This window comes from Cajanus cajan, chromosome 5 (assembly GCF_000230855.2).
Source record: "Cajanus cajan strain Asha chromosome 5, NIPB_CcT2T_4, whole genome shotgun sequence".
Classification (NCBI taxonomy): Eukaryota; Viridiplantae; Streptophyta; class Magnoliopsida; order Fabales; family Fabaceae; genus Cajanus; species Cajanus cajan.
In genome coordinates this window covers 29278930-29351018 of record NC_138521.1, presented here as the reverse complement: position 1 = coordinate 29351018, position 72089 = coordinate 29278930, and the positions used below count along the sequence as shown (strand labels likewise).

General features: G+C 35.5%; 5 protein-coding genes and 1 non-coding gene across 6 annotated transcripts; 4 read left to right on the top strand and 2 right to left on the bottom strand.

The window, feature by feature from the left end:
- The first annotated feature begins 16324 nt into the window (after positions 1-16324).
- LOC109817269 (uncharacterized) lies at positions 16325-19053 on the top strand. The gene is made up of 4 exons (XM_083074384.1): positions 16325-16496; positions 17923-18265; positions 18321-18735; positions 18853-19053. The coding sequence occupies exons 1-4, from the start codon at positions 16325-16327 to the stop codon at positions 19051-19053; spliced, it is 1131 nt and encodes a 376-aa protein (XP_082930510.1).
- Positions 19054-21134: 2081 nt separating this feature from the next.
- LOC145957947 (uncharacterized) lies at positions 21135-22294 on the top strand. The gene is made up of 4 exons (XM_083074383.1): positions 21135-21313; positions 21451-21714; positions 21911-22003; positions 22252-22294. The coding sequence occupies exons 1-4, from the start codon at positions 21135-21137 to the stop codon at positions 22292-22294; spliced, it is 579 nt and encodes a 192-aa protein (XP_082930509.1).
- A 10899-nt stretch (positions 22295-33193) lies between these two features.
- Positions 33194-38620, bottom strand: LOC109817275 (uncharacterized). Its single transcript, XM_020382492.3, has 3 exons — positions 38461-38620; positions 33729-33842; positions 33194-33552 (listed from the first exon to the last, which is right to left on the bottom strand). The coding sequence occupies exons 1-3, from the start codon at positions 38488-38490 to the stop codon at positions 33421-33423; spliced, it is 276 nt and encodes a 91-aa protein (XP_020238081.1). The 5' UTR covers positions 38491-38620; the 3' UTR covers positions 33194-33420.
- LOC145958288 (uncharacterized) lies at positions 35374-37937 on the top strand. Its single transcript, XM_083075185.1, has 2 exons — positions 35374-36514; positions 36598-37937. The coding sequence occupies exons 1-2, from the start codon at positions 35671-35673 to the stop codon at positions 36657-36659; spliced, it is 906 nt and encodes a 301-aa protein (XP_082931311.1). The 5' UTR covers positions 35374-35670; the 3' UTR covers positions 36660-37937.
- On the top strand, positions 38616-38689 carry TRNAI-AAU (transfer RNA isoleucine (anticodon AAU)). The gene has a single exon. It is a non-coding gene; the product is annotated as a tRNA-Ile (tRNA).
- Positions 38690-48941: 10252 nt separating this feature from the next.
- PAD2 (proteasome alpha subunit D2) lies at positions 48942-51843 on the bottom strand. The gene is made up of 3 exons (XM_020382498.3): positions 51561-51843; positions 51044-51458; positions 48942-49374 (listed from the first exon to the last, which is right to left on the bottom strand). Exons 1-3 carry the CDS (start codon positions 51731-51733, stop codon positions 49213-49215), a joined length of 750 nt encoding a protein of 249 aa, XP_020238087.1. The 5' UTR covers positions 51734-51843; the 3' UTR covers positions 48942-49212.
- Positions 51844-72089: the final 20246 nt, after the last annotated feature.

The window sequence follows — 72089 nt, the reverse complement described above, 5'->3', positions numbered from 1 at the left end:
GGAATAATCGATTATTCTAAAAATAATCAATTATTTAGTGCAGACAAGGTTTTTAAAGGTTTTTTACTGATACAAATAATCGATTATCTGCGCGACGTTTGGTTTTTATGAAGCATTTTGAACGGTTTATATGCGCGCCAAATCCTTAACTTCCCATTATTCTTTAGTTAAGAAACCTCTCCCCACTCAGAAACGTGCTAGGGCATAAGAACCTCCAAACCCTCTCATTTCTCCATATTCTCACATTCTCCCAAACTCTCAAACCCTAACCTCTTCATTTCTCTTATTCTCTTCTTCTCCACCAAAACCCATCCATGGCTTCTTCTTCCAAAAGACCCAAGAAGCTGGAAGTGAGGGGGAGCAAGCGTCCTCTTCCCTCAGGGAAACTAATCTCCAAGTGGTTTGTGGATGAGAAAACCCAGGAGTATTACTTCGAGTGGTATGCGGGTCAGAGAATCATCCCTCCCAAAACCCTGAAGTTGGAGTGGTTCAAGGGTTTAGCTTTCCAACTCTGCTGGAGCACCAAGACCTTGGGAAGTTCTTGGAACTGGAAGGACCCTACTACCCTGAGCTGATTAGGTTATTTCTCTGCTTTGCTACCAGCAATGAAGGGATAATGCAATCTGTTGTGAAGGGCAAGCTGATAAAGCTTGATGCTGTTATGGAGATGTCTAGAAGGCATGAGTCAATATATTCGGGTATTCTTGATCGGTTTGATACTCTTGATCATGAAATTAACCGACTCAAGAATCACCTTGGGATGCCTGAGGACTCAGATTGATTAGTGCTCTGTTCTGTTTTTAATTAGGAAGTTTAAATTTCTAGTTGTTAAAATTTCAATTTCGACTGGGTTGTAATCATTTTAATTTCGGAACAATTTTATTTCTTTATGTTGTTGAACAATTTGATTTCAGGTGAAATTTGAAGGTTAAATTATGATATTATGGTTGAATGATTTTGATTTGGTACATTGGTAGTATGATGCTCTATTTTTTAGCATTGATATATGGTGTGTTGTTCTGTGTTGAACATTGCTATATGGATTCTTTGATGTTTGGTTAGCATAATTAATAATGTTTTTGAATTCTGAAATTCTGAATTGTGATATTGGAGTGTATCTGGTGATTTTGGCTGATGACTATGACTTGAATACTATGGTTCAAGTTCACAAAGTTTTTGTTGATCAATACCTATGTTGTGTTAAATCAGTTTTTGGTATTGTTCTGAGCATATAAGGAGTATGCATAAAGCTCATACTGTGTGTTGCGGACATACATAGCCTGATTTGTTTTTGATGATGTCCAAAGGGGGAGAAAGGTTTTGTTTTGGTTGTTTTGCAGTTTTTGAATGTGAAAGAAAAGGCAAAAGCAAAATGAACAAAATGGCTTAAGCTTAGCTTGGTTTGTCATCATCAAAAAGGGGGAGATTGTTGAGATTGAGGGAGCCTGAGATTGATGAGATCACCTCTGAAGATTAAAAGTTTTTATGATAACAAATGTGTAGAACATACTGACCAAGGACATCAACAACTTAGAAGTCAAAAACAAAGTCAAAGGAAAATGTTATGTAATAGGGATAGCTTTTAGATTGCTTTGATTGAGTTTATCTTTTGTGTGTGCTTTGTGCTTAAGCTAATCTGTGTCTAATCTGATTAGGAGTGTATGATGATGAGTTTAAAAGGTTAAGAAATTATTTTGAGACTAAAAATAAGAGTTTTGAAAACTAACTCAAAATAATCGATTATCATTAAATATAATTGATTATTCCAACAATAGGCAAAAAAGGATGCCTTGCTGAAATAATCGATTATTTGTGAAATAATCGATTATCCCAGAAATGACTCTCTGGAATAATTGATTATCCAGCAAAATAATCGATTAAATTATTCTTGGTTGATTTCCAGAAATCATGAAGAACAAAATAATCGATTATTCTTTAAAATAATTGATTATCTGGTTCTGAAAATCTTATAAATAGTTTGACCATTTTGAAACTTCAGAACAGAGTTAGAATTGAGAATCAAAATTAGAAAAGCATGTTTGTGAAGTCTTTGTGACATTCTTAGGAGTTTTCTTTGTGAAACCAAGAAGGAAAAATGTTTTTGAAAAGCTTTGAGAAAAGATCATCATCATCACATTCTTGAAAGGGAAGAGATTAAGATTTGCTTCTGAATTCTAGGTGAATTCGTTCCTTAATTCTTTGTGAATACTTGTAAATCTTGAGTAGGATTCTCAAGTGGTAAGGAATTCTTGTAGTGGGTTTCTACAAGGGGTGCTTTCTTGAAGTCAAGAAAGTGGTTATCTTGAATGTAGGAGTATATGCATGTGTGGTATGCTTGTAAACCTTCTTCATTAAGATAGTGGAACAAATCTTGATCAGGTTATGATTGAGGACTGGATGTAGGTCACATGTGGAGTGGCTGAACCAGGATAAAAGACTTGTGCAATCTTCTCTTACCTTTATCTTTTACTTTGTGTAACATCTTGATTGTATATTGAAAAAATTGTTCTTGATTAACATGTTTGCATGAGTAACATTGGTTTGAACTGAGTATTACATATTGTTTTATTGGTTAATCAAGAAAGCATATAGGATTCATTCTTCAATAACAAGTCTTTAAGAAACTTCATTGAAAATTCATTTTTAGAAAAGTTTAATTGAAATAAAGATCCTAAATACTCTGAAAATTTTTAAAGTGTCATAGAATCCAATTCACCCCCCTCTTGGATTGAGCCATTCTTTTCTAACAGTCTACTCCTTCTTCACTATATCTTGAAGTTGAGAAATCTTTTCTTGAAAATTTTTTTGTTTCTGATCCCCAACTTCATGATCAATGGCAACATTAGGGTAAGAGTCAAGACCTTTATGAATAAAGAGAGTATTTTTCAATGGTTGCTTGGTTATAAAGTAACTCTCCTTGGTCACAAATTCTTTAAAGGAGACCCCTTCATCCTCACTCTTCCTTAATAAATTTTTTTATTTTCTTTCTTTCTTTCTTTTTCTTTTCATTTGTTTTTGATCCTCAAACACTTGGGGTGGTGTTAAAGGATTAAAAACAATTTTTCTATCTTTATGAGTGAAAGATATTTTGTTAGTAAGGCCATCATGTATAGTATGTTTGTCAAATTGTCATGGCCTACCTAGCAAAATATGACAAGCCTCCATAGGGATCACATCACATAACACTTTATCTTTATAATCCCCTATAGAAAACTTGACCTTCACTTGTTGATTTACCTCCAATTCATCACCTTCATTGAGCCAATGAAGTTTATAAGGTTGAGGGTGAGGAATGGTGGTGAGTGCTAGCTTGTTAACCAACCTTGTACTACAAAAATTAGAGCATGATCCATTATCAACAATGAGAGAACAAGGTCTTTTAGAAACTAAACATCTTGTATGAAAGATGTTCTCTCTTTGTGATAATGAAGTGGGACAAGGTTGGCTTCTAAGAAGCCTTTTGACCATAAGAAGATCACCATTAACAAGATAAATTTTTTTATATTTTCTCTTCATGGTCACTAGCTACTTCCTCCTCATTCTCACTAGAAGAAGATGAAGACTCTTCACTATAAATTTCTTTTCCCCTAAGTATCATAGTCTTTTTGGTGGGGCATTGAGAGGCAATATGGGCTCTACCTAGACATTTGAAACATTTGATTTCACTGGTCTTTGTGCTAGTGTGTGAGGTGATCTTTTTCTTTTCCACATCTTTTTTCAATTTCTTGAGTTTTAGAGGGATTTTCTTTAGAATAACTCTTGAATAAACTTCCCTCCCTATTGAGATCTTCCTTGATATAAGTTTTAGAGTTGGTACTTTTAGAAGATTTTCTAAGTTGTTGTTATTCTACCCTTATACAAAGTTGGACCAAATCATCAAGGTCCCTATAAGGGAGTAACTCAACTCTACCTCTTATATCAAAGTTGAGACCACTCAAGAATCGTGCAATGGTCAATCTCTCCTCTTTCCTTATACCAGCCCTCATTAAGTACAACTCCATTTTTTGTCTATATTCCTCTACACTCATATTCTTTTTTTGAAGTCTTTGGAGCTTATCCATAAGCTCCCTACTATAATAACAAGGTATGTGCTTCTTCTCATAGCACTCCTCAAATCATTCCAATATTCTATGGGTAGATCATTATGGAGTCACCTTTCCCTAACCAAGGCTGTCCACCAATACATAGCTTGTACTTGGAAAGCTAAGGTGGCTAAGGGAACCTTTCTTTCTTCCCCTACTTGGTGACAAGTGAAAATTTGTTCCACTTCTATTTCCCAATCCAAGTAGGCATCCACATCCTTTTTTGCCATGAAAGGAAGGGAGATCAATTCGTGATTCCCTAACCTTTGGCTCTCTAATAATTCTCCTAGGAGTAGGTTGATAATATTAATCTAAATTTAAACTTCTTACCTCCTCTTGGCTTGTGGAACTATGGGAACCTTTATGACTTTTCTTTTTTTGATTTAATTTTTCTAAAATTTTTGCCTCTTGTTGCTTAACCTTTTGTATCTCTTCTTCAAGGATGGCAAGTTGTACTTCCCTTTCAATTCTTTCTTTTTCTTTGGCAAGTACTTCTTGCTTCCTCCAAAGTTTTAGTGACTTTAACTCCTTAACAAGGTGGGAAAAACTTTTTGAAGAGTCCAAATCACTACCACTTTGAGAATGATTACTCATGGTTAAGTAAAAAGATTTTTATATGCTATGCAAAAGGAAAATGTTTTTCGGACTTTTCTAGGAATAAGATTAGCACTTGGAGGTCTAAGTATAAAAATTTCACTATCAAGGGAGGTGAGCTACAAGGATCCACTTAATAACCAAGCCTTTTCAAGTGGAAATTATTAAACCTCCTTATGGTAATCTCGATTCCACAAAAATTTTCACAAAAATTTTAATGTTTTATGATTTTTAAATATTTTCTTGTCTTCTATCTAAACGTGAGCAATTAACATTCTACACAAACTAGTCGAAATTACAAATTAAAGCAAGTAAATAATTGAAACAAATCAAGGATCGAATTTTCCTAAGTAGAAGCTTGAAATCATATGAAATTTTCAAGCCACTTCCACTAGATCTACAAGAGTAAACTATACGGATGTAGATATACCTGACCAGCTTCTTAATACTCCTTCCAAGCTATTACAATTTGAATGAAATCAAAGAAAATTGCAAAGAAAATCAAACTAGCCTAAGAACAACAAAATTTTAGAGATGGAAATGGCAACAAATTAGTGACGGATTTGGCTTGAAACTGATTTTTCCAGCAACCAAGTTTGGTCACTAATTCGTCCTTAGTTTGATTCTCTTTTCTTGTTTATTACACCTGCACAATCAACAATGTAAGTCCAAAAATATTGAAGGCCACCTCACAATGGAAAGGAATGATCTCTCTTGTGAAGGTTATTTAGGAAGGTTTGATCTCCCAAAACCGTCTAGCCTTAAGTCCTTAATCTTCTTCTAGGACTTGTTGATGGAAGGTGGCTTAGTTCCATGCACGCCCTTGATCTTGGTTCAACAAGGGAGACTCCAAAATGGAGGTGATGTTGGCGGAAGCACAAATAGATGATGGTGAAGATGGTTTGCTCAAGGTAGTATCATCCAAGTGTAGGATGAGACCTAAGTAGGGTTTTGCTTTTATGGTGGAGATGGAAGGAGGTTAGCCAAAGGCAACCTAGAACTATGGAAAGGTTGGTGTTTAGGGTGGTTGAAGGTGGCGCACAAGGTGAAGGGAAGGTGTTTGGTGGAGGTGATGCTCCTTTTGGTTAGCTCACTTCACTAGGGTGGTGAAGGCCAACCAAGGAAGGCCAAGCTCACTCACTCACGGTGGTTTAGGGAGGAGGAGAAGGGAGGGGCCGTGGAGTTCCTAAGACTAAGGAGAATGACAATGAGGCAAGAATGCACACTCAATATCACTATAATCCAAAGTATTTACAAGTGGTGGGGTGTTGGGTATTTATAGGAGGGGAGGCATCTAGGGTTGCATTTGGAGTAGGCAAATGCATTCCAAATGAAATGCAAATGAACCCTAGATGCAACTTGGTGCCCAAGGATGGAATCTATGGGTCTAGATTGGCTACATCAAGGTGCATGATAAGATCATGCAACCTTTGACCTCCACTTGGGCCTAAGCCTTTCTATCACCAAAAATAGGTCCAATGGTCACCAAAAATACGTCACCTCCTAATGGATGCACCCTAGTCCAATTAAAGTCCTAAGCATCTAAATTACCCCATAATACAAGGGCAAAATGGGAAATACAAAGAAAATAAATCCTATGACTAAAATACCCCAAAATACAAGGGTAAAATTGGAAATACAAAGAAAATAAATTCTATACCTAAAATACCCCTAAGGTAAAATTTGGAAGTAAACATAGTTAAGGCCCAAAAAGTAGGCTTATTCCTCTTCATGGGTTTTCAAGTCTAACCCATTCCTCTTGCCTCCTTCAAAATGTCACCCCTTGGGCTTCGTGGCCTTATTGATATTCCATCATTCCCTCCCTCTTGAAAAGGATTTGACCTCAAATCAAGAGGTTCGTCATGATGGGCTTTTTGATTAACAAAAACATAAAAATAAGCGTTAGATGTAAAAGTATATGATAGTAATGGAAAATGTATCCTACGAAAAAGATGGTCTAAATGAAAAGGATTAGACTCCCCAATAGTAAGGATAAGATCCTCTCTACTGTAAAGTCTAAATGGATAAATGAGACCTAAAAAGGTAGAAACACTAAAACTATAACACATTCTCCTAAAATTCTTGTCTAAACTAAAAGGACTAGACGCACTAATGTTAAGGATAGGATCCTTCCCATAGTGAAGTCTAGGTGTATAACTAAAACCTAAAAAGGTAAAAAGACTAAAACTATGGCACACTAACATATGAGTCTTAAAAACTAAAATATCTTGCCTAAAGTGTACAAGGTAATGTCCTAGAGATGTGCTAGGAAACAAAGAAAGTACCACTAAAAAATTTCCTAGACAACTTTTTATTGCATTATTTGTTGGATATGTAAGAGAAAAAGGTGTTAAGATGTGTTTAGAAAAATCATATAATCTAAATTTGTCTTGTAGGGAAGTAGCCAAGTTAAGTGTAAATAAGTTTGAACTTCCTTCAAGATCAAAATTAGAAGATAAGACACCATGAGATGTATCCAACAAATTATTCAATTTTGAAGTTGGGTGCATTATTGACACAACCAAGGTAGGAAAAATCCTACACAAAGGAATGCTATTTTCCTTGGGCACCACCAAGGAAGTAGCACAAGAAGTGAGATTAAGTGAAGTCCACTTCTTCTTCACCAAATCTTGAAGTTGAGATTTGTTTGCTTTAAAAAGAGTTTGTTTTTGATTCTCTACTTCATGATTAGTGGCATCATAAGAGAAAGAGTTAAGGTTTTGATGAATGAAGAAAGTCTTTGTTAAATCATTTTCAATGGGAAAATGACTTTCTTCAAGCATAAGGCCTTTGGAGGAAATATTACTCTTCTCTAAGGGTGTTGGTTGTGTTTCTTTTTCTAACCATTCTTTAACTATTTCTACACTTTTCTTTACCTTTTCTTTCTTTCTAAGTTCCTTTTCTTGATTTTGATACCTAGTTGAGTTAACCCTATGTTTGGATTCACTATTTTCTTTCCTCTCAACTAAGGTAATAAGCAACCCTTTTATTTCTTCACTATTCTTTTCTAACTCTTTTTCTTTTCTTCTTGCTTCTTCCTCTCTTTTTATACTTCTTTTTAGGTACTCTTTTATTTGCCTAAGTTCATCCCTAGAACTAGATCTAGAACTACGCGAATTATGACTATGAACACTAGAATGCTCACTCATCTTTGATCAAAAAGGTTTTCACAAAATTTTCACAAAGAGCTAAAAAGGTTTTCACAAAGATTGAGTGATAAAAAGATTTTCACAAAAAGTTTTTAAAGGTGCAAGATAAGTAGGAAAGGCTTAAATGCACAAATTGAACCTTCAAGGGGAGGTGGACTACAAAGAATCACTTAATAACCAAGCCCTCTTAAGTAGGAATCACTAAGCCCTTACCACTTTTCTTACAAAACAATTTTGACACTACCAAGTGTGTGTGTGCACGCACCCCTAGTAGGCAAAAATTAAGCCTTCTAAACGTTTTTGGAAACAAAGGATAAAAACTTAAACAATTATACTAGTAAAGCTATAAAGCATGCAATGGAAAGCAATTTAAAACAGACACTAGTCGAGGTCCTAGTGAAGGTTTTCAAATCACCTTCTCTACACGAACTAAAAACCAAGTTGTAGAGGTTTAAAATGGCCAAAAATTACAAACCAAATGGGAAAGAGGAATGGCCTAAAACAAAGAGGCCGAAAGCAAGAAAAAACAAAGTAAAAAAATGAAAGCAAGAAATTTAAGTCTTCAAAACTCCTTCTCTTTGGCTCCTTCACAAATAGCAAACGTGTTAGCACCTCTCCAAAGTGTTTACTCTCCTTTTGGTTTAGTGAAAACCCTTCCAAAGGCTAGGTTGGGTTTTGGTTCACTCCTCCACTCAATCCACCAAAGGATTGCTACTTTGCTAGTTAGGTGCTTCACCTACAAGTCAATGAGAACAACCAAGAGCAAGAGTTCCAAAGAAATAAAAACTGAAAAGGCTAATTATGAAAGGCTAAACTCAGATTGATTAAGATGAGACAAAACAAAAGAGATCAAAGGAAAGACAAGCAAAAAAAATTAAGACTCAATCAATAGAAGCTAGCACTCAAAAGAATTAAACCTAGAATGGCACTAGAATGGTTTGTGTTTAAGTTTCACTTGATTAAGTCCTTTAGTAATTTCGGTCCAGCCAAGGTATAAGTCCCAAAATAAGTCCAAAATGGTCAAGTTCCAACTCCAATGCTAAGGTAATTTGGTCCAAGTCCACAAGTCAAGCAACAAGTCCTTTTTGTCCAAGGTATTTTTTTTTTTTTGTCCAAGATTTTTTTGTTCTTGTTCTTTTGGTCACGGCAATTGGCTTTTAAAATGTCCTTGGGTCCAATTTTTTTTTTTTTTTTTTTTTTTTTTTAAGTTTTCAGCCCAAATAGTTGCTTAGGTTTTGCACTTGTGGTGGCACAAAATTAGGTCAAAAATATGTAGCATAGGAGCAAGACAAGTGGCGTGAATTTAGAGGTCCTTAGGGAATATTTTGAGTGGATTTTGTTTTGTACTATTTAGGTCAAGTTGTTTAGCACAAAAAGTCCAGCACCTCTTAGATTCTTTTAGGGTTCTTGGCAAACAAAAGATAAACTTAAACAAGTGAAAATGCAAGGGTAAAGATGGGCGGTTTTTCTAGCATGTGCAAGGAGGTTCACACATGGAAAATCATGGCAACATAGAACATGCTAGAATCTATTAGCATGCATGAATGACCTAGATAGGAATTCTATATGACACGCCCACTTTAAGATGTATGCATCATGGTATTTTTCATGTTTTCATGCAAGGTGTTTGGCACATACATGGAAAATGTGTAAAACAAAATATAGGAAGTAAATTGACAAAACAATAGGTAGATTCAAAAAGAAAAATGCATGATCATGTAATACTCAACCTAGCATAGAAATATGACAACCTAACAATGGAACCTAAAACATGGAAGGTTCAAGGAAAACAAGCATGAACCACACAAAAATATATTCGGTCAAGAGAGGAGAAGAAGTGAAATGACCGAATACAAAAATAGAGCACAAGGAAGACTCAAAGGAAAGACAAGGAAAGGAAACATTTACCCTTGAAGAACCATGGCTCTGATACCACTTGATGGAAGGTGGCTTAGTTCCATGCACGCCCTTGATCTTGGTTCAACAAGGGAGACTCCAAAATGGAGGTGATGTTGGCGGAAGCACAAATAGATGATGGTGAAGATGGTTTGCTCAAGGTAGTATCATCCAAGTGTAGGATGAGACCTAAGTAGGGTTTTGCTTTTATGGTGGAGATGGAAGGAGGTTAGCCAAAGGCAACCTAGAACTATGGAAAGGTTGGTGTTTAGGGTGGTTGAAGGTGGCGCACAAGGTGAAGGGAAGGTGTTTGGTGGAGGTGATGCTCCTTTTGGTTAGCTCACTTCACTAGGGTGGTGAAGGCCAACCAAGGAAGGCCAAGCTCACTCACTCACGGTGGTTTAGGGAGGAGGAGAAGGGAGGGGCCGTGGAGTTCCTAAGACTAAGGAGAATGACAATGAGGCAAGAATGCACACTCAATATCACTATAATCCAAAGTATTTACAAGTGGTGGGGTGTTGGGTATTTATAGGAGGGGAGGCATCTAGGGTTGCATTTGGAGTAGGCAAATGCATTCCAAATGAAATGCAAATGAACCCTAGATGCAACTTGGTGCCCAAGGATGGAATCTATGGGTCTAGATTGGCTACATCAAGGTGCATGATAAGATCATGCAACCTTTGACCTCCACTTGGGCCTAAGCCTTTCTATCACCAAAAATAGGTCCAATGGTCACCAAAAATACGTCACCTCCTAATGGATGCACCCTAGTCCAATTAAAGTCCTAAGCATCTAAATTACCCCATAATACAAGGGCAAAATGGGAAATACAAAGAAAATAAATCCTATGACTAAAATACCCCAAAATACAAGGGTAAAATTGGAAATACAAAGAAAATAAATTCTATACCTAAAATACCCCTAAGGTAAAATTTGGAAGTAAACATAGTTAAGGCCCAAAAAGTAGGCTTATTCCTCTTCATGGGTTTTCAAGTCTAACCCATTCCTCTTGCCTCCTTCAAAATGTCACCCCTTGGGCTTCGTGGCCTTATTGATATTCCATCACTTGTGAACTAATGTTTACTCCCTTTGCACAGGTTTGATGCCACTTCCAGCTAGGAATCCAAAGATAAAAATAGAAAATGCTCAATTAGAAAAGGTTAAACCAAAGTAGAGTAAGAATTTGACATACACCAAGAGTTCCAATTCAAGACTAAAAGACTAAAAATTAAGACACACCTAGAGGTTGGAACACAATTGGAAAGTCTTAGATTGGCTCTAAATTAGATTAACAAAACCAAAATCAAAGAATAAGAAGAAGAACTAAATTGATTCACACAAAATTTGAAAATCCGGTTTCAACTTAAGTGGAAAAATATCAATGTATTTTTGTTTCTCCTTTGGCTTTTCTATTTGAATCTTTGCTTTTTTTTATAATCTTTTCTTTTTCAATTCTTTTCTTGAATTCTTAAGGAGTATATTGCCTTTTTCCAGAAAATTTTCCAGCCACTATAGATAAGAAATGCAAGTCTGGATTGATCCAAATTTTTCAGTTACAAGTAGTTCCAAATTGAATGAAATTTTGGTGCATATTCTTATCTAACTTTTACTTGTTTATCTTCACTTTTTCTTTCAAATTTCTTTTCAATATGATTATGTTTTTCCTCTGTTTTAACAAGTAATTTTCCAGATTCCAAAAATCACAAAACATACACCAAAATTGAACTACTTCATTAGCCAAAAATCAAGTCAATAGAAACACAATTTTGTTTTAAGGAAATTTTCTTGGAAGCAAAACAACACAAACAAGAATGACACAATGGAAACCTAACTTTAAGAATCCACCAATGAACTAATGATGGATATGAACTCAAAATTGCAAAGAGAAAAGCACATAAGCAAAGCACAACTATGAAGCTCTCGGCCAAAGCAATTTTAAAGTAGAAAATGAATCAAACAAAAGACTAGACTAAGCACATCTTGAATTAATGATAATAAAATGACTAAACATGACTCTAGACAATTATAGGATTCAAAAATGAAAAACACATGCAAGACTCAAAAGAATGACCGAATCAAAACAAGATTAAGACTCAATCAAAAAGAAAACTGCACAAGTAGAATCCTAGACTTCTAGTGATTGTGGAATGAACACAAATACAATCACTCACTTGGATCTATCAAATTTGAGTAGAAAATTTAGATCCAATCGGTAAGAACAAAAAATGAGACAATCAAGAACACAAAAAAACAATTTCAATTGGTGAAAGTGAAGCACATAACCTCAAGTGAAGAACCTAAGCTCTTGATACCAAAAATGATGGCAACTCCAAGTGGAAAGGATGGATGTTCTCTACTTCTTGAGTTGCACAACTCCGATCACTTCCTTGAGGATGCTAGAATGAAATTCCAGCCACGGATATGAGAGAAAGAAGAAGAACAATGGAACCGGAATCACTTGAGCCAAGGGAGCAAAGGATTGCTCACAAGTGTTTGACCTAATTCCTAGAAGAATACTCTAAGAACTTGTTCGGCCAAGGGTGACTTTGAAGGGAGAGAGTGCTGAATAATTTTCAGAAATCTCATAGAATGATCAAAGTGATTACGAGAATGAAAGGAATGAGTATTTAAGGCCACGGATCCAAGGAAAATGGGTGCCAACTCCATGTGCTATAAGTGGCACCAAATTTGAATTCAAATTTGGACGTCCACTTGCCCATCCCATGTGCAACCTTCCTTTCTAGAATCTTAATTGCATTTAGAGGTAATTTAGGGTTTATTTAAGTGTTCACATGTGCAGCCACCTTTGGCACAAAACATGTGACTCAAATGAAACTCAAATTATCCTTAAATGTAATTACAACTCTATGATTCATGCCTAATACTTGTTCCTCTTAAATTCCTATTCTAATGGCCTAAATACAATGACCAATCAAATACAATAGAAAGGAAAAATTACAAGAATGAAAATGAGCCCAATATTGGGTACCAAAAGCCCAAAGGCCCATGAAGCCCAAAACTAGGCCCAATAAGCCCATGACCCAATAATGCTACTCTGTGGTCCAAAATACAAGACCAAAAGATATGAAATCTATACTAATATAATATATACAAAATATAAGAAAATGGACATCTCAAGATATGGCCCATGTGAAGCTCAACTTGGGCCTTCCAAGCCCATCAGGCCCACTAGATCTTGACTGACCCAAACCTTCATGTCTAACCCATTCCTCTTGGTTCTTTCAAGATGTCACCACTTACCCTCCTAGACATGATTCCATCAATAGGACATACACCAAGAGCGTAAATATTTTTTATGTTGTAATAAAATCATTTTTATTAGCCGTTGACATCAAATCATAAACATAATTTATTGAATTTAATAAAAATATATCCCAAAAATACTATAAAAACTTATTTATAATTAATTGGTCTAATAAATTTCAGATTAACATACATATGCAAGAGAATGTATGAATTTCTTATAAATTTTTATTGAAATTGTAATATGGATATAAAAAATATTTTTTTAAAAAGTTACATGCAATATAAAATTTTTAATTATTTTTATTGGAACCGAGAAAAATATCATGATTTTAGTTATAAATTTCTCTTCCATAGTAATAATATAATTGTTAAGGGGCAAGTTTTCGAACTTCATGATTATAATAAAATATTAATTAATTAATGATATTATAGATAATTTTAATTTATTTTATATATTAAACATAAATATCTATTTTGTACATGAGTATTTTTAGGATTTTTTCTTTCACGAAAGATATTTTGGAGATTTTTTTAAATTTTTTTATCTAATTTAATTTTATTTATTATAATCATTTATAAATTAAATTTTAATAATTTTATTATAAGTTATTAATAAAAGAAATAATATTTACTATAATATAAATTATTTATTATAAAATTAAAATATAATTTAAAATTTAAAAATATCTATTTATACACATTTTAAATATAATTACATATTTAAACATAATATTTATTTATATATATAATTTATTATAAATTTTAGTTATATGTAATAAATATTTAATTTATACATTGTACAAATTAAAATATTAATAATAATTGAAAGTATATATAAAATAATGGTTTTAATAAATACAATTAAAAAAAATCACAAACGAAGTCATACATCCTATTACGTCTTTAGTATTTTTTTTTAAAATAATAGTTAAAGTTTTACTTAGAGTTACAACTTTTATTTATTCATTCTTATTTTGTAAATAATTATTGGTATATAAAATAATAAGTAGTAAATGATAATTACAAATTTATTTTAGAAGTTATAGATATGACCTTGTGACTGTCACAACTTTCTCTTAAAAGCCATATTATCCATTTGGATAATCATTAAATAACATTATTTTTAATGAATAAAAAAAATTATAACATTCGCTTATATAAAAAAAAATTATATACTAAAAGAAATCATCTTAAATGTATTATAGTATCTTGAAAAATTAATCTTATTTTTAATTAGAGATATTAAATTTTTATATAAAAAAAATATTAACAAATTATAACATGTTTTTAATATTAATTATTTTACCTTAATTATTGAAAGACCCGCAAACTTTTCTTCTTCCTCCTTCCCCTCAACACTCTCATTTTCTCCTCACTTTCTTTTCCTTGTTTCAAATTTCTGAACTTCCTTGTGGTGCTTTTGTTGTTGAAGGTTAAGAGTAGAGGTGAGGAATTCTAGTCAGAAGTGTGGACCTTCTCCTTCTTCTTCTTTCTCTCCCCGAAGCTCGGATTCTACTTCTCTAAGATAAGGAAAGTTAGATTGTAAACTTATTTGTTGTATGGGAGTTTAAGAACTCATTTGAAGTAAGAATGTCAAGAATCATTGATTGATTTGAAGAATTTCTCATTTTCGGGGTTTCGGGAAAATTAGAAAAAATGCTGATTTTGATGCGTTTGATGGTTGCATGTTGAAATAAAGCTTGTTTTTGAGTCGTATGATGTAAATGTATTTCATTTCATGGATTGCATGTGCTTGAGTTGGCTGATTTTCAGGTTTTTGGTTGAAATTTTTGAAGTTGTGAGGGTTGCTGTTTGAATTCGCATCGGGCATAGTTCTTGGCGTTGGGTGTGTGTTCATCAGGGAACTCCATTGTCCAATTATGCTGGGCGCGAGGTTGGTTGCACCGAGCGAGATTAGGAATGGAAGTCTCTGGATGAATCACGCTGGGCGTGGGGAGAACCATGCCGGGTGTGATATCAGATAGTGGCCAAAAATTTTGAGTTACTGATATGGTGTTGGGCACGATTTGAGTGCGCCAGGCGTAGAGACTCATTGGGGGTCTCTACCTGGGGTAGCATCGGGCGTAGAATGAGCGCGTCGAGCGTGAGACCCTGGTGAGGTCTCTACCTGATTTGCGCTGAGCACGAGTTTGGCACGCCAGGCTTGGGAGACTCTTGGAAGTCTCTACCTACCAACTCGCCGGGCGTGGGAGAGCTTTAGAGCTCTCGGGTTGGGTTCAGGTCGGGCGCGAGTTTACTTGGGCCAGGTGTGATGTGTTTGATTATACCGATTACAAGCGGCCAATTTGAGTAAAGTACAAAGTCGAAAACTTAGTTCCTAACCAAGTATCGGAGGGTTGTAGTATTTGGAGGATAGTCGGTAGGCTCATCCCATAGATGGCTTATTTGAGCAAGCTAATGTTGTGGTAGGCCTAAACCCAGCTGTTCTATCCTGACATAGTGCTATACTTCCTTGTTTAAGTGGTAAAGTCTGAGAAATAGTGAAGTTGTGGATTGATATCCAAATTTGATGTTTACCTAGCAAGCCCAAAAAGGTTCTGTGTTGTCGGTTCGGTAGAACCTAGCCACTTAAACTACTTACCCATGTTGTAGGAGATCTCTGAGTTGAACTACGTGACGATGCAAAAGTTGTTGATGAGTTGAATTGATGTTGATATGAGTTGTATATATGTTGTTGTGTTGTGAAGCTGTGATTTAGTTGGGTGTTGTTATGTGTTGAACTTTGAATTGTTGAAATTGTTGTTCTGTTGTTAAAGTTGTAAGTTGTCTATATCTATATGTTGATTATTTTCACTAGCTTACCCTTGCATGTTTCCATGTGGTTTGGACTGCGATGATCATACTGTGTATGGGAGCAGAGCAGAGATAGGCTGGAGAGTAGTAGTAGTGCCACAGGTGGTGGCTGGAGCTGATTTTATGTAGGCTACCTCAGTGTAGCATTTTGTTAGTATTAGACATACTTTGACTTGTTGAGCCTCAGGCTAGATATATGTATATATTCTTTTTGTATGCATATTCTACTTTTGTGTAGTGTTGTTCTGCAGTGTGACGCCCAGGCGGGTCGTTACACTTTTATGGTATCAGAGTAGTTCGAGTCTAGTGGGAACTCTGTGGGGGTGGTCCCTTTAGGCTTTTATTGTGATTGAAATCTATGTTGTGCTGGATGTTGTGTTGATTTATGTTGAGTGGTTTAGATGTAGTGTGTTGAATGAGTTGTTACTTTTGTAGAAGATGCCTAGAGCAAATGAGTAGATAGCCCATGCCATGTAGATGATGGCTATGGCTATGCAATAGCAGAATGCCTACTTTGCAAGGATGGATGCTGAGAGAGCTACAGTTGGTGCAACAATACCATTTGGGTCACAGGAGAGTCAGGATTTGGCTGAGTTCTGCAAGTGCCATCCTCCACAATTCAAAGGTGATGCAGACCCAGAGGTGAATGACCACTGGATCTGTGAGATGGAGAAAATATTTACGGTGCTGGGATGTTCTTAAGAAAGGAGGTTGGATTTTGCCATTTATATGCTGGTTGGGGAAGTTGAGTATTGGTGGAGGGGCACTCATCAAATGTTAGTTACCAGAGGAGTGGTTGTTGATTGGGAGTGCTTTAAGAGGGTGTTTCTCAAGAAGTATTTCCCAGAGAGTGTGAGACATGCCAAGGAGGCAGAGTTTATGAGGTTGCACCAGGGAAGTTTGATAGTGTCTGATTATGCGATGAGATTTGAGCACTTGGCTCATTTTTATTCGTAGGCTATCTCTAAAGCCTGGAAGTGCAGAAATGATAGACTATGGCCAAGGCCAAGGAATCCAAGAGGTGATATATTGAAGGAACCAAGAGGAATGGGATGCTGGACCATGGGCCAAGGGCCCAATCTCTAGAGCTATGGCCACCTTAAAGACTAGTGGACACCTTGAAGATCAGTGGGCTTTCCAAGCCCAAGGTACTCTTCAATTTGGACCACTTTATCATGAAGAGAAGGCATAGTTCTAGTTGTAAATATCTTGTACATAGTTCTCTTGTATAGGCTTATTTTTGCCTTTGTATTTGTGAGGCACTTTAGTTTCTTTTATTAGTCATTGTATATTGATTCTAGGGTCGGTTACTTGGAGAGTTTGACTCCATTTAACCTCCTTTGTTGATACATTCATTTTCTATTTTTTTAGTAGGAAAAGAGGGGTGGCATTTAGCAATGCTTGAGGGTGTGACTAGTAATTGGGCCAGAATTGGGCTAGGAAAAATTTTACATATTGGACTCATTTTGCTCCTAATTTTTCATAGATTTGATTTAGCTAGGTTTCATCATCATTGGATGAACCTAACAAAACCAAATCAAAAAATTTTTGAAATTAATTCAAGGAGCCAAAAGAGACCAAATTCGCCCACCTTGCCTAGTCTCCTTTCTTTGACCGAATTACTTCTCTAACCTTCAAGGAGATGAGAAGCTTGTGCTACAAGCTTCTCCTTAGCTTGCTTCCCAAGCAAGCTAAGTGAGAAGCTTTCTCCACAAGTTTCTAAACTCACCTAGAAGGTCAACTAACCTTACCATGGTTCCTAGTGAACCATGGTTAAGGTTAGCTTGCTCCTTAAGCTACCTACCTCTATATATTTGTAATTTCTACTCTTGTAATCACTTTTGACATTAATGAGACTTAGAATTCAGAAATTCTCTCTCATTTCAAGAGTCCAATTTCGTGGAGAATCTCTTTCTCCTAGAAGCTTCACAAAGGAACTTCTCCTTTGTGCTTGGTTCCTCAAGTTTCTCTCATTCAAGAGAAACCGAACCACCTTGGGAAGCATCTTTAAGCTTTTGAAGCTTGAACTCATCCAAATCATCCATTAACGTGAAGAACCTCAAGAGAAGAAGGGACTTAGCATGGTTCAACTTTAAGAAACATCAATCTTCTCCAAGTAGTTCCATCAAGAAAGTTTGCTGAAGGTTTGAAGCAGGAGTTGAAGAGGGTGGTGGTGCCTATGGCCATCACTGAGTTTCCGGCCTTAGTTGAGAAGGCGAAAGTTGTTGAGCGGTTGGAAGGTGGAAACCGGGTGGAAAAGACTGTTGAGAGACCAACTAGGTCCAAGAGAGGTGGAGGTCAAAGGAAGCCTTATGATAGGCCCCATTCACAGCAAGGGGGTCCTATCACAAGGAAACCTACTGACATAGTTAGAGATGGAAGTCAGAGTGGAGCTGCCACTCTCAAATATTATAGGTGCGGTGGACCCCACTTGATTTGGGATTGCCCTCACACCGAGAGCAGGTGCTTTAGGTGGCCAGATGGGTCACGTGTCGACTAGTTGTCCTGCCGGTGCCAGACAGACTAGGAGTGCTCCAAGGGGTGTTAGACCTACTACAACTGGGGGGGTGTTCACCTTGACCGGAGTCGACGCTTCCACTTCATCTGATCTAGTGAAGGGGAAGGGTAAAGCTACTGGTAAGGATGTGATGATTTTGTTTGATTCAGGAGCCTCCCACTCTTTTATTTCCTATGCATGTGCTGAAAAGTTGGGTTTGCCTGTACGTGGTTTGGGGTTGAGACTGCTTGTGTCTACGCCCGCTTCTGCTTCTATTGTTGCTTTTGAGATATGTGTTGGTTATCCTTTAGAGATGGGTGATAGGAAATATGGGGTGAACTTGATCTGTTTGCCTTTAGTGGATATTGACATAATCTTAGGGATGAATTGGTTTTCTGCCAATCACATCCTTATAGATTGTGCCAATGGGGAGTTGGTTTTTCCTTAGGTGGAGGATGAGTTGTTAATTTCAGCCAAATAAGCTGAAACGTTGTTGAGAAATGGAGCAAAGTGTTGTATTCTGCTTGTTGTGATGAGTGTGGATACCAAGAAGGTTATTGCTGACATAGAAGTCATTAGGGAATTTTTGGAGGTGTTTCCGGATGAAGTACCTGGGTTATCTCCTACTAGGGAGATTGAGTTTAGCATTGGTTTGGTTCCTGGTGCAGGGCCAGTGTCGGTTGCTCCCTATAGGATGGCCCCAGTAGAGTTGGTTGAATTGAAGAGACAGTTGGAAGAGTTGTTAGAGAAGTAGTTGGTGAAGCCGAGTGTATCTCTATGGGGTGCTCTTGTGTTATTGATGAAGAAGAAGGATGGAGGTAGTCGACTGTGTGTTAATTTTTGACAGTTGAACAAATTGACCATTAAGAACAAATATCCACTTTCCTGGATAGATGACTTGATGGATCAATTGAAGGGAGTATCGGTATTTTCGAAGATTGACTTATGGTCAGGATATCACCAGATCAGGGTGAAGGAGGGTGACATACCTAAGACTACTTTCAGGACTAGTTATGGTCACTATGAGTATGTTGTGATGCCGTTTGGGGTGACTAATGCCCCGGTAGTGTTCATGGATTACATGAACAGAATCTTCCGACCTTTCTTGGATAAATTTGTGGTGGTGTTCATTGATGACATCCTTATTTATTCAAGAACCCCGGAGGAACATGGGGAGCACTTGAGGTTGGTGTTGGAAATCTTGAAAAAGAAACAATTGTACGCCAAGTTGTCAAAGTGTGAGTTTTGGTTGGAAGAGGTGAAGTTCTTGGGCCATGTTATTTCAGTAGAGGGAATTGCAGTTGATCCGGCTAAGGTGGAGTCAGCGTTGCAGTGGGAGCATCCAAGAACTGTCACGGACATTCAGAGCTTTGTGGGTTTAGTAGCTTACTATAGGAGGTTCAGTGAGGGATTCTCCAAAATAGTAATGCCTCTAACCCAGTTGACTAGAAAGGATCAGCCTTTCATCTGGACAGATGCATATGAGCAGAGTTTTGAAGAATTAAAGAAGAGGTTGACTACTTCTCTTGTGTTGGTGTTGCCTGATTCCGGTGAGCCTTTTGAAGTGTATTGTGATACTTCTCACCAGGGATTGGGGTGTGTGTTGATGCAGAACAGGAGAGTGGTGGCATATGCTTCAAGGCAACTGAAGAACCATGAGAGGAATTATCCTATTCATGACTTGGAGTTGGTAGTAATTGTTTTTGCCTTGAAAATATGGAGGCACTATCTTTATGGTGCTAGGTTCAGCGTCTTCAGTGACCACAAGAGTTTGAAGTACTTGTTTGATCAAAAGGAGCTGAACATGAGGCAGAGACGGTGGATGGAATTTCTGAAGGATTGTGACTTTCAGTTGATGTATCACCCATGGAAGGCCAATGTAGTGGCGAATGCTCTTAGTAGGAAATCCATCCACATGTCTGGTTTGATGGTAAAAGAGTTAGAGCTGGTGGAGGAATTCAGGGATTTGAATCTCTGTGTGGAGTTAGCTCAAGATCTAGTTGTGGAATGACTGCCATAACTAGTTAGTTCTTGAAGCAAGTTAGGTTGAAATAGTTGCAAGATCCTGAGTTGGTGAAAATTTTTGGGTTGTTGGGTATCGAGAAGGCAGATGGTTTTGAGTTGGGTGGAGATGGAATTTTGAGGTTTAAGGGCAGAATTTGCCTACCTCGTGATTTTGAGTTGAAGAAAGCTGTTTTGAAGGAAGGCCACAAGAGTAGACTTAGTATACATCCTGGTATGACTGAGATGTACCAAGACCTCAAGAATACTTTCTGGTGGTCTAGTATGAAGAGAGACATTGTTGAATATGTGGCGGCCTGTCTGACCTGTCAGAAGGCAAAAGTAGAGTACTAGAAACTAGGTGGTTTGTTACAGATGATGGAGATTCCAGAGTGGACGTGGAATAGTATCACTATGGATTTCATAGTGGGGTTGCCTAGGTCAGCTAGGAATAGTGATGCTATTTGGGTTATTGTTGATAGATTGACCAAGTGCGCGCATTTCTTGCTTGTCAATATCAAATGGTCCTTGGAGAAGTTGACGCAGTTGTATGTGAGGGAAATAGTACGGTTGCACGAGGTGCCTTCTAGTATTATTTCAGACAGAGATTCGAGGTTCACTTCCAAATTTTGGCAGAGTCTACATCGACCCTTAGGCATGAAGTTAAGGTTGAGTTCTGCTTATCATCCACAGACGGATGGTCAATCAAAGAAGACAATCCAGTCCTTGGAGGATTTGTTGAGGGCTTGTGTGTTAGACCACTTGGGGAGTTGGGAGGAAGTCCTACCATTGGTGGAGTTCACTTACAACAATAGCTTTCATGTTAGTATTGGGATGGCACCATTTGAAGCCCTGTATGGTAGGAGGTGTAAGACTCCTCTGTGTTGGTATCAAGATGGTGAAATAGTGGTTGTGGGGCCGGAGTTAGTCTTACAGACTACTAAGAAAGTAAAGTTGATTCAGGAGAGAATGAAGACTACTCAGAGTAGGCAGAAATCATATGCTGATAAAAGGTGAAAGCCTTTAGAGTTTGCTGAAGGGGAACATGTGTTTCTAAAGGTGACCCCAACCTCTGGTGTAGGAAGGGCGTTTAGGGCTAAGAAATTAACACCTAGGTTTGTTGGTCCTTATCAAATCACCCATCTTGTAGGTCGGCCACATATCAGTTGGCTTTGCAACCGTTTCTTTCCAACCTACACAATGTGTTTCATGTTTCCCAATTGAGGAAGTATGTCCATGACCCAAGTCATGTAGTTGAGTTGGATGAAGTTCAGGTAAAGGAGAACTTGACATATGAGAAGTCGCCTGTAGTTGTGTTTGAGTACAAGTTGAAGGAGTTGAGGGGCAAGTCTATTGGCTTAGTGAAGGTTCTTTGGAATGCAACTAATGGTGAGGCTACTTGGGAAGTTGAGCAGTAGTGTAGAGAGCAGTATCCTTCCTTATTCCCAAGCAAGTCTATTTTCGAGGATGAAATATCTTGTTGTTAGAGAGGTTTTAAGACTCGCAAGCTCTTCTTCTTCCTCCTTCCCCTCAACACTCTCATTTTCTCCTCACTTCCTTTTCCTTGTTCCAAATTTCTAAACTTCCTTGTGGTGCTTTTGTTGCTGAAGGTTAAGAGTAGAGGTGAGGATTTCTAGTCAAAAGCGCGGACCTTCTCCTTCTTCTTCTTCCTCTCCCCGAAGCTCGAATTCTACTTCTCTAAGGTAAGGGAAGTTAGATTGTAAACTTATTTGTTGTATGGGAGTTTAAGAACTCATTTGAAGTAAGAATGTTGAGAATCATTAATTGATTTGAAGAATTTCTCATTTTCGGGGTTTCGAGAAAATTGGGAAAAATGGTGATTTTTATGTGTTTGATGGTTGCATGTTGAAATAAAGCTTGTTTTTGAGTTGTATGATGTAAATGTATTTCATTTCATGAATTGCATGTGTTTGAGTTGGCTAATTTTCAGGTTTTTGGTTGAAATTTTTGAAGTTGTGAAGGTTGCTATTTGAATTCGCGCCAGGCGTAGTTCTTGGCGTCGGGCGTGCGTTCATCAGGGAACTCCATTGTCCAATCATGCTAGATGGGAGGTTGGTTGCGCCATGTGAGATTAGGAATAAAAGTCTCTATATGAATCACACTGGGCGTGGGGAGAACCATGCCAGGCGTGATATCAGATAGTGGCCAAAAATTTTGAGTTACTGATATGGCGTCGGGCGCGATCTAAGAGCACCAGGTGTAGAGAATCCTTGAGGGTCTTTGCCTAGGGTGGCATCGGGCGCAGAATGAGCGCGTCGAGCGTGAGACCCTGGTGAGGTCTCTGCCTAATTTGTGCCGAGCGCAAGTTTAGCACGCCAGGCTTGGGAGAATCTTGGAAGTCTGTGCCTACCAACTCGCCCGGTGTGATATGCTATGCCGGGCGTGGGAGATCTTTAGAGCTCTCGGGTTGCGTTCAGGTCAGGCGCGAGTTTACTTGCGTCGGGCGTGATGTGATTGATTATATGACTAAGAAAATGTTGAATATTGTGATATGATGAGAAGATGTAGTTGTGTGTTGAATTGTAGTTGTATAATTGTGAAGAAATATTGTATGTATAATTTGGATAAGTTGTTTTGTTGCTAAAACATGTTGTTAAACGCTGTTGAAGTGTGTTGTTAACTGTCGAGTTGACTACGTTGTAAAGTTGAAAGTTAATTGAAAAGATGAGTTGAAAAGTTGTGTGTTGGTTAAGTTGTTGAGCTGAGCTATGTTGTTAAGTTGAAAGTTGATTCAGTTATGATGATAAGTTGTTGATCACTAGGACTAGAGGAGATATTTTCGAAGTTGCTCATCCCATTGTGCGGATTGAGATAGTTGTGGTGCTCTAAGAGCCCAATTTGTTGAAAACCCTCCTTGGGAAGTTGTCCTTGGAGTGGACGTTGTGTTGTTCTCCTCTACGACTTAGTTGGTCCCGTGTATGGGTAAGGTCGAGGCACACATGTACAAAGCGACCACGGTATAGGGGCCAGGTCAAGCTATACCAATTACAAGCGGCCAATTTGAGTAAAGTAAGAAGTCTGGAACTTAGTTCCTAACTGAGTATCGGAGGGTTGTAGTATTTGGAGGATAGTCGGTAGGCTCATCCCATAGATGGCTTAGTTGAGCTAGCTAATGCCGTGGTAGGCCTAAACCTAGTTGTTCTATCCTGACATAGTTCTATACTTCCTTGTTTAAGTGGCAAAGTCTGAAAAATCGTGAAGTTGTGGATAGATATCCAAATTTGTTGTTTACCTAGAAAACCCAAAAAGGTTATGTGCTGTCGGTTCGGTAGGACCTAACCACTTAGACTGCTCACCCATGTTGTAGGAGATTTCCAAGTTGAATTGCATGACGATGCAAAAGTTGTTGATGAGTTGAATTGATGTTGATATGAGTTGTATATATGTTGTTATGTTGTGAAGCTGTGATTCAGTTGGGTGTTGTTATGTGTTGAATGTTGAATTGTTGAAATTATTGTTCTATTTTAAAGTTGTAAGTTGTCTATATCTATATGTTGATTATTTTTACTAGCTTACCCTTGCATGTTTCCATGTGGTTTGGACTGCGATGATCATACTGTGTATGGGAGCAGAGCAGGGATAGGCTGGAGAGTAGTAGCAATGCCACAGGTGATGGCTGGAGCTGATTTTGTGTAGGCTACCTCGGTGTAGCATTTTGTTAGTATTAGACATACTTTGACTTGTTGAGCCTCAGGTTGGATATATGTATATATTCTTTTTGTATGCATATTCTACTTTTGTATAGTGTTATTCTGCAGTGTGACGGTCAGGCGAGTCGTTACAATTATAATATGTACACTGTTAATGTGAAATTATATACTAAATTAAGATAAACCACTAATTTAGTTTAGTGGTTATAGTTATAAAAGACTAGTCGTAAAAAGATTTAGCCTCATCAATTAACTCCGACTCAAAAATGATTAACTATTCTATCTACGGAGAAGGGTCTCTATAATATATTCTAAAGAATTGTAATAGTTGTAATATTAAGATTTCTCATCAATTAACTCCAACTCAAAAATGATTAACTATTCTATCTACGGAGAAGGGTCTCTGTAATATATTCTAAAGAATTGTAATAGTTGTAATATTAAGATTTTTTACGATGTATTGCTCTTAAATAAATGTTATAAATTTAACGATTTGGTAATTTATAATTCAACAACTAAAGTACTAAAAAACATAAAATTAAAATTATTATGTAAATAGTTTATATATATATATATATATATATATATATAAAAGAAAGGATTTGTTTACTCTAAGAATAAGTTTATTTAGATTTACTCCTTTCAATAACTGATGTTTTACATCAAATGTCAACGATCTCATCGTTAAATTTAAAGTTTTTAATGCATAGATCAAATTTGTAAGTTTTTTTAAAATTTGAAAACCATTTGATATTTTATTTTATTAATTCAAATTGACGGATAATCATACAAGTATTTTATACATTGATTTGAATTAATGAAAAAAAAAGTATCAAATGATTTTTATTTTTTTTAAATTTGCAAACTTGATTTATATATTAAAAACTGTAAATTCGACGGTTGGATTATTAAAATTTGATGTAGAACATGAGTTATTAGATGGAATAAGTCTAGGTAGACTTACTCCTAGAATAAAAGGATCCGTCTACTCTAACAGTATCAAAAAATTCATTGTTTATATTAATTTGAGTTAATGAAATAAAATATCAAATAATTTTTAGTAATTTAAATATATTTATATATATATATATATATATATATATATGAAATTAACTAATTGAAAACATAAATGCGCCTCAATGAATTTATAACATACATAGATCCTATATGTATATACATAACTACAACTACTTGTACAAAATTCACTTGCTAAACCTCTCCAAGAAAGTAAGAATTTTCCTTCTCATCCATGCTTAGGCATGGTAGATATGGTTTGTTGTCCGTGGCCATGCCTTGGTCAGCCATCAAGCCAAAATAACCTCTCAAAGTCTTCCTTTGCAAAGGTGGTGTCCTCTTCGGTGAATCCATGCCTCACCTCACTTCCTAAACCTTGCTGGAGAGTCCCTTGCAATCAAGATCCCGGAAGATGCTTACCAAGAGGGGCTTGCAAGATGCTCTAAACATTTGCATGGGCGTGTCCTCTTGGCTAAAGGCCAAAAACCACTCAAGACCGTGGAGATAATAGCTAAACTATCTAAGTTGTGGAGTCATCTTGCTGGCTGGTCTATCATCTCCCTAGGGAGGGGATTCTTTGAGCTTGAATTCAAGAATGATCATGACCTTGGCATGGTTCTTGCAGCTGGTCCATGGAGTCTAGACCCGGGGCTGCTAAGGCTATCTCTTTGGAAGCTAGATTTCAACCAAGAACCTACAGGAACACGTTTGCTCAGGTGTGGCTACGTATACTAGATCTTCCACAAGAATATTGGAGTCCAAGAATTCTTCTTGCTGTTGCCTCAACTGTGGGAACTCCAATCTCCTTAGACAAGGCTACGTTGAACCGGACCTATGGCCATTTTGCGAGAGTTTTGATTGAAGTAGACCTCTCAAAAACGATTCCTACGCAGCTGATGGTTGAAAGGGAAGGTTATGCGTTTTACGTATCATTTGAATTTGATAGGCTACCATTATTCTGTACTAAATGTCATTGCATAAGACATGAGGAAGTTGCATGCCCACATGCAGGATTTGAAGCACGTAACCAAGACAACCAAAATTCAAAGAAGGACCCACGTAAATCAGCTGTAATGGCTGGCGCATACGTAGCAGAAGATAATTCTGCAACGGCTGGTGCAACCGGGAGCGGGTCTGCTGATCATGATCAAGTAGGTGATGCAGCAGCTGCAGGTTTGGATCCAAATGCAACCATGACGAATGCAGCAGCACACGTTGTAGATAATTCTGCAATGGCTGATGGTTCTGGTGCAACCGGGAGTGTGTCTAATGATCATGCTAATCAAGTAGGTGATGCAGCAGCTGCAGGTTTGGAGACGAATGCAGCAGCTGCTGTACATGGTAATGATGGCACCAAAGCAGGTGCTGGCCCATCTCAATCAGGCGGTGCTGCCACAATTAACAAGGCAGATGATGCAGCAACTGTTTTAGCCTTAGAGTTATCCACGAAGAATGTTGCACCAGCTGCTAAGGCATTAGCTTCAACTGCTACACCAGCTTCTGCCGCTCAACCAGATGCTGATTCAGCTGCTAAGGCAGTAAATGTGACTTCAAAGATTACAATTGAAGATGACAAAGCTAGTCACAAAAAAGGGAGACTAGCTAAACCAAGGAATGCAAGGGTCAAAAAAGCTCAGGCTACAATAGCTGTGGAAGGTGACTTGCTGGACCAAAAGAGTTGGACTTTGGCATCAATTCTGGATAATGCAGCAACTGTACATAAATCACCAGCTACTGCAATTGTGATCAACAATGCTGGTGCAGTAGTTCACTCAACTGAATCAGCTGAATCAGAGGTGGACAGCACTCCTCAGGGCAGGTGCCTCAAGTCTACTGCTGAATTTAGTGATGCCCAAATTAATGCCTATTTGCTGAGGTCTGCAGCAAAGGCTGCCAAAATGGCTGACAAAGCCTCTAACTCCTCTTAGAATGTATATATTTTTGTTTTGATTTGGAGTAGTAATGGATCCAAAGTGATTTCTTTGGATCATGCCAACCGATTGGCATTGCTAGGTTACATTGTATTTTTGTTACTTTGGCTTCGGCCTATGACACATTTGTTTTTCCTTTTCTTTACTTTCATTTTACCGTGGGTTTTGGTTTGGTCGCCCCACTTGTACTTTTACATTCTTTTATATTTTAGTTCTTTTTGATATGCTGCAGAAGAATGGTGTGGTCCGAGGTGCTAACCTAGTTAGGATCTCTGGACTACATAGTGATGCACTAGCATATCTATCTTTTTCAAAAAAAAAAATATACACAACTACAATGAATCCAACTAAAAGCATAAAAATCCTAATTGTCGGTCAAACAACAGCTATAGTCGAGAGGACATCTACATAAGAGTAGCCAAATCCACACAACCATCCTCTAGCATGGGTCCCAAAATATGGTCTTCCTCCACCCTATTCGTGTCTTACGCCTATAATAAGTATAGTCATCAAAGTCCAACTACATAAAATATGCAAGGATAAACTTACATAAACAACATAGCGAGTATAGAGATAAGATACAACTAAACTATTAACACAACAACACCTCAACTTAGCATATGAATACTACCATTCCTCAACACAACATATGTAATCAACTTAATAGTCTACAACAAACTATTTCACAACACAACAACTTCCCAACATTTTAGCATGTCAACATATATTAACTACACAATGTTAAATACAAAACAACACAATGTGTTACCATGCATCTCTACTAAAAGATCTCTTACAACACATGTGAGTAGTCTAAGTGGCTTAACCCTATTGAACCAATTTAACAATGTGATTTTTTTAGGCTTGTTAGATCGACAGATTTGGATAAAAATCTACAACATAAGATGTTTTCTCAGATTTTTCCACTTAGACTAGGAAAGCTCAATATTTCTATCAAGATTAGGACAACATGAATGTGAGCATATCATGGCCTTAGTATGAATAACTAAGCATATTATGAAATTAGCTCGTCAACTACCTACCAAATACTGCTCTTCTTTTGGTACTTAGTTAGGGATATTGGCCCCGACCTTGTACCATACTCATCTTGGTCACTTTGTACAAATATGGTTTGACCTTGCCCCGATACGAATCTATATATTAGTTACTTTATACACATATAACTCAACCTAGTCCTCATATGACATCAACTAAGATCTCAGAGGAGACTCAACACTCCACTTCAAAAGTCAACTTCTCAAGAAAGGGTTTTCAACAACTGGGTCAATCAACATAGCTCAACAACATGTTTTAAGCATTCACAACAAAACTATTCTCGGTACAACTCATCATACAACTCCAATCTCAATCAACTTATAGTTTTCTAAAAATTTAAATATCCACATACATCATCCTAGACCAATGTATAAAAAACTAGAATCATACAATAACTTAAATCATGTAAGCAATCCAATTTACTAACATATGTTCAACACTTAGTTAACAAAACAACAAGTTTTCATTTAGAAACTCATGTTTGATGTCATTCTCCCTATGTTCGACATCACTGAGGTAGAGAGCCTGTGACTCACCCAAGCTGGGCGCCAAACTATCCACGCCTGGCATTGCTAAACCCACTCCCAATCTCATTTAGGTAGAGAGTCTCTGCCTAACTTACGCCAAACATCATAACACTAGTGTCCGACGTTGTTTAAGGTTTAGGGTTTAGGTAGAGAGAGCTTCTATCTTGATCACCCCATCACCACTTAATTGGGACTTGATGTCATTAAGTGAGAGAACTCTCCTCTAACTCTCGCCTGACACTACCAATCTCGGCCTCTAACTTGCATCACTCTCAACTCCATGAAGTTGCGATGATGAATTTTTCACTTGACAAAATTGTATTTTTTTTCCCAATCTACTTAATAACACATACATATACACTTCAAAAAAAACTCAAATTCAACATTAAAATCAACATGCAATTTATCTAAGCCAAGATTCACCAAATTCCCTTCAACATGTTCAAGAACAACTACAACCCAACATAAGATTTCCACTTTATAATCATCATCACAACCACTATTTCAATGAAAATCAAGTATATGCAACTCAACAATTCACCAAAATCAAGTTATAACTTCCCTTACCTCCGAATCAACTAGAAATACAAGGGAGGAAGAAGGAAAAACTATCCAAGAAAATATCGCATGCAACCACCTCCACCACATCTCAAATTCTCAACCTTCAAAACCTTGAGTCTCAACTGCAAAGAAGGAAAAACTATCCAAGAAAACATCGCATGAAATCACCTCCACCACATCTCAAATTCTCAACCTTCAAAAACCTTGAATATCAAATTCTCTATCCTCTGCTAAAAATAATTCCAAAACAACTAAAATTCATAAAAATTCCTTAATTCTTAGAGTCTTACCACTATTAAACAATTAATCACAATATTATATTAATAAAAATCAACAATTAATAACAATTCACAAAAAAATTATAGTCTTACACAAATCAACTTATATAAATAAATGAAAAAAAAATGAATGAATTAAAAAATATAAAATTAAAAGATAAATCGCTAAAAAAAGATAAATTAATTAATTGATTGATAAGACACTTATATTAGATTGTGTTTGAAAATAGAATGTATAGAAATAATTAATAATAGAATAAAAAAATTAATTTATTTAATTTTATCCAATAAACAATCTTATATTATTATTATTATTTTTTCAAAACAATACTTTTATTATTTCAAATGATTCTATTTTATTTCAAAAACACAAATTTAAAACATTATATGTATCTTCTGATTATTTATTGATTAATTTTAATCATCCAATAAATGTTCAGCAACAAAATTATCAAAGTCTTTTTTTTTTTTTTGAAAAAACATAATATCAGATTTTTAATCGGTAATAAGGGATAAAAAGAAGGCTTTGAAAGTAGTTGCAATCACCTTAAGAAACCAAAGGTTTTTTTTATCACTTTTCTCACATTTTATTTTAACCTAAAATGTATTTTCTTAAATGCTTCCCCTCCTACTTATAATACCGCACATTAGTTAGGTTATTACTTTTGCTTATCTATTGCATTATAAATATCACGTTACTTATGCATTATAATATTTGGTCATATCAAACTACATTCAAAAGTGCACCATTTTATCAATAAAATATTTGTAACAATTAATATTTATTTTTAAGTTAAAATAATCATTATAGTAAATAGTTATTATAAATAATTATTATAAGGTTAAAATAATAATAAATATCATTGTTATAAAAATTAATAATTTAACTATACTATTTATTTTCGATATTAACATAAAAATAAGTTATATGGATAATAAAATTTGTGCAAATATTTTTCATAAATTTAAAATAACATATACTTTACATATTCTTATACAAGTCTATTGCATTATTTTTCACATTTATAATTGTTAAAAATACATGGGTGTTAAAAGAAAATTCTTACTTCAATACTAATACTGACCATATTTTAACAAATTAATCTTTTTACAATACTCTAAAAATAAAAATTATAAAAATTTACATCTAGACTTTACAGAATAATTAAAAAAAAACAAAAAATTCATTGTTGTCAAATAATTAATTTAAAAAAAATATATTTAAGTAAAAAAAAAATATATTTTTTTTAAAAAATTCAAAACAACTAAATAAATCCAATTAAACATACATTCGCAATTCGTAAATAACACATGTCACTACAACATTTACTAATAAAATATCTTCATTTAACACAAAATCTTTGTTGAACAATAAAATAATTATTATAATTTTAAAATATTGATAAAAATAATTATCATAAAAACTAATAATTATTATCGATATTATACTATAGATTATTAATATTAACATGAATGACTTGTAAAGACAACTAAAAGTTATGAATATATTTTTTCATAAATTTACATTAATATGTAAATTATAAAAATTTTAAAAGTATTACAAAAATAAAATATTTTTACCCGTACACCGCATGCACATGGAGTCCAGTTTAAGGGAAATTTTTTGGTTTAGTGTAAAAACAAACAAAAAGGATAGATAATTTTTCTTAAAAATTATATCACCAAACATAAATAACAAATAACGTCTGGATATTAAAAAAAAAAAATTGTAGGTACAAGTGAATTAAACTCAAATCTTTTAAATAATATTAGTCATGCACAAACATGTTTATTATATATAATATAATTAAAATTTATACTAAATTATATATATATATATACATATATATAATTAAATATTATATTTGAATATATATATATATTATATTTAAAATTAGTATAAATAAATATTTTTAAATATAAATTATATTTTAAATTTATGAAAAATAATTTGTATTGTAACAAAAAAAAATTACTTTTAAGATTACTGATAATTTATTTAAAAAATATTAATATTTAATTCATAAGTAATTATTAATTTATTTATAAATATACTAATAATATTATTGATACTAATTTATCAAAAATATTATAATACTAATATTATATATAAATTGTATTTATATAATAATAATAAATATAGATATGTTATCATTTAATACAAAAGTTAAAAATTATAATATATGTAATTTAAATAAATTAACAATTATGAAAGACACTAAAATCATACAATTGTTACCTGAAGGCTGAAGCAATTAAAATTGTTCGATTAAAAGTCAGAGAACTAAAATCATACATTACAATACTTGAAACTAAAATTACTCAATTAAAACTTGTAGAACAAAATCCCACAATTAAAATACTTGAAAAATCAAAAAACACATTTAAGAAAGAAAAAGAAAGAAAATATATATATATATATATATATATATATATATATATATATATATATATTATAACAGTAGCAAAAAAATTGGTGTCTAGATATGGTGACAATGACAATGTTTGTTCACAACTGCATATAAGAAGCTTCAATTTCACCATGTCTAACAAATTTTTCGTATCAGGAAATTTGTCTTAGTTGTCATACTTTCATTCAATGTGTTGTATTTCAAAGCTCTTAAGTCAGAACATTACTTTTTTTTTTTAAACACTTGATAAAAGTGTCTCAAATAGCTGCAGAATCATCTTTTACCTATTTTCATTTTCAATCCATTCTTTCTCATAGTTCGAGACATGTGCAAATAATAATCCAAACACACCATAACTTCACATGGTGTTTGTTTTTACCGTACGCCCCTCTCATTCATGTCGGTGACAAAATCATGATTTGAAACAGTTCTATGTACATTTGCCAAGTCGTAAAGACAATTAAGCACGAAATATGAGATATGAAAGACTAGTTAATTAATATATGACTATACGAGAGACTATTTATTAGGAACATGTGTTTGACAATGAATAAAACTCATACCAGACTCAAGCATGTCCACCATATTCAACTATTATTTACAATTTCACGATCGCCCCACTAGTTCAAGAAGAAACATAAGTCTGATCGCCCCACTAGTTCAAGAAGAAACATAAGTCTGATACGTGAACATAGTCAACATAAACAAAATAGTCAGTAACGTAACTAGCAACTATAGATGCTTCAAGCATATATATTAAGAAGGTATATTGTCATTGCATTATCCTTTTTTAAGCACATATTTGTAGTACATAGCACCAACACCAGTTACCAGTGCAACTAGGCTGCTACCCTGGCAGACTCCGCAATTGATGAAAGACACACCACAACCATAACAAGACACACCAATACCAATTCACCCCCACGACAGCACAGCGCACCACAACCACACCAGCATACACAATTTTCATAAAAAAATACACTAAACCAGTAAAGGAGAACACATAATATTCCCTTTAATTAGAACTTAATTTGTTAAACCAAAACAGAAGTTCCAAAAACGCAACAATATCCTATCTTATAACACATATACCAGCAAGGTAAACCAGTCGATCCCAAAAATCTGCAAGACCACCTCAAAACCACTGCAACACTATCTACACCATTATTGTGCCTCAGGCCCGCCCCACCATAACACTGACACTCACGCTTCGCTGATCAAGTCATATTATGTCACATCACCAACTCTTTTCCAACACAGTCAATAATCAAACGGATTGGGTCAACATTTACATAGTTATGTCATTGACTATTCATAAACGGTGTTCGACAAAAATCTAAAGGCAGAGACTGATTTGGAAAAAAATGTGTTCTATAGAGACCAAAAAAGTAATTAAACCTATTTATTTCCTATACGGTCACACACAAATCTTCACTCGAGACAATCACTGTAAGCAGCATTTACTTACTCATGAAAAAAAATTGATCCACTACAGCAAATGTAAAATGAAATGACTGTCTGTGGTATAATAAATACCAATCTGTGAGCCATTGGATAGATGGTAGTTGGAAACATAATTCTGCCTACATCTATACCATTGCATAAATGATTAGAAAAGTGATTTTATGAAGACACGAACAACTACTATGAATGGTCACAGTCCACCCTTAACTATAGTGCACGAAAACTGTCTGCTCGGTCAAGTCTTGCTGTTCCTGTGCTTGACGACTCACCCATTGCATCAGGAGATGCTGCATTCTGTGGTGATTCCCTATTTAGAGAAGTGGGCATACCCGAAATCTCCTGAAAATTGTTATGATACCCATCAAAGATCATAAAAGGAATGGATCAATGAAAATATGGACATGCTAGTTCTCAAGACAAAATCCTTTTAGCTGTCACACACAATCATCACATTACAAATAAGAAAACAAATGGTACTATTCTTAACAAGAAAAGATTAAAAATTGTTCTCATACCTTCATCAAATGGAACCTCAGATCGCATGGTCGAACCTTGCATCCAATGCACACCATCGCAAAGTTTGAATAATGAAACAATACATCGGCAGCAGCTTGCTTTTTAACTTCTGTCTGAAAACCAAATTCACTCTTTAACATAAATGATTTGAAAAATATATACATAACCGCATTTACAGTAACTGAACAGATTGAAAGCCCCAAGTGAAGAAGGAAACAGGATATTGTTTTCTAAAAACCAATAAACTGCAGGAAAATTTGAATATCAGATGATGTAGTTGTTGTCAATGTTCAAACAAGAGATATTGAATAAAATGTGAAATCAAACAATGCCTTGTAATTAATGATAGTCATCAAAGAATACAATTAAAAGAAATATTTTTAATATTGATGTTTCTAGTTTGTACACCAAAAAACCTCACAAACAACAACAACCATAAACTTATCCCACAAGGTGAGATTTGGTCACATGACACCATTTGACTTGGTTAAAGACCAAATTCTAGGAGATATAATTTACCATGAAATCCCATTTAATAATTTTCTTCAATGTTCTTGTTGGTTTTTCATTACCCTTTTTTACATGGCTAAAAACCATGTGATCTATTTTCCTCATCAGTGTATCCAAAGGCCTTCTTTGCACGTAGGGATGGGAATAGGCCATGATAGGTTAGGCTTTGAATATATAGGCTAAGTCTGTTCTGCAAAATTAAAGCCTAAGTCTAACATATTATCTATCATAGGATTTTTTTATAGGCCTGACCTGGCCTATTTAATTATTAATATTAATTAGGCCAATAAATTTAGTCCGCAATCATGGATCCATCCGCTATAGCGGCTGCTATGGTATCATGTTCATAGCATGTACCTACAACCTCTAGTAATCTCTATTGACTCTCCAACAAAATGAACTTTTGAGCTCGAGTCTCCAACAAATTGAACTTTTGAGCTAATATCACACACACGCTATATCATATTCTAACCACTATTTTCCTGAGACACTATCCACTATATGATGTGGAAGATTATTGGCTTTCTGCCATTTTCCGCAATCTGCAACTGATAATGTTGGAGATCACACTTCCATCTTAACTTACTCATTTATACTACTCCCACTATTTCTCTTTTTCCTTTAAAGTTTAAACCCAAACTAACTACCATAGAGTATGCAGTATGGTGAAACTACACCATTAAACCCCAATGTGCCAAAAAAGATAGGTTTGCATGGGAAACAAAAATCAACACACAATGAAGTTCAGTTAATGACTAGGTAAGTCACTATCTGGCCTTCATATACATAGATTTATATTGAGAAAATCACTTAAGACAATAGGTAAAATCATCCAGCAAACAAGAATGAGAATCAATCAAACAGTCACTCAGTTTCACACAAGTCTCTTGAGTCATTTAGGGTAGTTGCGGACAAGAGTGCAAGGTTTTCTTCACATGTCAATAGAATTATCAAAGCCACAGCTTTATAGAAAGGAGAAAGCAATGCAAGTCTCAATCAGAAAACAGACAAAAAATGGCCACATCTGGTCTTCTAACAAGGAGCCCCACTAACTTCAAAAAGTGTAAAACCCTAGAAAAGAGATTCACTGGTGAGGTTGATCTACATCATCAGCATTCAAGATGTTATGAAATAATTGAATAAGATGTTAACAGCTGTAGTTAATTGAGGGTCTGTTAAGTTGTCAATTTAGAAGTTAGTTTCAACTGTTAGAATATTATAAATAGGAAGTTGTTGTTAGAATTCTCGACAGAAAAAAGAAAACTTGTAAACTCTCTGTATTCTTCTCTCTATCATCAATAAGGAATTCAAACTCTTCTTTTCTCAAGATTCCACGTTCTAATTGGTTCTTCGTGTTCTGGTAGCACCTAGAACTATTTCTATACATATCAATTGGTATCAGACTTTCGATCTTTCTCGGAGCACGTTTCCATGGCAAACTCTACACGTCATGCGACGACAATGAAAGATTTGGAAGAACGCATTTCTACAAGATTGGAAGCGCGGTTGGTAGAATTAGCGGGTGCAATGCAACGCACTCTGAGTGAGTCATTAAAGGATACGATACAAGAGATAGTGAAACAATCTGCCCTTGGGGAATTGAATTCAACCCCTAACCGCGGTGAGCATCGTAATTCTGCGTATTCTTGTGGTACAAGATTGGCAAGAATTGACTTTCCTCGGTTTAATGGTGAGAATGTGGACCAATGGATTTATCAGTGTGATAATTTCTTTTTAATTGACCGAACACCTGATGAAAGTCGTGTACAATTAGCAATAATTCACTTAGAAGGACGTGCTTTACAATGGCACACAGCTCTTGCAAAAACTACGAATTTTTCTTTACTGTCTTGGAATGCTTATAGTAGGTTGGTGAGAGACAAGTTTGGAGATGTGTGTGTTGATCCTATGGCAGAGTTGATGAAACTTCGACAGACTAAGTCGATGGGAGAGTATCATGAAGAGTTCGATGCCATTATTAATAAACTGAATTTGTCAGAACAATATACTTTGAGTTGTTTTTTAGGTGGATTAAAGAAAGATGTCCAGATGTTGGTGCGCATGTTCCAACCCACTACGGTACAAAAGGCATTCACGTTAGCTCGGATGTATGAAGCTGCTAATGCACCAAGTTTCGTGGTGTCGTCGTTATCATTGAACAAACAGAAAGGGCTATTGGGATCAAAACCAGGATTGACAGAGAAAGCTGTTATTCCTTTCGGGAAGAATTCTGAGGCAAATAAATCTGGCATTCGATCAGTTGCATACATATCAGGTGCCTTTAATCATGGTCGTGTCTTCATCCATTTCTGGTATGTTAACTTCAAATTCATCCCTGAACTAGTATTTGTGTCCAAGGGATTTGCAATCTTTTTGTTGGCTGCCCACCTCCTATCACTTGCTGCATTTGCGCATTATAGTTGGTGCAAACATGAAGGAGGGCTATGCAACTTTCTGCATTCTAGATATGTCTTTATGAGACTGAGGTTTGCGCTTTTCTTCTCTTCCACTTTTTCTAAGAAGGTTGGCAAGAGCAGTTCATCATCCCTCAAGGTCCTTACTAAAGAACATATTGTGACAACTATGTTTGTCGGGAACTTCATTGGCATTTTATTTGCTCGGTCATTGCATTACCAGTTCTATTCATGGTACTTCTATAGCTTACCTTACTTATTGTGGAGAACGCATTACCCAACATTGCTGCGTTTGATTTTGTTCGTGGGAGTGGAGCTGTGCTGGAATATCTATCCTTCTAACAACCTTTCTTCTACGCTACTTCTCTGCCTTCACTTAATTATTCTATGGGGTTTGTGGTCTGCTCCGCTAGAGTATCCTTATGAGATTGTATACGGGCAACCTGCTCCAGCATATCTTCCATATTTTCCAGGAGAGTCCGGGATTGAATTAGTAGACAGAAGCTTGGCAAAAAGAGAAGAGATGCTGAAGTTACTTAAGTTTCATTTAAGAAGAGCCCAAGGAAGGACAGACAATATCAGATAGGAGATCTAATTTATGTCAAACTACATCCTTATAGACAGATTTCAGTGGCCCAAAGGGGAAATATGAAACTCAGTCCTAAGTTCTTTGGTCCCTACAAAATTCTGGATCGTGTGGGTGCAGTAGCTTACAAAATTGAACTTCCAGTTCAGTCTAAAGTGCATAATGTTTTCCATATTTCCCAGCTTAAAAAACATGTGGGAAATGCAATAATTCCAATAAACTTCCATATGAAGCTGATGCTGCTTTTGCTGAAAGGGAGCCTGAAACAATACTAGATCGGATGATAGTGAAAAGAAATGGTATTGCAGTGACTAAGATACTTGTTAAATGGAAGCATCAACTTCCAGAAGATGCCACGTGGGAATTTTATGATTTGAAGAAGAAGTTTCCATTATTTCATCCTTGAGGACAAGAATGTTTCCAAGGGAAGGGCATTGTTATGAAATAATTGAATAAGATGTTAACAGCTGTAGTTAATTGAGGGTCTGTTAAGTTGTCAATTTAGAAGTTAGTTTCAACTGTTAGAATATTATAAATAGGAAGTTGTTGTTAGAATTCTCGACAGAAAAAAGAAAACTTGTAAACTCTCTGTATTCTTCTCTCTATCATCAATAAGGAATTCAAACTCTTCTTTTCTCAAGATTCCACGTTCTAATTGGTTCTTCGTGTTCTGGTAGCACCTAGAACTATTTCTATACATATCACAAGACTAGCTTAATCTTCAATACTAATAGCCTGAATTGAACCCATAACCATAATATCAACGAATTTCAATCAAAACCCTCATAGGCACATTATGATGTTTTGGATGTAAGCTCTACGATACTTCAGGGTTTTCTAGTCAGTGGGATTTACCAAGACAAAAAAATAACATGATTAGTTAATGATACCCTGTCACTAAAATGCATAAACCTAATTTAACAAAGCAAAGTAACAAAGTTCTCTCTTAGTTATCTGTGAGAAAGAGACGAAAAATTACAACTTGTGACGATAAATCAACAGAATCTGACCCATTTATTTCGAAACACGTTCCAAGCAGATTCCAATAATCAGAAATATAACCGTGACGATGCAGAAACAATTAACAACTAAAAACAATAATAATAAAGGAGAAGGGTGATGCCACCAAATAGATTTTTTTTTTTTCCCTTCTTTTCAAAATTCAAAGATGAAAGTTAACAGAATTTGTCAAAGGGGTTAAGGGAAAAACAGAAAAAGTACCTCGTGATCTTCTTTCATGGTGTATGTCATTCTGAGTAAGTTCCCCTTCTTCCACCGCTTTCTCGCGAGTTTGATTCAAAACAATTTACAATGGTTCAGTTTCGTGTGTTTGAAAATATGATAAATTGTATTAATGATAACCCTAGGGTACAAGTGGCCTATTAGCTCAGTTGGTTAGAGCGTCGTGCTAATAACGCGAAGGTCGCAGGTTCGAGACCTGCATGGGCCAAACAATACTACTTTTGATATTATTTTTATTTGTTTACCTTTCTATCTGGTTTTGTTTACGGGCTGAAGACCTGGTGGGCCTGGTCCATAATGTTTATGACTTTATGCTATTTGTTTATCTTTGGCATATGATATATAAACCTCCTATCTTTTATAAATACACTCTAATATTTTTTTATAAAATAAAATTTTTAAAATATTCTTTTAATTAAATTTTTATTTTAAGTTTTACTTTTAAAATTATTTTTCATTCATTTGCTTCTTTTATCATCTTTCTTCTTCTTCTCTTTCTCCTTCTCCTTTTTCATCATTCTATTCACTCTTTGATGATTTCATTCTTTTTCATTTTTTGTTCTTAATTTTTCATCTTTTACAATCAATATAATCATATTTTATCAATGCTATCGCATTGTTAGTGTTTGGAACATTGCAAGAGATTCCATAGTCGCCATTAATAGGTTGTGGTTCGTATTTTGTGATGAGCCTATTGGTTCCAAATTGGTCAAGTGAAGATCTTCAAAACAACACCATATCAAAGTTTGAAGGCTTTGCTAGCTCTATAGAAGGCAATTAAGTGAACTTTTTGATAGAATATCACTTTATTACTTCTTTATCTTAAAGGAAATGTAGAGATGGAAAGAGAGAGATGTTGACAAAATAGAGAAAGAGTGAGCTAAAGGCGATAGTAAGCTAAAAATAACAAGAACAAAAGAATGTAGAGGAAGGCGGAGATAGTGAGAAGAATTACTTGAAGAAAAAAATGCATATAGCCTGACACCTTTCCCTTCGACACTAAACTCATTTACAGCTTATAACAAAATAAAAAAAATGAAAAGGATAATGCAAAAATGTAAAAGGATAGAAGGGAGATAGGGAAGTGCGGAGAAGAAAGTGCCAAAGAAGAAAGGAGTGTACATAAAAATAAAGAAAAATAGAGGTGTAAATCTAAAAAATTAAAAGTTAGAAAAAATATTAAGGATAATTTAGGAATTTAATATTATTATTTTTATATAAAAAAAGGAGTGTGTTTATAAAATAAATAAATAAAAATAGAGGTGTGTCTTTTTATCTTTTTTTTTTTTCAGGTTCGAGACCTACATGGGCCAGTTTCTTATTTTTAATGTTTATCCTATTTGTCCACATTTTTTATTTTTTATTTTTTACTTTTAAGAATCTGTGATCATTACCATTGGATGTACCTCATTGCGATCTTTAATCAGTTTTCCATTACTTGTTACAAATTTATTCATTATTGGATATGAGACTAATGCGTCACAAAAAATGCAATACAGTAATAGTCTAATAGAACCAGGGCAACTCAAATATATTCCAGTCAATTTGTAGAATTCGGTGACCCAAACAGATTTTTAAATAAATCAGTTTACTATGAATTTTAAGAATGTTTTTGTGAATGGTAATTATTCTTGACTTTAGTGAAACTTTACATATTAACGGTCATACTCACCACAGGTTCTGACGATGCAAAGACGGCCAAGACCAGTGCCTCCGTGCCTAAAATGAGTACAGGTTTGAGAACTCCTTGAATCTTCAGCTCATATATGTATGCATGTTTATTGCATTGATACTTAACACTTCTCTACAAATATGTATCATTAATGATACTTATCACATGCACACAAATCACCACACCTTTGTAAGACAGTTTATATGTTGTTAAGTGCTAACAACCACACAAGCCAGTACTCTTCATCTACATATAATCATTAATTCTTCAGCTATCACTTGTTGTGTGTATAATAAAGCATCTATGTTCCTCCAAAAAAAAAGTTCTACTTAGCAAGAATGAAAGTAAGAAAGATTGTTATTATTTTGTAACACATCTCATGGTCAAGGAATTTTTTATTATTATATAATATTTTTTTAAAAAAGAATCCCAAAACAAAGCCCCCAAATTTATTTACAGAATTAGAATGGATTTCGAATGGATTACTGTAACCGGAATTCGGTTTTTGGAAACACTGAAAACCGAATTCCGAACGGTATATTTTATTTTATTTTTACGTAAAAATTATTTTATTAATTATATAAATTTATATATAAAATAATTTATGACTATAAAAATTAATATATTAATAATTTATACTTTTATAAAGTAATAAATTTAATAATTTATAATTTTAATAAATTTAATAATTTATATTTTTAATAAATTTAATAATTTATAATTTTAATAATTTTAAAAATGGGTCTTTTTTATTTTATAAAAATACAAAATTATATTTTATTCATTATATAATTTTAAAATAAAATATTATTATTATAAGTAAAATAAAATTTGTATAAAATAAGGTATAATTGATGAAGTTAGAATTTTAATAAGTTATAATTTAAATAATTTAAAAATTTAATAAGTTAGAATTTGAATAAGTTAAAATTTTAATAAGTTAAAATTTAAATAAGTTATAATTTGAAAAAGTTATAACTTAAAATAAGTTATAATTTTAATAAATTTATATGTAATATTATGTTTACATATTTATTTAAATATATGATAATATTATATTTAGGTATTTATTTAATTAAATTTAAGTTGATGTCTTAGTGAACTACGCTACGGTATATATAGACATGTTTCAAAAATGAACTACGCTAATGAATGAGGTGGATTGCTATTTAAAAATTTTGAATTGAATAAATTATAACTTGCAAGGAAGCTTTACAATGTTTTACATACAAATATTAACTATCTCCATAATGGTGGCTAGTTTAACAATGAGGGCGACGTCTGTTACATGGTGAATTTCTTCGTTGTGGTTGTGGTTCTTGCTCTTGGAATCTAGGATCAAGTTGTGTTGAATTTGGGTCATTTTGAAGGGTTATTTGTTGGAAAGCATTTGAGGAACTACCAGGTTCATTTGCAAAATCCGGTTGATAAAGAGACTGCATGTAACTTTATGCTAAATATGGAGTTGTAAAATCAACTCCAAATAAGTTTGTAAAAAAGTCCTCTGAAGTAGTTGCAAACGAATGTCTTCTATCAATTATGTTTGCTTCAGGTGTGATGTTTGGTGGAGGAAATGATGTAGTCTCGTGATATGATTGTGTGGAAGATGTACCGGTATCAAATGATGTGGTAGGCCATAACTATGGATAGCTCCTACTTGGATCTTGTAGTAGTGGTGGCACAAATAGGAAATGGATGAAATTGGCAGTACCATTCCATGTATTCTCGTGTGTGACACAATGGGCCTTGCATTGAATGAGCTGTTAATGTCAGCTCACATCTATTGTTCCACACATCTATCGATTGTGCATGTCTTGTGATCTAATTTTCATCCTTTCTTGCTCTCATGTCAATTGCGTGGAGATCGTCCAAATTGTTAGGTGGAGAAGGGACTTCTTGGAAGAGCCTAAACTGTAATTTGACTCTGTTTGATGTCATTCAACAATTGCAAAGCAAAGGATGGCAGTACATGAAGTCCACATTGTACATCTCTATAAGCTTCCATGGATATTGAGAGTTGCAAGTCTTGATATGGGGCCATAAAAACTATAAAAAAATAACTTTGTTAATTAAGATAATATGTAAAACAAAAGAAAACAATAAATAATTTGAAATTGTGTTATGAACATTTACCTGATTAGCTTGAATGTGGTCAAACATAGTTTTTTACCCCACAACATCATTGTGAGGTTTGTTTAGAGAGTTATCCACACAAAGCTACATCGATACGATAATGAAAGGGTTGTTATCATACACTTTCGCTACCCTATTAGACTTGGCCTAAGGGTTAGTAACTACACCTATGTTGAGTTGACTGATGACGAAGACATTGAGGCACTTTTCAATGTTCACGATTCTAATCAACTCCAATCAGGTATTGAATTATATGCTACCTTTACCACAAATGAATCACATCCACCACAACTTTCACCTTCACCTTCACCTTATGAAATTTATCAAACTTACCAAAACACAAACCCATCTGGTCCTTCATATGATATCCCCTTCGAATACGACATTTAGTCATACACACAACTTTTATCTAGTTCATTCATGGACCTTAATGAAATACCCTCCTAGCCATTTGAACAAGCTATATCCTCTCCCTTTCAACCAAATGTACAAAACACCATTGAAGAACATGTTGTTGTTGGTCTCCCAACAGAAAATATCTTTGATCCTTTTAGCAAGATAACCCTAAGTACAACCCACCTACACATTTTTTAGACTTCCCCAATCAATTCCAACAAGATAACCCTAAGTATAGTCATGTCCTTGAACTTGAAATGATTGTGTATCCACCTGGAACACTCTTTGTTGGCCAACGCTTCCAGATAAAAGAACAAGTGCAAGACGCTATAAACAAATTTCACATTGTGAATCACTACACTTACAAGGTTAAGTTGTCAAGCACAACTAGGCTTGTCATGAAATGCGTTCATCACGATTATGCTCAAAGATGTCATGCTATAATTCGCACAAGAGAGCAACACTAGAAAATCATGACCCTTGAAGGCCCCCACACATGTGTTTCCCCACTCATCTCACAAGATTATAATAAATTGGGATCACAAATGATTTCTCAAACCATTCATGAAATTATTGAGGTTGATCCATCCACACCCATCTCAACCATCATAGCCCACATCAAGTCCAGGATGGGGGTTACACAATCAACTATAGAAAGGGATGGTTGGGGAAGCAACATGCCATTGAAAACATCTTTGAAAACTAGAAAGAGTCATGCAATAAGTTACCAGGTATGTTGTAAGCAATGCAAATGTATGTTACGGACTTCATCTAGAAACTAAATACGTAACTGACATACCAAGGTGGCTAGTTGGACGAGGGGAGTGTTGATGGAATCACACTAAGGCCAAGAAGACCAAGAGGTGATATATTGAAGGAGCCAAGAGGAATGAGTTAGTTTTAAAAACCATGAAAGGAGTGGGACTACTTTCGGGCCTTAACTCCTAAGTTTTTATTAGTATAGGATTTATTCCTATTTTTGCCCTTGTCTTTAATTTCCTATTTTACCCTTGTATTTTGGGTACCTTAGACATAGGATTTATTTTTCTTGTATTTCCTATTTTACTCTTGTATTTTGGGGTGTCTTAGTCATATGATTTATTTTTACTTGTATTTCCCATTTTACCCTTGTATTATAGGGTGTCTTAGATTATAGGATTTTATTTTATAGCTAGGGTATTTTATTAAGGTTGGAAACTAGGCCTAGACATGTTTTTTTGGTGGCATTGGATTTATTTTTGGACTTGGCAAGGCTTAGGCCCAAGTGGAGGCACCTAGGTTGCATGGTCTTATCATGCACCTAGATGTAGCTTAACCAAACCCAAAGATTCCATCCTTGGCCACCAAGTAACATCTAGGGTTAATTTAGGTTTCATTTGAAGTGCATTTGGATTGCATTACTTGGCCATGCACTCTCAAATGTAACCCTAAATGCATCCTCCCTTCTATAAATACCCTAGGCTAGCCTCCTTGTAAATACTTTGGAAATTAATATAGAGTGAGTCTTTTGTGCCTTTATATTTTCCTTAGTCTCTCTTGGCCATTTTTAGCCAAGAACCCTACCTATCTCCACCTTGAGTAAGAACCCTAGGAATGGCCTTCATGTACCTTGGAGTGAGCCAAACCTTAGAGTACCTCTCAAGCATTCCATCAAACACCTTCTACTCAACCTCCATTTTCGTCCATTTCCTCCATCAAAGACGTCCCTTAAAGAGCTTTGATCCAAGGAGTCAAGGCTTCCTTCTCATTGATCACATTTCTCCATCAATGCAAGCAATGATGCCATCAAGTGTTTTCTTCAAAAGGTTATTTTGGACCTTCAAACCATGCGTTGATGGTTTTGTCTTCTGTAAATCAATTGTTCGAGTGGATGGAACATTTTTATACGGTAAATACAAAGGGACGCTATTGGTTGCAATTGCGCAAGATAGATACAACAACATAATTCTCATTGTGTTTGCTGTTGTTGAAGGTGAAACAAGCGATGCATGGTTCTTTTTCCTTAAAAACTTAAGGCGATATGTTACACCGCAAGACAAGTTGTGCCTCATTTTAGATTGTCACGAGGCTATTAGAAGTGCATACTCCATAAATGGAAGTGGTTGGATAGAAAACAATTATGTCCATGTCTATTGCATTAAACATATTGCATAGGACTTCATGCGACGATTCAAAAATGCAGCACTGAAGAAGGATGTCATCAACATGGGTAATTTTATTTTTTCCTATATTGTTCATTATCATTAATATTTTATAAACTTTCTTACTTAGTTTTCATAATTTAATTAATAATTTTTTTTCAGCAATGGAATGACTAAACCTAGATTCTTTTACTATTACAACATAGTACGAGATAATAATGATGAAGCAACACAATGGTTGGACAACATCCCAAGGGAAAAATGGACATTGGCATGAGAGAATAGACGATGCTGGGGACACATGACAACAAACCTAGCAGAGTCTATTAATTCAGTCTTGAAGAAAACAAGAAACCTTCCAATTTGTTCTATGATAATGGAGACATACACTTGTTGCAACAAATTCTTCGTTGAGAGAGGTAGGGAGGTGAATGCAATGATTAATGTTGGACATGTCTACTCGTAGATTGCAACTAAAACTATTCAAGATGCACAGTCAAAGGCAAACACTCATAGAGTCATCACCTTTGACAGATCAAGCACTAGATTTTTAGTGGAAGAAACATAACATCCGGGAGAAGTTTGACCCGCTGGGAGATTTACAGTAAGGCTAGATGAGATGTGGTGTGATTGTGGCAAGTTCTAGAAATTTCATATCCCTTGCTTGCTCACATGTACTTGCTTCATTCTTACATGCACACCACGACTTCAAAAGCTGCATATATCCCATATATACCTTACAACAAGTCTCAAAGGTATACGAAGGAAAATTTGGAGAGCTCTGACACGAAGATTATTGGCCTACTTTAACTGGCCTAACTTTGTGGCCAAATCCTAAAATCAAACGAACTTCCAAGGGTCGGCTCAAGTCCAGCAGGATTAGAATAGAGATAGACATTAGAGAACAACATAATCGTGTAAAAAAATTATTCCTATTGTCACATCCCTGGTTATTGTAGATACCCAATTTCGTCCGGGGGCATACAAGCAATGAAATGGACGTCTATTATCAATGAAAGGAGCTCCCGAAGCATGGAAATAACAAGACAAGACATCAGGAGGCCTAAAAGCCCAAACAAGATGGTTTTAGAAGCCTGGAACGGGCTGTTGCAAAACTAGAACGGGCCGTTCCCAATTTGGAACGACCCGTTCCAAGTTCCTAAAAGGGCCTAAAACCCTAGTTTGGAACGGGTTGTTCCTAAATTGGAACGAGTCGTTCCAAACTCCTAAAAAAGGGTCAAAACCTACACTGGAATGGGTCGTTCCAAGTTATTAAAAAGTCCTAAAAATCCTTGTTTGGTACGGTCGTTCCAACCTAGCCAATTATGTGTTAATCTTATCTCTGGAACGTGTCGTTCCAATTTAAGAACGGGTTGTTCCAGTTACAAAATTAACACACAACGTTCGGATCCAGAACGGGCCGTTCCGGTTTTGGAACGGGCCGTTCTGGAAACCCTTCAGATGCCTATAAATAGACAGCTTGGGCACAGTTCTTAGGACTCCAAAAATTTCATCCAGGACTCTTTAGAGCTCGAAATTTCTTTCTCTCTCTCTCTCCTATTGTATTTCTTGAGTATTGTGAGGCAATTATAGTGTGAAAGGTTGCCACAAAGTACCTAGATTTTCCATACCTGAAGATCTAACAAAGCTTGTCACGAGGTATTTCATTTAATCTTCTTCTCTCTCTTTTATTTCTTATTTTTTAATATACATTATTATAAGAAAAGCAATCATGTAGACGTTTTAGGGTCAACCGTGTAATTTAAATTTCAAGCATGTAAATAGTAATTCATAAAGGGGATCTAATATTTAATTTATTATTTCTTATCACATTAACTTCATCATAGGGTATCGATTGAGGGCGCTGTAGGGGTGTTTAATACCTTCCCTACACGTAACCGACCCCCGAACCCAATTCTAGTTATCAAGGCCATTATTGAATTTTTAAAAACCTTTTCTTTTTCCAATGTTGAGTAAAACATTGGTGGCGACTCCAAGAACCTATTTTCAAAACCATTAATTAAGAATTAGTCTAGTATCCGGACATTCCTTAATTGATGAGATCTTTAAAAGGATGTCTAATAGGTCGCAAGATCGGAAACTTTCGGATTGCGAAAGTTACACCAAGAAGACATGTCCAAATATTGGTCATGCATTTAGTCTCGCAACCATTGATTTTTGTTGTTGTAATGAACTTTAAGTTTGGTAAATATCATTGTTTAAATTTTAATATTAAAAAATATATTTAATATTAACTAACTTATTAAATTTTATCAACTCTATTAAAAAAATAAATTATATAAACATAAAATTATTCTCATTTTTATTTAACTTATAACAATATTATTTTTCATCTTCTAACTTACAAAAATTTACATAAAAATACAAATTTTATAAACATAATAGTATTACTTTTCATTTATAACTTATTAAAATTAAAATTATTAATATTATAACTTATTAAAATTAAAATTTATAAAATTATAGCTTATTAAATTTATAGCTTATTAAAATATAATTTATTAAAATTATAAATTATTAAATTTATTACTTTATAAAAGTATAAATTATTAATATTATAAATTATTAATATATTAATTTTTATAATTATAAATTATTTAATATAAATTTATATAATTAATAAAATAATTTTTACGTAAAAAAAAACAAAATATACCGTTCAAAATTCAATTTTTGAAAAATCGAATTCTAAACAGCTACAGTAATCCATTCTAATTCTGTAAATAAATTTGGAAGGTTTGTTTTAGAATTTTTTTTAAAAAAGTTTTATAATAGTAAAAAATTCCATGATCAAGCATATTAAAGATATTATATATAATATGATCTAAGGGAAAATCAAGTATTTTTTGGTTCGGGAGGTCCAAGAAATTTGCATTCCCCCACCAATGTTGATATTAGCTTTTGCATAATCAACAAAAGACAACACGACCATTTATTGTATGCAAAAAGTTTATGTAAGTCCTCACTTCTAACCCAACAAAGAACAGGAGAGTCCCAAGTTTATGATGGTGCAACTATAAGCACTAAAAAGATAATTAAACCTTGTTATCTCTTTTAGAAGTCCTCTTTGCATGGTTTTCATGTTGCTTTGCTTTGGTCTTTTGTGAACACCGCGATTTCTTTTGCTCTATGGGAAAAGTTGTATCATAACTGCGAGAATTTGGGTTTTCACACCATCGTCTCATAATAATGTGACCCGCTGCAGACCATTTGAAAGAGTCGAGATTAGTCTTCGGAGTTTCTGTGCTTTATTAATCCATAGTAGTTGAACCATTTGTTTAATCTTTGAAATTCTTAAAAGAATGCTAATGACCGCTTATATGAACACAAGTTTCCTCGAAAACAATAAACCAGCTAGTTTTTACCCTCCTATGATTGAATAATTCGAACTAGCACACATTAATTCAATTTATTTAAATAAAAGGACATAAGATTTTTTAAATTAATTCAAACGAACATGGCTCAATAAACCCTAAACCCAACTTAAATAGATGTTATCATAATCCTCCCACAAAAAAGAACATAATTCATGCCTTAAAAAAGCCTTTTATCATCTTCTAACTGAACTTTATTATAAGACAACTATAGTGGTGAATATGGAAGTCATATTTAACGAACGATAACTAATTAAGAACTTTTGCAAGAAATTTTTGCTGAAGCCTGTAAAGTTCACATAATTATACTAATCACAGTAGTTTTTTGTTCCACCACCACTATCGTATTGAAAAATTTATATAAAAAATAGGTTTGACTTAAATATAGTAAACTTAATTGAGTTGTTGATCAAATTTGCAAAAATTTGATCTACCCTGGCAGAATCACCCAGGACTAGCTTTGGCATATCATCTACGAACAAACAAACTGGATGCATCAGAATCTTCTTGTGACTATTTCTTATCACCTTCTTTTCACTGAAATTATACTCTCTTACGCTTCCACTTACCTTCCAATTCAAATTTCAATATTTCCTACCTCGCTCCAGACACGCCATAAACTTTCTTTTAAAGTATAAAAATACATTTCATAACCATAGTCGTATTGGCCAGCATAAAGAACTAGTTCTTGCAAATGAAAATGCATTGTATCGCCCGACTCAATTTGAACTTGAATAATAATGACATGCAATTAATTTGACCAATACTATATGGCAGTACCCAGAAACAATAAAACAGTCATTTTAAGTTAGGCCAACATCTAGCAAGAACAATTCACGAGCTAAACAAAAGTAACAAATCATGTCTCCTTAAACAGGGTATTCTTTGCAGCCGTTTTCTGTGTTTCAATCCCAGACACAATGGGATCAATTTTAGCTTCAGTGAGAACAGCCAACACCTAGCAAGAACAACGCTCTCGTAAAACAACAGAAAATCATGTCTCCCTGGGAGGGGCTTTTTTAGCAGCCTCAGCAGCTGCTTTCTCTGCTTCAATCTCAGCTACGATGGCATCAATTTCAGCTTCTTCCAGTTGACGCAGACCATGCTCCTTAGTCATCACAGCAACCTCTATGTTCTTGCCTCCACTCTCAACCACCTAATTACATATATGATGACATGTCAAAAGTGAAGTATAATTATAAAATCCTGTTTCAAATGCATAACAAGCTACTAGCAAACAGTAACACTGTAATTATGCAACAGGATTAGACAGTAACTATTTGATCTATTTCAGTGTTTAATTCTACAAACCCACATACATTACCACGCAGGGAGGCAATGCTTCTGTCATGTGCCTTATAATGGGTCTCACACAACACAAATCATGATGCATGCTCAATTACCCATAGCAGAAAAATCCTGTTCAGAACCCCCTATATGCCATAAAATTGCACTATGTTGAAATCACAAAAATATACATTCAAGACAGTACCAATTGGTTACAAGATGAAATGACTTTTTTTACTCCATAATAACCACCAATAAAGGAAAATGGGTCGTAACCAAGAACTTGTCTCAATTCCTAGCCTCCATCTCTATCATTTACTGGTTTAAATCTATCAGTTCTATCACTATTAGATTTGTAAACCCCATTGACTTTACATATACAAAGATGACCAACATTCCTTGGCAAACATAGGATAAGTAATACTTTGTCACCTGGACGCTGGACCTACTCTAATTTCATTTCTAAAATCAAGATAGCAGCTGGAACAATAGAGCTTCTTGACAACTGTTTAATCCATAATTGTTTCATTTCTGAAGGTTACAATTAGTATAAAAAACTGAATACTGTTTATTAGCAGGAAACTGTGTCTATATCCAGAACCAAAGAAGGACCAAAATCTAAAATGCACAAGCATGGTACTAATATGCAGGTAACTTATCCACAAGTTAATACTAATTTGCAATCAGCTGCTACTGTAAGGGTTTGTTATAATTCATAAATTTTTTAAATATAAAGAACTCAAGACACTTACATAATGTTTGGTTGGAGGAGAATGGAGGGGGGAGATTTTTAAAAACTTTTCTTGTTTGGTTCAATTTTTAGGAGAGGGGAGGGAAGCAAAATCCCTCCTAACCCAAATTTAACTCCTCTCACCTCCAATATTGGGGGGATTTGAAGGGAGGGGATGGATTTTAAAACATTTTTAATATAGTATCCAAAATATCTTTATTTATGTTAATAAATTTAAAATTATAAGCATACATAAGTAAATTGATTTCCAAAATTTCTCACCTCTCCTTGTGAACCAAACAAGAAAAGAACTACCTCCCCTCCTCTCAACCAAACAATTTCTACCTCATCCCCTCCTTTGATCCAATCAGACCCTTAGGTAATGTTTGGTAGACACATTAGAACAAGACAGAACATAGCATATAACTTCCATTATATGTTTAACCCATTCTAAAAATAGAACAGAAATGAACATTAGCTTAAAAGACCGGCATGTTTTGGTTCCACTAAAAAGGTTGAACCAAAGAGAACATGTTCCATTTCATTTTGCCAGTGCATCAATCAGTCACTACCTTAACATTCCTCCCAAGTCATCATTATAAACACTAAAAAAAAAAGACATACACATGCAAAATGCAAGGCAAGAGAGTGTCAAGTGTCAAGTGTCAAATGTCAATGTCCTTTAGCAACCAAAAAAAAAAAAAAAAAAAAAAAAAACAAGCTTTTAAATAACAGTCCAGAACCAGAACCCTAATTGCATCCACAAGAAGAAGAAGAAGAAGATGATGAGATAGGAAATGAAACTGACTTCGAGCAACGCACGGATAGCCAATTTGACAGTCTCCTGGCCAGAAGTTTCCTTATAGTTCTTCTCCAAAAACTCGCGAATCGAATTGGAGTTTCTCCCAGTGGCATTGGCCTTCCACGCGGAAAACGTGCCCGAAGGATCCGTCTGGTAGAGGGAGGGCGCACCGGTGTAGGGATCAAACCCAACAATGAGCGTCGAAAGCCCAAAGGGCCTCACGCCGCCACTCTGCGTGTACTTCTGCTGAAGCCCAGCGATGTAACGCGTTATGTACTCAACCGTCACGGGATCCTCCACGGTCAGCCTGTGACTCTGGCACTCCACACGTGCCCTGTTTATCAGCACACGTGCGTCCGCCTTCAGCCCCGCGCACGCCAGCGCCACGTGATCGTCCAGATTCACAATCTTCCTCACCGTCCTGCCAAACGACACCGTTTAGCGTCTACCCCTAATCGGACGGGGATCTGGAATTAATTGATTAATTTTTATAGCGCTGAATTGAAATGGGAGAAGGGGGAACCTGGAGTCTTGGAGCTTGGCGGTGGATTTCTTCTCGACGCCGAGGACCACGTTGTCGGACCCGCGGACGCCCACGGCGGCGTTCCCCTTGCGGACGGCTTCCAGAGCGTACTCCACCTGGAAGAGGTGGCCGTCGGGGGAGAACACGGTGATTGCTCTGTCGTACCTAGCCATTCTCTGCTCTGTGTTTTACTTCTGAGTTCGGATTCGAATCTCTCTCTCTCTCTCTCTGGTCAAGCTTTTACGCTTCGCTCAAGAGTAAAGAGTAAAGCCGAAGAAACTCGTGTATTTGTTGCTCGCAGCTTCTTAGGCAACAAGTAGAGTACTATGTTGGGATGGGCTTGGGCCTTCGAGATGGGATTGGTTACTATTGTCACCACTTTTTTTTTTTTTTTTTTTTCTCTAAGCCCTAAACACAAGAAACATATTTTCATCGTAAATAGTTTCTAAAAGTATAAATTAACTTAATCATAGAAAATTGAAATTAGTTTTTAAAAGTACAAATTGAGTTCATAATTAAAAAAACATATAACTAATATAATAATATTAGTATATAGTTTGAGACTAAAATAATAAATAATTAAATTTAAAGATTTATTTATTATTTTCTTAATTTGTCAAGTTAATATAATGGTACTCATGATTTTGAGAGACCAAAGTTAATGGTTAGTCTTGTATCAATACAAAAATATAACAATATGCATTAATACTACGAAGCTCAATATTTTGAGAGATTGGAGTGAAGGTTTAGTCTTATTTAAATACATTGAATAATATTCATTATGAAATACATAATGAGGTATCTCTTTTTTACCATGTTTTTTTTTCAACTACACAATATATGGAGTTTAAAGAATTCCTAAAAAATTTCTTGTTGCAAAAAAAATTCTTAAAAATGCTCTCGTGCAAAATAGTCATTCGTGTTTTGATTATACACTAGTATCTTAACTTGTGTAATGTACAAATTAAAATGTTTATTATTGTAGCACCCAACTCGGTCATGTCAAGTTGAGCTAATGTCCAACTCAAGCGACTGAGCAAATCACCAACTCGCCCAGATCATCATCTCGCCCATGCTAGGTCTAGAAGATAAAACTCTACGTCATTTTATCTTTAAATGGTCAAGAGATAATTCTTGTACCATGTTTCCTTGGATCATGGGATCCCTTATAGATATTAGGAACAATATCTCCACAATATATCTTCAAAGATCACATGTCATTATCATTAATCCTACAGATAATATCCAATATATATGTGGGGCATCATGTATCATTTTAACTTAATTTTTACACTTACCCAGACTCTTATATAACTCGGGCATCAAAGTGTCACTGTAGGTGCCCCTACCATCATAGATATTAGAGCACGAAGGACACAACCCTTATTGTTGACACACCTATGAAATTTGGCAAGAACATTTGGTGCCCATTGTGGGGCCAAAATGAAATAATCCTCCAACTACAACACAATGGCAGCCTCTATGACAACTAGCCACCCCAAAATCCCTACCCTTGTGTAGTAGCCCCAAGAATTGTCGTCGCCTCCATGACATCGGGCTGTGGTGACCATGGCACCATCTAAAACCCCTATGATTCCATCCATTATACCACCATCGTCGAACTGTTGCAATGCATAGAATCCATGTAGAAATGCAACGAAGAAGCCTTAATGGGTTGCAAGGAAGCCATGAAAAAATGCATGAAGAAGCCCTAATGACTCTCCGCCAATAGCACAAGGTCGATCGTGCCTTATACACAGGTGACATTTGCTTAGGAACAAGCATCTCGACAACAAGGGAGTATATGACCTCCAAACCCCACTAGATGGTTAAGAGAACCAACTTCATCCTCAAATCACTCTAGGACAGTTTGTTGGTGAACATCGCATTCATCCCTTTATCAATGACATGATTGACATCCCATTTTCTTGAGGACGAAAAAACATCACCATGAAGGCATACAATGGTTTTACATGCCCAAATGAGCACCTCCCTACCTATGAGACTAGAATGCACATATTCACCTAGGACAAGGCAATCATATGCAAGATCTTCTGAACGACGTCTGAGGGTTCTACCCAATTATGGTACGCTTGCTTGGCCCTACTAATATACCCAATTATGTTGTTTTAATACAACAATTTAGAGTGTGCTTCACCACCAACCAACCTCATGAGACCTCGACTCTAGTGTTGCTCAACCTCAAGCAAGACGACAACGAATCACTCTAAGCCTTCATGGAGAGATTCTTATTTATAGCCAACAAAATACAAGACCTTCATCCCAAGTCACCTTAGCTTCCATTTTGAATATGCTTAACATGGAGTCATTCTCTAATGACCTCTACTAGCACAAGCCCATAAACAAGAATGACTTAAGAACTTACACCACTATCTTTATCTAGATGGAGGAGCATGAAGCCAGTTGGCACAAAATCCAATCTTCTTTCATTACAAAGGGTAAGTCGTCCAAACCAAATCGACTGCACCTTCACAATGACATCAAACTCAAGAATGACTGCCCTTCTAAACCACCAAGATACAAAAATTATACCCCTCTAATTGTACCTTGTACCAACTTATTTAAGGAAGCTTTCAATGCTTAAATGCTTACCCTTCTCAACCTTCGGTAACCTCAAGAGGATGCAGATTGTAGCAAGCATCTACCACATGAATATCAACCACACCATGAAGGAGTGTTGAGCACCCTTAGACAAAGTTGAGGAACTCATCCAAGTTGACCATCTCAAGTAGTTTTTTTTAAAGGGATAGCCATCAAGAAGATCGCCCCCATAGTCGAGAGAGAAACAACCAATGCCAATGAGGCTAGTGAGATCAAAATTCTCCTAGGGAGGAAATTGACCTATAAAACAACGATGAAAACAAGGTCATAGGGGGTAATACACACTATTGTTGGTAGCTTCCCAAGTCATGGTTCTACTAGGTCATCTTGAAAGAAACATCTCAAAGCCATTAGTAGTGTCACCCCCGCACATGTCAAGTCACCTAGTTCGCTACCCCTATCACCTTCACAAACAAAGACTTCTAAGGTATGGACTCTAATCAGAACGACCCCATGGTTACTTTATTTAGATTGCCAATTTGGAAGTACAAAAACACCTCATTAATCGGGAAAGCTCGACCATTATCTTATACTGAAAAACCTTCCTCCAACTTCAAGTACCCCATGATGAAATTAAGCCCTATGACTAACCTCTGCTCAAATTCACTAATGAACGACTTAACATAAGAGGCTACATAAACTTTTTAACCAAGTTTGACAATGATAGACACACCAAGTTACTCAATGTGAAGTAGTTATTATTAGATCTAACCACTTCTTAAAATGTCATCATAAGGTGACCTTCCCTCAATGCCCTTGAAGCCATAGTGTCTACTACTCATAACAATGAAGTTTTTAGCCAATGATGAGAGAATAGCCACATTTGGGCAAACCAACACATGGTGAGAAAAGTTATGCTAAAAGCTATTGGTCCTAGGTAGAACATGAATCTAGAAGGGGGGTTGAATAAATTCTTCGCTTAGACAACTTTTAATGGTCTCTCTTGCTTTCTTGTTAATTTCTTTCTTTCTCATACAACTTATTACTAAACATATTCAGATTAAAAACCAAACAAGATACAAAGTATATCAGAATTATTACACAGTGGAATAAAAATTATAATCCAAATTGATTTTAGTAATTACCTTCCTTCACTTTATTACCAGATTACATATATCATATTAGATTTCACAAATCAACAATCTATAATATTCAAGAAAATGTTTATTTTACAATCTTGCAATTCTTTTTTATCAATTAAATATGAATTATAACAAGATATGAAGGTAAAAAGAGAAATTGCAAAATGATCTATACTGGTTCAGCCATACAAAGGCGTACATATAGTTTCAGACTTAGCTCCCTGCTAAATCCAGTCTTTCTACTATAATATTCTTTACAAACACTATGCACAAGCAATATTATAATCAAAAAACACAATCACCTAATCTTGATCCCACAAGATTATATAATCACCAGAATTCTTGCACCTCAATAATCCACTTGAGAAAACCTATCTCAAGATTTCTCTTTCACTTTTTCATGAGATACCCTTATCTCAAAGAATCAAATACCATAGCATACCCAACTCTGCAAATAAGAGTTACAAGATCAGAAAAGATACACCTGTAGTGCAGATTGATCTTTCCCAATGAATTATTTAACAATCTTGAATTTCTTGAACTTCTTTCAAGATAACATCTTTCTTGAGTTTCTTTGCTATTGAATTGTTATGAAAATATTTGATCTTCTCTCAAAAAATGATTTTTAGATTCTTGAAAATGTTTGTCTCTATATCACTCTTTGATCTTTCTAATCAAATATGTCATCCTTCTTTTAAGTTTTCAAAAAGAGTTATATTTAGAGCAAATAAGATTTCAACATTAAAAACTCGTAATAGTAGTAATCTATTACCAATATCAGGTAATTTATTACCAGTTTTTAAAGAGAACTGAAATATGAGAATCAAGAACAGAGGTAGTCGATTACTAATCCTGGTAATCGATTATCTTGAGTCTCGGAAACCATAGAACTCATTTTTCAACAGAGGTAATCGATTACTAAAGTTGATAATCGATTATCTTGATACTTTTTCAACTTGTTTCACTTGTTTTCACTCAAAAGTTACCATCGTAATCAACTACATGAATAGGTAATCGATTATCACAGAGAGGATGTTTAATTCCACTTCAAAACTAAGTTTTAGTAATCTATTACCTCACATGGTAATCTGTTACCTAACTTAATCATGAATTCTTTTGAATGAACTAAGTTCCATTTTGTAATCTCTTACATTATGTTTTCACATGAAATGAGAAACATTTAGTTGAAATGTAAGTTTTATGTTTTCTAAAACAAGATGTAGTTTTGAAATTAATTCATCACAAAAAGCAAACACATCCAACCCTAAGTCTAATAACAAGCAATACATTGTGATTTTCAACATAAGCCATGAGATACAAAAAAGAATGAAGCAAACTAAATAAATCTATACAAATCTAATGCTATCATCATCAAAACTAAAAATTTTTCATTCTTCATAAAGATCTTCAAAAAGGGCTTCAATAATTGACTCAGCAATCTTCAATAAACTCAACAATTTCAACAATTTCCACAATCTCAACAATCTCTCCCTTTTTGGGTTTTGATGAGCCAAACACTAGTTGCTTCATGATATTAAAGTTTGTGTGTTACTTGAACCTACAAAACTAACAAATACTCCCAATACAAAGCACTATGCAGATTTCCATTTCAAAATTTTAAAACTTGTGTAATCCAACATAATCCAATAAACATAAAGATCAAATATCATCAACTTTATTCATCCTTATATCATCATTTTTCTCATCATATAACATATATATATATATATATATATATATATATATATCATCATAAACACAAAGTAAATATCATCAAATTTTCTCCCCCTATTAGGCTTAACCAAACAAAAAAAAATTAGAGTAAACCCAGATAAATAAGTGATATATAGAACACAAAACAAACATCTATATAAAAGATATAACAAACATTAGCCATTTAAAAATTGAAAATGTAAATTGTTCAACAAAAGACCAGATTAAAAAAAATTACAAACTAGAACTCAAATTGTTCAGAAATTACATTGAAACATAACAAAAACAAATATGTAATGTAGTGCCTAGTGAGTGTGTAAGTGATCTTGATGGAAACTTGTTTGGAGAATCCGGATTGATGTGAATCCTCTTCAAGTTCCTCCCTAGATCTTCGGCTCCTTGATTCTTCCTAAGCTTTGCTAAGGTCTCCAATGGAGGAGGAGACCTTAGAACCACCACGATTTGGTGGAGAACTCTCCCAAGAGGCGCCACTCCTTGATGAAGAGATAAGCCTCTTCAATTCTCACCACACTCTTCTAGTGAAGGGATAAGAGAATTGGATGAATATCAAAGAGGTTTAGGGACTTTTAGAAGAGAGAAATCTGAACAATATTTCAGAAATGAAATCTCAATACATCCAAAAGTGTCTTACAATGAAAGGAATACAAGTATATAGGAGTATGAAGCTTAGAGAGCAAGCTAGCCTTAACCATGGTTCACTAGGAACCATGGTAAGGTCTAGCTAATCCGTCCATGGTCTAAAGGCTTGGAGAGCAAGCTTCTCACTTAGCTTGCTTGGTAAGCTAGCTAAGGAGAAGCTTGTGCTTCAAGCTTCTAAGCTTGAGAAGAGCCAAGCAATCCGGCCAATGTGAACACAACTAAGGTGGGCGGCTTTTTGGACTTAATTTACTCCAACCGGTTTTGAAAATGTTAATTTGGTTTAGTTAGGTTCATCCAATGTGAATGGAACCTAGCTAAATCAAATCTATGAAAAATTAGGAGTAAAATGAGTCCAATATGTAAACTTTAGCCTAGGACCACCTCTTGGCTAAATTTCTAGTAGCACTCTTTAGCTTGCTAGTGACACTCTCTAGCTCGCTAATGCCACTCCCAATCCTACTACTAGAAAAATAAGAAAAGAGTGTATTTCTAGGTTAGGTTAAATGGAATCAAAGTGCCCAAGTAACCTACCCTAGAAACAATATACAATAGCTACTAAAAGGAAATAAAGTGCCTCTCAAATACAAAGGCAAAAATACACCTATACAAGTATCTACTATATACAAGGTACAAGAAATCAAACTATACAATGTATGTACAATAGAGACTATGAGACTAAAAAGAGGAATCATACTCAATACTCATATTGAGCATAGGTCTAAGAAGCATCTCCTGTCTAGAAGCCTCCTCTAGCCTCCTAACCATGGACCTAGTTAAAGGCCCAATGGTCTTCAAGTGTGAGCCTCCTTGGATTAACCTTCACCCTTCTTGGTCTTACCTCTTCCAAAGGGATCCTTCGGGATTAGATTTCCATCAGATCTATTCATCTGGATAAGGGATATTTATTGCATCTAGGCGCTCAGAAATAGACTCAAAGCATTGCTTGAGCTCTTGATAGTCTCGCCTTTGAGCTTCCCTCATGTCATCCAATTTAGCTAACACTGCAAGTTCAAATACTGAGGGAGGGTTTAGGCTCTTTAGCTTCAACTTGTGGTTCTGCTTCAGGTTGAGAAGGTTCACCAGCTTTCAGGTGCGTCTTCTCTAGATAACCAACCTGCATTGGTCTTAACTAGCTTCATCATCTTTAAAGCTTTATCCTCAATATCATGGATATCTCTTGTTGATTCTCTAGCTTCTCCTTCTAGAGGTACATTGTAATGAGCTAGCACTTTTCTTATGAACACAACATGATGGACTAAACTTGGAGAAGTGATTGGCGTTCTCCTCCCAGCTCCATCTTCAATGTCCAATCTTCTTTTGAGGCATCAAAATGACCTTAACGAAATGAGATTCAAGCTCCAAAAGCTTGAAAGGAAGCAACAATGGCGCGACTATCTTATTTAAATAAGAAGAAGAGTTGATGAACCAAGGCACAAAGGGATTCCTTTGTGAAGGTTCTTAAGGAGAAGGTGTTCTCCACGGTCTAGGACTCTTGAAAGAGAGAGAATTTTCTGAATTCTAATCTCATAAATCATCAAAAGTGATTACCAATGCAAGAGAAAGACTTATATAGAGTAGGGAAACTGGTGGTGCAAGCTACACTAACTATGGTTCAAGAGAACCATGGTTAGCCAAGCTTGGCCGGCCTAGTTAGTTTAGAAGGCTTGTGGAGCAAGCTTCTAACTTAGAAGCTTGGGAAGCAAGCTAAGTTAGAAACTTGTAGCATAAGCTTCCCAAGTGTGCAAGGTAAGCTTGGTAATTTCGGCCAAGGAGAAAAGGCTAGGCAGCCAAGGCTTGTTCCAACATGTAATCCAATCCAAAAATCTTGGAATTGGTTTAGTTAGGTTCACCTGGTGAGATCTAGCTAAATCAATTCCTTGAAAAATATGGAGGAAAACAAGCCCAATATGTAAAATTTAGCCTAGACCCACTTTTGGCCTAATTACTAGTTGCACCTACACACCTTACTATTTGTCACCTCACTTCTATTATTGAAAATATGAAAATGAATGACCCTTAATACAAGGTCAAATGGAGCAAAAGTCTCCAAGTAACATACCCTAAAATCTAAAAGGAATATCCTATAAGAAACGAAAGAAAGTGTCTCACAAATACAAAGGCAAAATAACCCTATACAAGTAATTACTATGTACATAATCATATGAAAGGTCTTCAAGATTAACCCATTCCTCTTGGGTCCTTCAATGTATCACCTCTTGGTCTTCTTGACCTTGGCATGATTCCATCACAACATATGGACACTTGTAATCCATTAGCCTTCTTGTCTTCAACATTATGTCTTCAACTACAAATACCCAATTAATCTAAATTTGATTCTTTATACCAGCCATACGAATCATATCATCCTCACTCCTCTGAGCATGGTTTCTTCCTCTAGCAACAAGAATCCAAACAATAACATAATGAAGCAATTTGTCTTCCACAAATAATCCACATGTATTATATGTAATTTTATTTTTCTCACGCCTCTTGATTGTTTTATCAACTTCCCAAGCCAATACATCTCTTAATAAACTTTCAAAAAATGCTTCATTTTCAATTGTAAAACCTTTATCCTTAATATTGTTAAAAGTAGGAGCAATACCTTTCCTATCTAGGCCACCAATTTTCTTAAAAACATTATCAGACAATGTAATAGTAATGCCTTTCACTTTAGAAATTAAAATAGCATCATCATTCTTTCCTAAATTTGCATAAAAGACTCTAACCAAATCAGGATAGTAGAATCCACTAAGAGAAAAAAAAATGTCTCTACACCTTAGGTTTTTAGAAGTGACTGAAATCTAAAACCTTGGTTACTTAACCATTTAGGATAGAGTACCTTCAGAAGAACAATATCATTGCAAGCAAAGGATTCATTGATGACTTCTTCTTGGATTTTCCTTGTGAACCAGGGATGAACAAACTCTTCAACTTTTTCCACCGAAGATTCAACCTGTTTCCTCTTTGAGGGAGTTTGACCTCGAGTAGCCCTTAAGGGCGTTAGGTAGTCTTGGTTTTCTTGATGTTTGATACGCTTGCCTCTTTCGATTTCAGCCATTGATGGGTTTTTGAGAGAAAAAGGTTTTTGAGGAGAGGAAAGGATAAAGTTTTCTTTTAGGTTTTCAGAGATTAAGAGATAGAGAATGAGAGAAAATATTAGTCTCTTGGGTTTTAGAGTGGGTTAAGTATGAATAAAGGAGGTTACTAAACTGTTACTAATGCAGGTAATCGATTACTAGATGTGGTAATCGATTATTTCAGTGTGTGTGCACCAAATTTGCTTTAGAAGTGCAGAGGTAATCGATTATCTCGATTGAAAATGCATTAAGAAATCCACATACTAGTAGTGGTAATCAATTATCTTGATAGGTAATCGATTAACACAGTGAATATGCATAAGAATCTCTCCATTCTTGTAATGGTAATCAATCATCTCAATAGGTAATCAATTAACATAGTAAGATTAAATGTGTGTTTTAAAAATAGTGTTAAATATGATTTCCTATGAATGAATGAACATGTATCATGCTTGTATACTTTTTATCAAAAAATTGTTTCATGTATAAACATACTCTAACATATATAATTATTGAGATATGTAACTTAGGTAAGATTTGACTCACTAATAATGCCAAGATTTGTTCTTAGCATGTAAAATCTTTCCTTTGGTAAAGGCTTCGTGAAGATATAAGCTAATTGACTCTCTGAATCTATAAATTGAATATCACAATCGCCTTTCTCTACATGATCTCATATAAAATGATGACAAACTTCAATGTGTTTAATCCTTGAGTGTAAGATGGGATTTCTTGTAATGTTGATTGCACTAGTGTTGTCACACTTGAGTGGAATTTGATCAAGCTTCAAACCAAAGTCTTGAAGTTGATGCTTGAGCCATATTGATTAAGCACAATAGCTTCCAGCTACTATTTATTCAACTTTTTGTTGTAGAAAGTGCTACACATGTTTGTTTCTTGCTATGCCAAGATACAAGGCATTCTCCAAAGACATGACATGTTCCACTCGTGCTTTTCCTATCTAATTTGCAATCTGTAAAATCAGAGTAAAAAAATCCAATCAATGAAGGGGTTGTACCTTTAGGATACCACAATCTAACATTGAGAGTTCCCTTAAGGTATTTTAGAATTTTCTTCACAAACTTCATGTGTGATTCCTTAGGAGCAGATTGATATCTTGCGCATACACAGATGCTAAACATGATATCTGACCTGCTTGCTGTGAGATATAGAAGAGATCCGATGATTCCTCTATACTTCATTTCTTCAACTTCTTTTCCTGTATCATCATTATCTAAGTAGCAATTAGTAGACATAGGTATATTTGATATCTTACAATTCTCCATTTCGAATTTTTTTAACAACTCCTTGTTATATTTGGTTTAATATAAGAATGTTCCTTCCTCCATTTGTTTGACTTGTAATCCTAAGAAGAAATTGATTTCTCCGATATTTAACATATCAAACTCTCCCTGCATGTTAGAAACAAATTCCTCACAAAGAAAGGGGTTAGTTGATCCATAGATAATATCATCAACATACACTTGAACCAACAAAATATCATTAGAGGCTCTCTTTATGAAAAAAGTTTTGTCAACATTGCCTCTTTGAAGGTTATGAGTCAAGAAAAACTTGCTCAACCTTTCATACCATTGGCTAGGGGATTGCTTAAGTCCATATAAAGCTTTCTTAAGCTTGTAAACATGATTAAGCAATTTAAAATCAACAAAACCAGGAGGTTGTGAAACATACACTTCATCTATAAAGCCATTTAAAAATGCACTTTTCACATCCATTTGATACAATTTAAAGTCATATATACATGCAAATGCAAATAGTAGTCTAATAGCTTCAAGCCTAGCAACAGGAGCATAAATTTCACCAAAGTCTATGCATTCTTGTTGATTATAGCCTTTGGCTACCAACCTAGCTTTATTTTTAACTGTAACACCATCCTCATTTAGTTTATTTCTAAACACCTATTTAGTTCCTATGACATTCATATTTTTATTGGAGGGAACTAAGTCACATTCATTATTTCTCTTAAATTGATTCAGTCCATCATTCATTGTCATAATCCAAAATTCATCATTTAAAGCATGTTCAACACAAGATGGTTCAATTTAAGAAACAAATGTCATATCATCACATAAGAGATTAAGAGAATTTCTAGTAGATACTCCCTTACTTATATCTCCTAGTATGTTGTCAAGAGATAGGTCTCTTGGCTTCTTCCATTCTTTGGGTAGAGGAGTTCCAACAATTGGTTTTGTTGTTGCTATTCCTGATTTTGCTTTTCTTGAAGTATGCTATCATTACCTGTCTCATCTTCATCATATAATAAACTTCCCTTGTTGGTATTGTTAGTTTCATCAAATTTAACATGTATAGACTCTTCTACAACTAAAGTTCTTTTATTGAAGACTCTATAAGCCTTACTAATTGTAGAATATCCATTAAAGACACCTTCATCAGCCTTAGCACCAAACTTGTCAAGAAGTTCTTTGCCATTATTCAGAATAAAACATTTATAGCCAAACACTTTAAAATGAGATATGTTAGGCTTCTTATCCTTGTAAAACTCATAGGGTGTTTTCTATAAAAAAAGATCTAATCAATATTCTATTTAAAACATAGCATGCAATGTTTATTGCATCAGCCCAAAAATATTTAGGTAAATTGTTTTCATTAAGCATGGCTCTAGCTAGTTCTATTAGTGATATATTTTTCCTCTCTACAACTCCATTTTGTTGTGGAGTCCTAGGGACAGAAAAGTTGTGATTAATCCCATATTCTTCACAAAAGATTTTAAAAGATTTATTTTGAAATTCACCACCATGATCACTTCTCAAAGATTTAATTTTCAAATCCTTTTTATTCTAAATTATTTTTACAATTATTTTGAAGGCTTTAAAAGCATTGTCTTTATGTGACATAAATGCAATCCATGTAAATCTAGAGTAGTCATCAATCATGACCATAGCATAAGTATTACCACCTAAACTCATGGTTCTAGAGGGTCCAAAGAGGTCTATGTACAAAAGTTCAAGCGGTCTAGAAGTAGAAATCATTTTCATAGTTTTAAAAGAAGCTATGGATTGCTTACCCTTTTGACATGCATCATAAAGTCCTTCTTTAGAGAAATTGACCTTAGGTTACCATTTACTAGATCTTTTGTTGCCAATCTATTTAATTGATCAACATTAATGTGTGCAATGCGTCTATGCCACAACCATGTTAAATCATCATTAGATAAAAGACATGTAATGCTAGATGATGCATGATCTAAATCTAAGATGTATATGTTGTTAATCCTCTTACCAACAAACAAGGTTTCATTATTATTCTTATGACTAATCGTACAACATTCATTATTAAAGGAGACAATGTAATTCTTATCACAAAGCTGGCTAATACTAAGCAAATTATATTTAAGACCTTCTGATAGAAAAGAATGGCACAATCCAAGAGGGGGGTGAATTGGATTCAATGACCCTTTAAAAATTTACCAGAATATTTTGGATCTTAATTTCAATCAAAACTTTTCTATGATAGAATTTCCAAATAAAGCTCTTCTAAAGACTTGTTACAAAAATATGAATGCAATATGCTCACTTGATTACAACATAATGAGGTTCAACAATAATGTTCAATTACAGATTTAAACCATCAAGATTCACATACACTTGTTAATCAAGTTTTATCTTCTTTAATATTCAATTAAGCAATTACTCAAAGTAAGAGATAAGGTAGAAGAAGATTGCACAAGTCTTTTATACTGGTTCAGCCACTCCACATGTGACCTACATCCAGTCCTTAATCAACACCTGATTAAGATTTGTTCCACTATCTTTAATCAAGAAGGTTTACAAGCAAACACACATGCATATACTTCTATACTAAAGATAACCACTTTCTTGACCCCAAGAAAGCACCCCTTGTAGAACCCACTACAAGAAACCTTATTACTTGAGAAACCCTTCTCAAGATTTTCCACAAAGATTCACAAAGAATAAAAGGAACGAATTCACCTGGAATTCTTGAACAAATCTTTATCTTCCCCTTTCAAGAATATGATGATGATGATCTTCTACCAAAGCTTTTCACAAACGTTTTCACTCTTGGATTTCACAAAGAAAACTCTCCAAGATGTCACAAAGACTCATAAAAACGTTTTTCACAAATTGTTTTTCAGTTCTAACTCATGTCTGAAGTTTCTCAAAGTTCAAACTATTTATAAAAGTTTCAGACACAGATAATCGATTATTTTAAAGAATAATCGATTATTTTGTTCTTCAGATTTTCTGGAAATCAACCAAGAACAATATAATCGATTATTTTGCTGGATAATCGATTATTCCAGAGAGTTGTTCCTGGGATAATCGATTATTTCGGCAAATAATCGATTATTACAGCAAGGCATTCCACTTAGCCTATTTGCTGAAATAATCGATTATATTTAACAATAATCGATTATTTTGAGTTAGTTCTTAAAACTTCATTTTAAGACTCAAAATAACTTTCCAATGTTTTTAACTCATCATCATATACTCTCTACTTAGTTTAGATAAGATTTGATTATGCACAAAGCATACCAAGCACACACAATACAAAAATTCATTCACAACAATTTATTTCCTAAGTTCTATTACATAGCTTCAACTCATAGCATTTTCTTGACTCTTCTTTGACTTTATTTTTGTGCTCCAAGTTGTTGTTCTCATGTTGTGATCATCAAAACTCTTTAAGCTCTCCTAAGCTCAACACCTTCTACATAAAAACATCTTCAATAAGGGTATTAGAATTCTTACCAATTGTACCCAAACCTAGTATTTTGCCTTTATTGTTATCTCCATAGGTTATCACACAACTTTCTCTTTCTTGTAGGGTGTAGACACCTAATTTTGTCAAGAACATGCAAACAAGGAAATGGGCCTTTAATACAAGACAAAGAATTCTCGAAGGCCTGAGTATGACATCAGAATGGACCAGGATGACATTAGAAGGCCTGAAAACTCAAAAGGATGAATTAGGAGCTTCATGAGTTAACTTCAAATCTGGAACAGGCCGTTCTGATTTTGGAATGGTTCATTCCAGATTCAAAAATTGCTCATAATAGATAATTCCAGAATGCCCCATTCCGATGACTGGAATGACCTATTCCGGTAAAGTATGACATCTATATATATGACCTTCATGTATAGTGCTTGGGACCGAAAAAATTGCCTACTAGAGTCTTATACAACTCAAAATCTTATCTTTCTCCCCCTCCTTCTATTTCTTCAGATTTGTGAGGTAAATAATAGTGTGTAAGGTAGCCAAAAAGTGCCTCAAGTCTACCATATTGGAAACACATTCTATAAAAGCTCATTCAAGAGGTATTTCCATTAAACTCTTTCTCCATTATCTACTATTTCTATCATAAACATTGCCATAAACTAAAGTAACCATGTAGATGTCTTAGGATTAATCGTGTAATTTTAAATTAAGCATGTAAATAACCATTAATAAAAAGGACTAAATATTTGAACTTTTATTCTCCATTGTGTTAATTTCATTGTAGACCCCTAAAATTGTCCGGGTCGGAAATAAGACTCGAAGACTCTCGAAGATCAAAGGAAAGTCAGCCAAAGGGACTCTTAGAAGACCGTGGGATGACAATCTGTAGGTTTAGAGGTCTTAGAGTAGCAAAAAATAAGAAAGTGGAGGGAATGAAGCCCAATACGGCCTCCCAAAAGTTCAGTACGGCCGTATTGAACATTTTAAACTACAATACGGCCGCACTGAACTCAATACGGCCGTATTGAAGTTTCTGAACTTCAATACGGCTGCACTGAACTCAATACGGCTGCACTGAACTTCAATACGGCTGCACTGAACTCAATACGGCCGTATTGAGGTTTTTTGAACTTCAATACGGCCGTACTGAATTCAATACGGCCGTATTGTAGTTCAAAACTTCAATACGGACCGTATTGACCCCCAGAGGCCGTATTGCGCCTCATCCCTATAAATATGACGTCAATTGGACGTCATTCTACACTTTCACACTGAGTTTTAACCCTCTTCTTGAGTATTCTGGGTTTTTTTGAGCAGTGCTCTGCCTAGAAATCACTCGAAGAGTTGATCCGACAAAGTTCTCGAGTTCTGAGCTTTTTGCTTGAGTCTCGAACTGAGTCGAAGGGAAATCCTCCGGATTTCCATAGTTAAAATTTTCTAGGAGGGAGCGAGCGGGCTTGTAGAGCGAGGGAACGCCAAAAAGCTTCCCAGTTTTACTTGAATATAAAAGCACGCTTCAAAGGTTTCTTCTTAAGACTTTCCTTTTACTGCTTTCTGTGTGTATATTTAACTGTCATCATGTAGATAGTTAAGTTATAATTGTTTAGAATAAATAGGGGTAATTTAGTAATTTCGCACTATTATTTTTAGAAATAATCTGTCATAGGGAACCCGAAAGGGGCGCTGTGGGGTGCTAACACCTTCCCCACGCGTAACCGACTCCCTTACCCGACTCTGGTTGTCATGGCCGAAGTCGATTTTTGAATCGATTGCCTTAAACTTCTTTTTCCAATGTTTTGAGTAAAACATTGGTGGCGACTCCATGAACCCTTCCTTTTTATGAAAACCGCTAATCCATGGAGGGTCCCGCTTGGGATTAACATGGATTGGTGAGCCTTTTAATAAAATTGCTCGTTTGACAATGTCTCAGTTTGAGAATAAGTCATTCTAGCAATCCATATTTTTAAACAAATAAAAGAGTCCAACCATCCATCGCGAATGCCGAAAGCCCGTTTCGGGCCGGTGGCGACAGATGGCGACTCCACTGGGGAATTTTGAGAGTCAGTCCCATTTGGTGACAGATTATTTTTAACAAATAATAGTTAAAATTACTTCATTACCCCTTGCTTGTATGATAACATGTTTATCTATTTGGCTTTAATAACTGTTGTATGTTTAAATTCTCGCAATTGTTTGAAATATAAATTGCACACAAACCTTTGCACACAACAGTTCCCTCTATACCCGGGGGCATGAGTGGTAAGCCATAGGGAGTGGATGTTAGTACGGCCGGTTGTCGAATGGGTCTATAGGTGCCCGTAGACCGTTGTCGGAAAGCATCACTCAAGGTGATAACCATGAACTCGAGTCCGACAGTGCGTTGGAGCTTTCCATCGGCTTACGACGAGAGGAATTGGGTCCCTATAATGGGGGCACCTTGGGGGCCTCAGACCGGTGAGAACAGTTAGAACCACCTTGAATATGCACTTTTCTGCAGGATACCCCTACCTCGTGATTCACTCGTGACTGTTCGTGGATGAGTGAATTGTTTGTGCATTGTTTATGTGACATTGTTTGAGCATACATTGCATTCTTTAAACATACAACATTCCTTTTTAAAAGAATAAATGGGAATAAGAATCTTCCGTTACATGGTGTTAACATCTACCTTCATCACATTCATATAGGTAGTTTCCCTTTTCACCCAAAAATACAAAAAAAAAATAATATAATAAATAAAAATACCCAAAAAAGAAAAAAGGGTTATTTATCCAAACCAAGCAATATCATGCATCATCTTAGGAACATCCCGAAAACATGATAATGCTTAGTTGAATAAACACAATGCATGCATATTCAACGTCATCATCTCATGTCATGCATTCTTATCAAAGATCATGGAGGGATCTAGGTTTGCATTTCATACATCCCTCCCAATAAATCATTAATAAACATTAATAAAAAGAAAGAAATAATCGATGCGTATGTTCAAAGAATGGATCGCACGCCGTTCGTTATTAAGTGTAAGCCAACAACCGCGCCAAGCGAGCGCACATCAACTCCGTTGTTGGTAATCAAGACGAATAAAGGGGAAGGTCCAACACCATTAAGGATCACTGCTCCAAGACCTTTCCCCTACGAATCAAATAAGGCTGTGCCGTGGATATACGACATCCATTCTTCTGCCTACAGCGATATCTCTAACATCGCTGGACTTGGAGGCATGACTAGGAGTGGCAGGATCTACACTCCCGATGATCTTCATGATAAAGCTCCCAAGAATAAAGAAAAGGAAAAAGAAAAAGAAAAAAACCGAGGAAAATAAAGAATCCGAGGAGGAGACTGATGAGCTATTAAAATATATCCGACAGAGCGAGTACTCCATCATGGATCAACTTCATAAGACGCCAGCAAAGATTACTCTGTTGTCGTTGATCCTATGCTCCGAACCGCATCGGCAAGCTCTGTTGAAAGTCTTGAACGAGGCATATGTGTCGCACACTATCTCCCAAGACAAGTTTGAGGGGATTGTTAGTCACATCACGGCTAATGATCACCTCACTTTCACCGATGAGGAAATCCTCGCTGGGGGACCAAATCACAACAAGCCCTTGCACATCTCTGTAAAGTGCAAGGAGTATCACATCGCTAAAGTCTTGGTAGATAATGGATCTTCCTTGAACGTAATGCCAAAAAGAACGCTCGAGCAAGTGGCAATCAAGGGAATCCAAATGCGCCCGAGCAACATGATCGTCCGAGCTTTCGACGGTTCTAAAAGAGAAGTGGTGGGAGAAGTCAATCTTCCAATCCAAATTGGACCCACCATCTTCAACGTCGAATTTCAAGTGATGGACATTTCTCCCGCATATAGCTGTCTCCTCGGCCGACCTTGGATTCATGATGCGAAAGCTGTTCCCTCTACGCTCCACCAGAAAGTCAAATTCATAGTGGATGACAAACTGGTGACCGTACAAGCTGAAGATGACATACTCATCAGCAAGCCATCCACCATACCTTACGTGGATGCAACAGAGGAAGCTTTAGAAACCGCCTTCCAAGCATTGGAAATTGCCAATGTTGAGACGTTTACCCGAGAAATGAAGAAGGTAGCCCATATGCTCACTAAGAACGGATACTTGCCAGGACAAGGATTAGGCAAGGACTCCCAAGGAATCCCGGAGCTACCCATTATCAAGGATAATCCGGGAAAACAAGGGTTAGGATACAACCCCGTTAAAGATCAAAGAACGAAGAGGAATCAAGATCCTTCTCGACGTTCTTTAAGCCAGATCTTTAGGAAGGCCGGTTCACAAGCGTTAAGGCCGGTCGTCGTCGTCAAGTGTTTTTCTCCTTCCGATAGGGATGTATAGACCTGATGACTATTAGAGATTACTCCTCGGGGACAGCCCGACCCCCGAGCCTCGATAGGGCACATGTTTCCTCTATGATTATAATAAAATCATTCTTCATTAATTCTTTATTGCTTCTTTTCTTGCTTGCAATAAAATTCTAGACCGCATTATTTAACCCTGTTTGAATAAACATAAATGAGGTTAAAATCGTCTTAATAAAAATAAACCCGCATCTTTTTTATGTGGAAGTGTGTGACAACTTGGAGCACCTTTCCTTGGCCTCAATAAGTGCCGTCATGGATAAAAAGAAATCCATTCAAAACAAGAACCATAAAAACAAAAAGCTCGGCAGGAAACCCAAAAAGGGGGCTGCGCAAAAATAAGAGCAAAAGACCCGCTAGGAATCCCACGAAAGGGTGACCTAGGCAAAAGTTAGGGTTGCAAAAATGAACAAAAACAAAGGTCCGCTAAAACGCCACAAAAGGGTGTTTTAGGCAAAAATAAGGACAATCAAAAAATGAAAGAAATCCATGATGGTACCATGAACCGAATTCAAAAAGAAAGGTTCAAGGGAAGTTATCTAAGTTGTCAAATCACAACGTCAATAACAAGATTTGATTAACTTCATGAATGTTTAAACAAACAAGCCTAAACACAATAAGCCTACCATGGCCAGCCATTCTTACAAAAACCATTTTCAAAATAAAAATAATCCCCTCTAAAACACAAACTTTCAAAAAATATATACCTTTCCTTTCTTTTCTCTCTTGTCCCAAGCGATTTTAGGATAATCTAGTGGAAACATGGAGATATAGTGGTCAATAGGAGGGTTGACACGTCTTCTAAAGGAAGGGGAGGATCACTGGGTTGATGACGCCCATCTCAATATAACACGCATCATTCCTCGGTTACAGAAATCGGCAGCGCACAGCCCGTCTAGAGGAATGGCAAAATCCAAAAACGCATCGGTTAATTCTTTTGAAAAATGAATCAAATAGAATTAGGTGCATCATACCGCATACATGCATACAGATGATAGGTGTAATGGAAGATCACTTATTCTCTGTTTATTGAAAAAAACAAAAAAATATAAACTTCAGAAAAACAATACGCCCGTATCATGTTCAGTACGCCCGTACCAAAATTAGGGTTATGAACAAATTTTCAATTCAATACGGGCATACTGAAATGAATAACGGCCGTATTGGCAATAACAGAAATCCTCCCTCACGTCGATGACAAAAATTCCTCCAAGAAGAAGAGGATAGGGGGAGCCATTCATTTTTTCTAAAAAAAAACAAATTAATAAAATAATTAAACTTGCATTTTGTGCATCACGCACATTAATTGCACATTCAAAGACCTCATCATGAGGCAGTCGCATAAAATAGAAAAAATAGAAAATTGCTTGTGTATGACAGCAGTCAACAAAAGCCGAAAACGAAAAAAGGCAAGGATACAAACAATACTCCTCAGTTTGTACAGAATAACTGAGCCTGGAGAGGCTTGCCGAAATAATACTCTCAGAATAACTGAGCCTGGAGAGGCTTGCCGAAATAATACTCCCACAGAATAATTGAGCCTGGAGAGGCTCGCCGAAATAATACTCTCTCAGAATAACTGAGCCTGAAGAGGCTTGCCAAAATAATACTCCTCAGAGACATTTCTGTACAGAAAAAGCCAAAACCAACAAAAAAGGCAAAAATACAGAAAAAGCCAAAATCAACAAAAAATACAGAAAAAGCCGAAATCAACAAAAAAGGCAAAAACACAGAAAAAGCCAAAATCAACAAAAAAGGCAAAAACACAGAAAAAGCCAAAATCAACAAAAAGGCAAAATACAGAAAATCCAACAAATTATACAGAATAACTGAGCCTGGAGAGGCTTGCCAAAATAATACTCTCCAAAAGACATCTCAGCTTGCATTCTCGGGCTGAACAAAAAACCAATTCATCATACAGAATAACTGAGCCTGGAGAGGCTTGCCGAAATAATACTCCTTCAGAATAATTGAGCCTGGAGAGGCTCGCCGAAATAATACTCTCTCAGAATAATTGAGCCTGGAGAGGCTTGCCGAAACAATACTCCCTCATCAAAATAATTGAGCCTGGAGAGGCTCGCCGAAATAATACTCCCCAGAGATATTTCAAGCTTGCACTCACGGGCCAAATTCCCCAGTGAAAGCTATCAGAATACGATCAGCAAAATTCCTCAAAGGAGGTCTGATCATCCAAACAGAATATCCAAGTCGAAAGGATTTAAACTTCCTCAGTGGGAGATAGCTTTCCAACTCAAGCAGT

Excerpts from the sequence above, each read along its gene's own strand:
- LOC109817269 (XM_083074384.1), top strand. The coding sequence starts at position 16,325 with ATGGATGCTGAGAGAGCTACAGTTGGTGCAACAATACCATTTGGGTCA. Across the intron at positions 16,497-17,922 it reads AATATTTACGGTGCTGGGAT|TTCCATCAAGAAAGTTTGCT; the intron begins GTTCTTAAGAAA and ends TTCTCCAAGTAG. Across the intron at positions 18,736-18,852 it reads ATTGTGCCAATGGGGAGTTG|GTTATTGCTGACATAGAAGT; the intron begins GTTTTTCCTTAG and ends GATACCAAGAAG.
- LOC145957947 (XM_083074383.1), top strand. The coding sequence starts at position 21,135 with ATGGCACCATTTGAAGCCCTGTATGGTAGGAGGTGTAAGACTCCTCTG. Across the intron at positions 21,314-21,450 it reads AAATCATATGCTGATAAAAG|GTCGGCCACATATCAGTTGG; the intron begins GTGAAAGCCTTT and ends CCCATCTTGTAG. Across the intron at positions 21,715-21,910 it reads GCTACTTGGGAAGTTGAGCA|GTTAAGAGTAGAGGTGAGGA; the intron begins GTAGTGTAGAGA and ends TTGTTGCTGAAG.
- LOC145958288 (XM_083075185.1), top strand. The coding sequence starts at position 35,671 with ATGGCAAACTCTACACGTCATGCGACGACAATGAAAGATTTGGAAGAA. Across the intron at positions 36,515-36,597 it reads ATCAGTTGCATACATATCAG|GGATTTGCAATCTTTTTGTT; the intron begins GTGCCTTTAATC and ends TTTGTGTCCAAG.
- LOC109817275 (XM_020382492.3), bottom strand. The coding sequence starts at position 38,490 with ATGACATACACCATGAAAGAAGATCACGAG. Across the intron at positions 33,843-38,460 it reads CCATGAAAGAAGATCACGAG|ACAGAAGTTAAAAAGCAAGC; the intron begins GTACTTTTTCTG and ends TTTGGTTTTCAG. Across the intron at positions 33,553-33,728 it reads TGAGGTTCCATTTGATGAAG|GAGATTTCGGGTATGCCCAC; the intron begins GTATGAGAACAA and ends AACAATTTTCAG.
- PAD2 (XM_020382498.3), bottom strand. The coding sequence starts at position 51,733 with ATGGCTAGGTACGACAGAGCAATCACCGTGTTCTCCCCCGACGGCCAC. Across the intron at positions 51,459-51,560 it reads GCCAAGCTCCAAGACTCCAG|GACGGTGAGGAAGATTGTGA; the intron begins GTTCCCCCTTCT and ends GTCGTTTGGCAG. Across the intron at positions 49,375-51,043 it reads CTATCCGTGCGTTGCTCGAA|GTGGTTGAGAGTGGAGGCAA; the intron begins GTCAGTTTCATT and ends ATATGTAATTAG.